Source organism: Nelumbo lutea, chromosome 1 (assembly GCF_056320005.1).
Source record: "Nelumbo lutea isolate HS-2025 chromosome 1, American lotus-T2T, whole genome shotgun sequence".
NCBI lineage: Eukaryota > Viridiplantae > Streptophyta > Magnoliopsida > Proteales > Nelumbonaceae > Nelumbo > Nelumbo lutea.
Genome location: NC_142684.1, coordinates 162,024,160 through 162,095,998, shown reverse-complemented (window position 1 = coordinate 162,095,998; position 71,839 = coordinate 162,024,160). Strand labels below are relative to the sequence as shown.

Here is a 71,839-nt window from a genome sequence, read left to right as displayed (position 1 = left end):
GAAATCTTGCTCGTTGCTTGTTCACTTCGACAGTTCAACTCCTGCTCTCGCTAACGAGATCAAGGAGGCTCTAGAAGGGAACGATGTTCCCGCCAAGATCGAAGCAATGAAGAGCGCTATCATGCTTTTGTTGAACGGAGAAACCATCCCTCAGCTGTTCATCACTATTATTCGATATGTCTTGCCTACCGACGACCACACGATCCGGAAGCTTTTGCTTCTTTACTTGGAGATCATCGATAAGACGGATTCGAAAGGAAAAGTACTCCCGGAAATGATTCTCATATGCCAGAAATTGAGGGATAATCTCCAGCACCCGAACGAATACATCCGTGGCGTCACTCTTAGATTCCTTTGTCGTATGAACGAGACCGAGATCATTGAGCCATTGATCCCTTCGGTTTTGTCCAATTTGGAACATCGCCATCCTTTTGTGCGGAGGAATGCGATCCTCGCTATCATGGCCATCTACAAACTTCCCCAAGGTGAGCAGCTTCTTGTCGATGCACCTGAAATGATCGAGAAGGCGCTTTTGTCTGAGCAGGACCCGTCAGCAAAGCGGAACGCCTTCCTTATGCTCTTCAATTGTGCTCAGGATCGTGCGGTCAACTACCTCTTCACCCACGTTGACAGTGTCCCTGAGTGGGGGGAACTCCTTCAGATGGTCGTGCTGGAGCTGATCCGCAAGGTTTGCAGAACGAATCCGGGAGAGAAGGGGAAGTACATTAAGATCATTATTTCGCTACTGAATGCCCCCTCCGAAGCTGTTATTTATGAGTGTGCTGGCACACTTGTTTCACTCTCCTCTGCTCCCACGGCTATCAGAGCTGCTGCCAATACTTATTGCCAGCTTCTGCTCTCTCAGAGTGACAACAATGTTAAGCTTATTGTGCTTGATAGGCTGAATGAGCTTAAATCTTCTCATAGAGATGTTATGATTGATATGATCATGGATGTGCTTAGGGCTCTTTCTAGCCCCAACCTTGACATTCGCAGGAAAACACTTGATATTGTTCTTGAACTAATTACTCCTAGGAATATTGATGAAGTCGTTCTTACTTTGAAGAAGGAAGTCGTGAAGACTCAGAGCACGGAGCTTGAGAAGAATGGGGAGTACCGACAAATGCTGGTTCAGGCAATACATACTTGTGCTATTAAATTCCCTGAGGTGGCAAGCACGGTGGTTCATCTATTGATGGATTTCTTGGGGGATAGTAATGTTTCTTCAGCCATGGATGTAGTCGTTTTTGTGCGAGAGATAATTGCTACTAACCCAAAATTAAGAGTTTCTATAATAATGAGGCTCTTGGACACTTTCTACCAGATTCGTGCTACAAGAGTTTGTGCTTGTGCTCTTTGGATCATTGGAGAATACTGTCTCTCTCTTTCAGAAGTTGAGAGTGGGATTGCTACCATCAAGCAGTGTCTTGGAGACCTCCCGTTCTACACAGCTACAGAAGAACAAAATGCTGTAGATGCTCCAAAACAGCCTCCACAAGCAAATTCTATCACTGTCTCCTCCAGAAGACCTGCCATTCTTGCAGATGGTACCTATGCAACCCAGAGTGCTGCATCAGAAATTGCTGTTGCTCCTCCTTCCCTTGTTGCAGGGTCCTTATCATCTACTGGGAATTTGAGGTCACTCCTTCTTATTGGTGACTTCTTCCTTGGGACAGTCATTGCCTGTACGCTAACAAAACTTGTTTTGAGATATGGAGAGGTTCAGCCATCTAAAGTTGAAGTGAACAAAGCATCTAGTCAGGCCTTATTAACCATGGTCTCTATGTTGCAGTTGGGACATTCTTCAGTTCTTCCACATCCAATTGACAATGATTCTTATGATAGGGTTGTCCTTTGCATAAGATTGCTATGCAATACTGGCGATGAAATTAGAAAAATATGGTTGCAGTCATGCCGTCAAAGTTTTGTTAAAATGCTTGCAGATAAGCAGCTGCGGGAAACAGAGGAAAATAAAGCTAAGGCTCAGACTTCTCATGCACAACCAGATGACCTCATTGACTTCTACCATTTGAAGAACAGGAAGGTAAGACCATACTATTGCTGACATCTTTTACATGTTGAGAGTTTAGAATACCTAATAAACATGAAATTACTTTTCACCTATTATTTTTTTCCACTAGTTGAAGCAGCACTATTGTCTTTTCAGGCCTAGTTATTTAATTATTTATAAAATTCCCCACACTCTATCAAGATTATTGGAACTTTAATAATGAAAAGACACCATACCCATTTATTCAGTCTTCCCTTGTTTGCTAAAAAAAAAATGTATTTACAGTAAGTGTTGAGCACCTAAATATATAAAGGCTAGCCTCTGCTACCTAGCCCCATTCCTCCCCAATTACAAATTGTCCTTTTACATCTGTCCACACTCCCCAGAATAATGGCTCCCTATTTACCCCTTGTTTAGCCATTGTGTCATTCAAGTTTTCTGCTGATCTTTTAATACAGGAAAAAGAGAAAACCATTTTACTAACCAAGTTTTTTATCTTACTCATGATCAAGGTTCAAAGTATCGATGCGTATCAGCCCGTATCGGACGATATGTATCGTTCCGGTGGCTTCCTGATACGCCCCTACAGGGGTTGTATTGGGTCAGACCATGGTTCAGAGGGTAGCCAGGACTTAAACCAACCCCTCTGAACCGGTTTTGAAAAAATAAATAAATAAAACATAAAAAAAGCACCGATAGGCCTGTGTCGATACTTTGAACCTTGCTCATGATATATCAATATGAAACTGCCATCACCCCTGTTGCAATTCCTTAGCCATCTCACTACCACCTTAAAGTCCCTTCAACCATTATATCTCTAGATTTGGGGATCTACTCAACCTCAGTCCCTGTAAAAACACCAAAGTTACAGCTCTTGTGGTGTCCCTTACCCCTATAGGATTTGAGTAGATTGCTAATAATTTGGTACCATGGCTGTCTCTAAAACCCCTCCAATGCTTGATTACCAAGGATTGCTCCATAGTGCATCCTTTAAATCGTGATAATTCCCTTAAGGGAAAATTCCTGATTAGTACCCTATACTTTGTGCCTAGTGCCACTTTGGTCCCCGAACTTTAAAATGCGACAATTCAGTACCCGAACTTTCAAAACATGGCAATCCAGTACCTGTCATTAATCAGCAGTTAATCTGCCATTAAGTGACATTTGAAAAGGACACAAATGCCCTTTGAGTGTCATTTAATTTTCTTTATCAACCATCTAAACGTTGACAAAAAATTAACAGTCCCAAATCCTTGCTTCTTCCATTCAAGAAAGTTGGGGTTACGTTTGAGTGGACATTTTGGTGACCCCAACTTTGTTGAATAGAAGAGGCAAGGATTTGGGACTATTAATTTTTTTGTCAATGTTTGGATAGTTGATAAAGAAAATTATATGACACTCGAAGGGCATTTGTGTCTTTTTAAAGTGTCACTTAACAGCTAATTAACGGCAGGTACCGGATTGTCACGTTTTGAAAGTTTGGGTACTGAATTGTCACATTTTAAAGTTCAGGGACCAAAGTGACACTAGACCCAAAGTACAGGGTACTAATTGGGAATTTTGCCTTCCCTTAAAGTGGCATACTTGATGAATTCTTTATGTTTATTGGACAGAACCTTTCACCTTGATCGCTGTAGTCATTAATTTATTTGTACTTTAATTGTTTCTTTCTATGTAAGATGTAATTATATTTATGTGGGCCTATGTGTGTGGTGTAGGGGAAAGCAGAGACTACAGGATTAATTATATTAAGGTTTTATTTTTATTTTTGATTTCTGATAGATTTCTTTAGATCAAGGGTTTTAACAAATAATGGTGTAAAGTGCACACACAAACTTTGTCAAATAAGAATTTTCTTGTTTTGGAGCTTGAATACTTATTCTTCTTTACTTGATGCCTATTTCATCCTCCAAGTATTGCTACTGCTATATCTATCTAGTGTATGTGTGCCAATTTCACATGGACTTTATTTTCTCTTCTTCTGTTCTTCTCTTAAGCTTCTTGCTAAGTTGTCTTAACTACAAAATTTTCAGGGCATGAGCCAGCTTGAGTTGGAAGACCAGGTCCAAGATGATCTAAAACGTGCCACTGGAGACTTCACCAAGGATGGTGATGATGAAAATAAGCTCAACCGCATACTTCAACTTACAGGATTTAGTGATCCTGTGTATGCCGAAGCATATGTTACAGTTCATCATTATGACATTGTCCTTGATGTTACGATCGTTAACCGAACTAAGGAAACCTTACAGAATTTGTGCTTGGAGTTAGCAACCATGGGTGATCTCAAGCTTGTGGAACGTCCGCAGAACTATACACTAGCTCCAGAATCAAGCAAGCAGATAAAGGCCAACATTAAGGTCTCTTCAACTGAAACAGGAGTAATATTTGGGAACATTGTTTATGAGACATCCAATGTGCTTGAGCGAACGGTTATTGTCCTCAATGACATCCATATAGATATCATGGACTACATCACTCCAGCAAGCTGTGCTGATTGGACATTTAGAACCATGTGGGCTGAGTTTGAGTGGGAAAACAAGGTATGGCTATCATGAATTGCTTGATTTATTTACGTATCCATGCAAGTGTATGTTTCTATTTTTGACTCATTGCTTTGTGGGGTTATGTGGATGCAATTGAGTCATGTCTATCAAACATCATTAAAACCAATTGAAGTATTTGTTCACCTTATTATGGTTAAGATTGAGGTAGAATCGAATTTCCTTGTTTTTATTTTGTTAAGTTGTGGAAGAGACTCTACAGAAAAGAATGACACTAATCCTAACTTGAAAACATATTGTTGGGGCTTTGATCATTACCTCTAATCTCCAACTAACTTTCAGTTTTAACTTGCATCCCCCAACCAGGTTGCTTTTTTGCCTTAATGACTTTCTGAAGCAATATTTAGTGTACTGAAGATGTTTTGCTGAGACTAGCCTCCAACTACATCTCCCTTGTAACTCCCATGTGGCACACCATCATCAGACCCTCTAGAGAAAGTTATTTTACTGTACTGCCTACCTATCAACTTGCAAGATGGGTTTAATCCCACTAGATTTTAACAAAACACACTGAGGCATATGCTAGAAGCATTTATGATTTGAGCACCTTTTGCATGAGGCATACCGGGGATTCATGCCTTACGCATGCCTCATACAGAAAGAAAGAAGGAAATAAATAAAGAAAAGAAAGGAAAGAAAATACAGGACCCCCCCCCTTGGTTAGTATCGCGCATCCTCATAGCGGCTTACGCCTCTTACGTTCTGAACTACACCTCATGCCTCCAATTAGTGGAACATCTCATGTCACACCTCTGCACCTTAAAACATTGTTATAAACCATAATTTGTCCCTCAATAACTTTATATTAGCCTTTCTATAGCTGTTAAATGCTGTAGAAAACATCGCGTATAGATCAAACCACAGCTATTGTAAACTTGCAGTCCCAATGATTGTAACCATAAATCATAATTGGCAGGCTAGTTTACCTTTCTCATCTCTTTGTTTTTATTTTCTTTTAAATATTGGATGACTTAGATTGGCTCCACTTATATATCAACTATGTTAAGATAAGAATTATGCCTGGTGAAGCATTAGAAAAAACACTCAACTGATCAAAAGAAAGAGCTAATCAGTAAAATGTTATACAGGAGCAGCAAAAATGAGCAATGAACATAATGTTCATGATGTTAATTCAGTGACGGTGTTGGTGAAGTTGTGATTATAATGATGTTAATGACGTGGTGATGTAGATGATAATCATAATGATAAAGAGGGAGGTGAAGTAGTGGCATCAAGTAGCAGTCTAATTTGTACTTAATCATTTCAATAATAAAATTATTTTGGTCTGTGGTAGAGTTTGTTTTGTATAATGAAAAAATATATCTTGTGCTTTTGTTTCTCTAATGCTATACTGCGGCCAAGTGACACAAGTTGGATTCTGGTGGAACCATTTGGTTTAAAGAGTTGTGCTAATTGATATGCAATGATACCCCTCGGTTGTCATTAATTCCATGATTTTCTCTGACAAATGAATCATCTCCCTTTAATAACTTATGTTTGGCTGATACATCATGCATCTGATCCATAACTTCATATTTCAGGTGGCTGTGAACACTGTTATTCAAGATGAGAAGGAATTTCTGAATCACATTGTCAAGTCCACAAACATGAAATGCCTTACTCCACCGTAAGTTCTTGCTTTTCTCTTTTGCATGCTCTATTTATTGGATATATATATATATATATATATATATATATATATATATATATAATAAAGCTAGTTGGAAAGTTCTTTTGTCTGAACTTCATTCAAACCTACTTGTTATGTAGTGGACATGATAGATGCATATAGGGCAAGGTGCTGCTATTTAGATAGTGTAGAAGAAGAACAACCCATCAATTAGAAAAAAAAAAAAGTTGAAAACCTTTAGTTTATCCAATAATTTAGAAAGGCCTATAAGGGCCATTGCTTGGTGCAGTGGTAAAATCTTGGATGATTGTGAACAAAAAAAAAAAAAAAAGAAAAAGAAAAGATCTTGGGATGATGACTGTGAGAAAGCAGGTTTAAGTGTGAGAGTGCCACTTTGTGCTGAAAATGCTGAAGGTTAGGTCTGTTCACAGCACATCTTCCCCAAGACGCAGGATAGCTAGCACCAGCATTGGTAGTGATTTTTTTTACAGTTACCAAATGACCAACTTGAACTTTTAATCCATCTTGCATTTCTCTCTCTGCTAGGGATCATCACACCATGACTGACCAATCATTTTTTGTTCTTCCTATATGTGGCTGTCCTGATTCAGGTCGGTTCTGGATGGAGAATGTGGATTCCTCTCTGCTAACTTGTATGCAAAGAGTGTGTTTGGAGAGGATGCTTTGGTAAACCTGAGCATTGAGAAACAAGCAGATGGGAAGCTCAGTGGATACATAAGGATAAGGAGCAAGACACAGGGGATTGCCCTAAGTCTGGGGGACAAAATCACGCTCAAACAGAAAGGAGGAAGCTGATGAATAAGGAGCATTATCAGTCTTTCTTGTTTGTGTCGCTTTCCTGCAGAATTCAATATTTGTTTACTTCTGGTCTCTGATTATTTTTTTGAGCTGCAACTTTTCTGCATTGGAAGTTTACGAGTTACCTATGTCAGGATTGGTATGCAACTTGGATGGGTTGGGGCCAACTCAAACACACCCTAAGATTTGAATAGTCAAAACACAATGCATATATACCTGATCAAAATTCTTGGTCCAAGTCCAAACCCAAGTTTAGTTTATCCCAATTGGCTTTGCTTCTATTCTTACGTTACACTATTATGTAAACTAAATTGAGCCTTGTAAAACTCAATATCGGGAATCCTTTTAGATACAAAATAATGTTATCATTCTTATATTGTTTTAGAAATATGGACTGTTGGCGTCCAAAAAAAAAGGGCTGGCTGAGACATCAAAGCCCAATATGGACTGGGTCAGGTATTTATGACCCAGCCCGTGACCAAACGGAAGCCTCAAATTCCAGGCCACCCTCACATTTGGGTAAGTTGGATTGAGCAGGTACATTCTACCTCCACCCACTTGTTTTCTGCATATTTAACATTATTAGTTCAACAAAATGATATTTTGAGTCTAGATCTCTTGTTTTTTGAATTTGCTTTTCTATTGGAAGTTTGCAAAGAAAGATAGCTTGCTGCTTCAGATTATAAGTTCACAAGTGGATTCACCCAAGATTTTCATTTGTAAGATTGTATCCTGCCATTGTCTGTTTAGTAGGTTTTGGTTATTGATTAAAATTCAAATCTTCGTTATTACTTGCAGGGTTCAAAAAACTGGTATTACAAAGAGTATCAGAAAAGTAACTTTAAGACATGTTATGCTTAAGAAACGCAAGGATACGGTGGAATGATTAGGATATGTGTGATAATTATTGGGATTAATTAATTCTTTTCCTTTTTTAAAAACTTTTTAGATGATACGGAACGGTATCAGTTCATACCTATACTTCTCGATGCAAGATGGTATTTACTGATACTGCACAGAATAGACGGAACAAAGTACTCCAATATTCCACCTGATCATTTGTTAATCCCTTGAAAGTCTGATCTTGGTGCACCATTTCGGTTATATTGTGTTGCTGGATGCATACTGGGGGGCTGTGTTTGGTAAAAGTGCAAAAAAGTGAATGCAAATTTGTTCGAAAGGAAGGATACAAGCATGATTCGGTTATTTATCCAAAAATAAATAAAAAGAAAAAAGAAAACTGATTCGGTTGTGCATTAATAAATTCACAATATGTTGTTTGGTTGTGAAAGTGTAAATCCAAGATATTTTACCATGGCCAGCTTTGAGTGCAAAGTTTGCTTCCATTTTTGTTTTTATTTTGAATGCAAAAGCAATTGAAAAACAGACTTATTTTTGTATTCAGTACAAAAATATATTCTTACAAAACGCCTGCAAGTTGAACTTGGATGTTAACTAACTTTAAGTTCTACAACAGACTTATTTTTCTGTTGCATTTTTTACTGGTGCTGCTCAGCTCATTGGTTGTGTTTGGAGATGATATAACATCTGTATCATTGCAATTTAACAGCATCAATTAGGAGGTTAGGGTTGCGTAATTGTGCTTGATACCATTGGTGTTTCAACTTGTAATGCATCGAGTGTTTATATTTGAAACACAAACACCACTATTTGTACTTGAATGAGTTGAATCCTGTTTGATGAAAAAAAAAAATTGTCTTTCCATCCATGTTAGCGCCACACCAGTCAAAGTGTTGAAACAAAATACTTTGTTTTCCAAATCAGGAATCATCAAGCTGATGTATAATGTTTCTTCAATTACAAAGACATCCCGTGTGCTATGGGGCACCTGACAATTACCCCCTTGAACTTTCATTTGCGATAGAGATCTCCTTTATTATGGGGCCAATGACAATTACCCCCTTGAACTTTCATTTGCGATAGAGATCTCCTTTACTATGGGGCCAAGGACAATTACCCTCTAAGCTTTCATTTGCAACAAAGACCCCTTGAACTTTTACTCTAGAACAAATACCCCTCTCCTCCACCCTTGATAGAGTCCCAACAATTAACTTCGAAAAAGATTTTTTTTATCAATAATTAACTTCGAAAAAGATTACCATTCAGTTGTTTAAAAATTTTGAAATCTCAAACCACCCTTTTCTTATTTATTTGAATGATTTATGATTCAATTAGATTTCTAAATATAGTATTGAAGTCTTCTTAATTGCTCTAATAGAATCCTTGCAGATTTCTGGTTGGATTCAATATTCAAAAGAAATGATAGAGGTTTCTTTCTAATGGATACAAATTTAAGGTTTTGTTTGATTTTTAATAATTTATTAGAGAAAGGAGTGGATAATTTTTAAATTTTAAGACAATGAGAGACATCCAAGTCAATGAAATAGAATTTAAAGGAACTTGTTTTTCTATGTCAATGAAATGATTCTTGTTATTTTAGCTGGTCTTGGTTGGAGAAAATGAAGGTATTTTTTGGTCAATTAGGGTTTAAGAGAAAAGGGTGAGGAAAAGAAAATAAGAAAAGGTTTGTGTAGATATTTTAGTAATTTAACACATTTCATCATCAGATTTTAATGGCCAGAGGGTATTTGTCACAAATGAAAGTTCAAGGGATAATTGTCACAACTCAAATGAAAATTCAGGGGTTTTTGTAATTTACCCTTTTTTTCTTTTTTTATAGAAAAACATCAAATTGATATTTCTTGAAACATCCCCTAACATGGATTTTCATTTAAAGTGTTCTATAATTGTTTATGTTTTAATTCAAAATGTCTCCAACTAGAAAATTGATAATTGAACTCAAAGCGTACATGTGGTGGTGCCCGCTATATGAATCCTTTTTCGCTACTCCATTTTATTTCTTACTACTTCTACCCGTATCCTTTGTGGTCTACCCCTTATCCTTCTAGCCCCCTCAACTAGTATCAAAACACTTCTTAAGAATGTTGCCAGTGATCTTCTATGTACATGTTCAAACCATAGCCTGTTTTCTCTCATTTCATAACCTATTAAAGATATTCCTAAGTTTCACAAATAACTCCATTTTTAGTCCTATCCTTTCTAGTTATTCTACTCAACATGTTAGCAAATGCATTTCTACCACACTTATTTGCTGGAGATTTTATTCTTTAACTGTCCAACACTCTCCAAGCAAGTGGTTTCTTGCTGCTGTTATTCTTTCATCCACTAATTAATTTAGCTATAAACTAGAGTAGGGGAATCCATTAAACTTAGAAGCAACTATCTTTTATCCTTTTTAAGTTGTGGTCTTCATTGGAACTTGGATGCGTCTACACTTTTATCCCGTCTTCTAAATATATCTATGTGTGTTTTTAATAAGCAAAACATACACCTTTTTTAGCAAAATATATAACCTATCAAATAGCAAGTCCTTTGATTGATTGCTTGGAGCGAGTACCTCCAAGGTTTAAAATTTTGATATGACATGTCCGATATAGGGCATATCGTGTAATATCTTTTAAAAACCGATATAGGATATGCATGAAAATCGGACGTTTCTTCTTTTTTCATGTGTATCAAGGGCGTATCACGGGTGTATTAGTAACGTATTGACGAAAAAGATACAGCCAAAAACTAAGAAAAATTAAAGGGGGAAAGTAAACTTCTTTTCCCTGAAATAAGCCTTCTTTCACCCCCGCCCCCCAAATGACTTTAAAACTCCAAACTTTATTCCTAGAGTGCTAGATTTGCAAAATTTTGCAAGATTTTATAATTTTTGAAAAATATGGCAAAAATAGGTAATTTTTTTCAATCTTTTATAATATCTTGTGATTTCATTTTTTTTCTTGAATGTTTAAATTTATGTTGATATACATTTCTTACATTCAAAATCACAATTTTTTTGTGCTATCAATAGATTTATGGAAATTTCATGAAGATATTTGGGGAAAATATAAATTAACAAAAAAAATTGAAAATGTAAATTTTTTCTTTGCCTATAAAGACTAAATATGTTTTAGATCTATGCATTTATCTATAATATCTATAGAGCAATTGAATTTTCTTATTTAATATTTTTTATTTTTTATATTTTTAGAATTAAAAAATAAATAATAATTAATTATATTTTATCATTTGATCATAACAATTAAATATATTATAATTCTATGGATGATCTATCATATCCATAGACTAATTGAACTTTCATCTTTAATAATTATTTTTTTATTTTTTAGAATTAAAAATTAATTAATTATATTTTATCATTTGATCACAATGATTGAATATATTATAATTCTATGGATGATCTATCATATCCATAATTGAAATTCCTTCTTTAATAACTATTTTTTGAATATATTATACAATGTTTATTTATTTTTTATAATTTTTGGAAATGAATAATAAATAACAAATATTTAAACAATAAATAATTATTAATTATATTTTCACATAGAAGTTGTGCCAATGCATGTTTTATGGTTGGATAGGAGAGTTGGGTTTTTCTCATCCCATAAAACATTCAAACTTAAGAATTATAATTTATAAATTATAGTTAAGCATGGGATTTTTTATGAAATTATAAATGGCTATAATATATTTCTTCATAAAACCATTAAAATATATTAATTTAATGTATATGCACCTCATTGAGGTCTTATATTTAGTGTTGCTGGTGTATTTTTATGATTTATTAAAATATTTATAGTATTTCCAAGCGTATCTATGCATATCTTAGTTTTTCTCCAATGCCCATGCGTATCCAAGGCGTATCCCTATATGTATCTTAAAATTGCCTTTCCGATACACTTGACGTTTCCGATACTTTGAACCTTGAGTACCTCTTAAACGTGCGATCAAAAGCAATGTTGATTATTGCCCTTAGTTCTCATTTGGGAAGGCGAGGTTCAGCCAAGCCGGCTTAGTTGCTTTTAAGTGCTATGGATAAACTAAGCTATATTTGGTATGGCTTCCATTTATCATAAAAATGGTGCCACATAAGCGTTTACTTTTATTGAAAAAAAAAACGGAAGTTATTTGGGTGTGTTTATCACAAGAAACATGAAACTATGCCAAATAGCAAAAAAAAAAAACATATCAAAACGCTTTTCATTAATAAACATTGCCTCAACATTTATCATGTGGCAGCTTTTGACTTCCAAAGATGGTACTACATGGTCAGCTGTCCACTTCAACCACTTTAGGTAGGTTTAACTGAATGTTCAACTCAGCCTCCCAAAATGAGCACCAAGTGTATTTTGGAGGATTAATGTGTAGGGGGGCTTCTTGCTTTCAGCAATGTTCAAAGTATCCGATACGCTTAGTATATCAAGAAGACAATTTTAAAATACGTATCGAGATACGCCTTGGATATGCATGTATATCGGAGAAAAATTAAGATGCAAATAGAAACGCTATAAAAACTTTAATATAACATAAAGATATATCAATGACACTAAGTATAAGGTTTTAATAAGATATATACATTAAATTAACATATTTTAATAGAATTCATGAAGAATCGCATCATAGTCAAACATACGTGAAGAAAAAATATCAAATGATCTTTGGATATGATAGACCAGCCATATATTAACAATATATTCAACCCTTATGGGAAAATTATAATAAAAAATAATTAATTAGTATTTATTTTTAATTCAGAAAATTACAAAAAATAATATTCGAAGAAAAATATCAAATGATCCATGGATGTGATAGGTCAGTCATATATTAAGAATATATTCAACCTTTATAGGCAAATTACAATAAATAATAAATAATTAACATGTATATTTAATTCTGAAAATTACAAAAAAAATCATATTTGAAGAAAAAATATCAAATGATCTATGGATATGATAGATAAGCCATATATTAACACTATATGTAGTTCTTATGGACAAATCACAATAAAAAAAATAATTAATTAATATTTAATTTGTAATTCAAAAAATTACAAAGAATTAAAAAAACATACTTGAAAAATAAATGCCAAATGATCTATGAATATGATATATCAGCCATATATTAACACTATATGTAGTTCTTATGGACAAATCACAATAAAAAAATAAATTTTTTATTTTTAATTCCGAAATTTACAAAAATAAATAAATATTACACAAAATTTTTCAAATCTTACATGGATATGGTAGATCATGCATAGGTTTTCTAACATATTAATTTCTTACATTCAAATAAAAAAATAAACATTTTTTTCTATTTTATCTTTATTTTTTATTTTTTCTAATTTTCCTCACAAAAATCCATATATCTACACATATAATCAAAAAGTTTGTTATTTTTGACATGGGAAATGTAGATCAGCCAAGATTATAACACATTCAAGCATTCAAACAAAAAAAAAACAACGAATCAAAAGGATTAAATGCAAAAATAGTTGAATAACTCACCTATTTCCACAATATTTCCCAAAACATGACAAATCTTCTCAAATCTTCACTTTTGATGCTTTTTTTTTTTTTGTAGATCTAGCAATGTAAGCAAGTGTTTCAAAGATTTAGAGTGGTTGGGGGGAGAGAAGGCTTTTTTCGGGAGAAAGAAGCCTTCTTTCACCTGTTCGTTGTTTTAAGTTTCCACCCATATCGTTTTTGTAGCGTATTGGTTGATATGCCCTCGTTTCGGTAGTGCATCAACCAATATGGCATCGATACACCCGAAACACTCCCATATTGTATCTGATGTAGGCGCATTCGGCTGGACTGTACAAGGTTGGTGCGTATGAAATGGAGGACGCAAGCATAGGCTTACCATGAGGGTGCTTAGAGTTACTTAACACAGACCAGGCGGTGTGGCGCTAGCAAAACATCTCGCCAAGCCCTTGTACAACTCACATCTGGACCATTTGAGCCCAACTACCCCCTGGTAACTCCGGCTATAAATGCAAGGCACCCCCCCACACACACACAAGATAGGGGATTCAATTCCACTTGAAACCTTTGTGATCTCTAGTGCTCTCTCCACTAAGGGCTTATCGCTATCTGAGACCTCGTCGGGACCCCCTTGGCTCCAGACTCGTCACTTACCTCATGCATGTATTAACTTGATCGTCGGAGTCCTCGCCTCGGGTAACCATCCAAGGCCTCTGACACCTTCTCCCTTGTAGGTTTGTCATTGTGGGAACAACACCCCGTCCTCCCTCAGACACCCTTCTCGGTACTAGCCCTCAGCTTCTACAATACCCAAAGGATCGACACGCCTCGGCCTCGGCTCATCTCCCTGGGACCCTCAAAGCCTTCGGCCTTCCCTCGAATCTTGGGAGTGAAATTACTTTGTTGCCCTCGGCCAAACCAAGCACCAACAATTGGCACCGTCTATGGGAACCGTTGCTAAGACGATCCCTCAAAACACTACAAACTCAAGATCTCCTAAAGCTTCAAACACTATAGTACAAGGAGCCAGGAATCCCTAGAACATGGTCACGAGTGAACAGTTTCAGGCCATCATCAACCGCCTAGAATACCTCATGCAACGTGTGGAACAAGCCTACCCCCAAGCAGGAGGTCTCTCCCAAGGCGACCACCCCACCTGGTGTCGGATCACTAGGGTTGACGTGAGCACGTCGAGCCCCCAATACTCGGCCTAGCCAACCCCCAGCGGGTTGAGTCCGCCGAGTCTGGCAGCAGCCGACCCGCCAGCCCACCACGAAGAAACGAAGGACCTCCCAGCTGAAGGGAGGAAGGGCCGACGCGGTCCGAAGACAGTTGCCAACCTTCTGAGCAACATCATCACCATTGGAGGGAGAACCCCTAGGATGAGGGCGAACACCTCTCCCATGCCGGTCTTAGACCTCCACGACATCCTAAATGACCGCCAAGCTAGACAAGAGGTGTTTGGTCCTGTCTCAAAGCATTCCGGAGTTCATGCGGATCCCCACCATGCTCGCGAAGATAAAGACGGGTGGCAAGCCCCACCCGACCCTCGGATTGTTGAGTTGCGAGCCAAGTTCGGGGCCGTCAAGGATGAACTCTGCCAAATCCAAGAAAGCCGAGCTGACACCTTGGCCAACCAAAGCAATCCGATAGGGAGAATGGATGCCTTCACCTCAGATATCATCTCTGTGTCTCTCCCCTAGCACTTTAAGGCCCCTACATTGGAAATGTATGACGAGACCTTGGACCCTGACGACCACCTGGAGAGCTTCAGAGTGCCAAGGTCGTCAGGGTCTGAAGCAAATTTGTCCAGGTGACACCTAGGCCACCTTTAGAGGAGTCATCCATCATTGGTTCTCCGGCCTCCCACCTTAGTCGATCAATTTGTGGGAGCAATTTGCCAATTTATTCCTCGCTCGCTTCATTAGTAGTAGGCGATGCCAGAAGAGTGTCATCTCGTTGATGTCTATCAAGCAAAAGCAAGGAGAGAGTCTATGGACCTACATTGATCGCTTCAAAAAGGAAGAGATTGAGGTCACGGACCTCGACCCCATGGTCTCTATGTGTGCAACCATTAATGGACTTCGCGCTGGCTCAGCCTTGAAGTGCTCGGTCGCTAAGACCCCGCCGAAGACAAGGCTAGAGTTCCTCAAGAAGGCCCAAAAGTATATTGCGGCCAAAGAGGCTTTGACCGGGGACCACTAGGAAAGAGAAGTCGAGTGCCACAATGGGCCCCTTGAGAATAAGAGGAAGGGCGGAGACAACCACCACCACAACAACAGTAGAAAGGACCACAAGAAGCCATCAGCCTTATCCCTAGTTTACCACCAATACACGCCACTCAATTCCACCCAGACACAGATACTGATGCAAATCAGGGAAGAGAATTTCATGAAGTGGCTCGAAAAGATGAAGAGGAACCCTAATAGGAAAAATCACAAAAAATATTGCAAGTATCATCGTGGCACCGACCATGACACCGAAGATTGCTATGACCTGAAGAATGAGATAGAGTACCTCATCCAACGAGGGCACCTTAAACAGTTCGTGAGTAACGAGCCCGGTGCTACATCCTCCCAGCAGCAACAACAACAACCACAGCAGCAACACTAGCAAATAGTCGGTGTCATCGACATCATCATCAGGGGCACAACCACAGGTGGAGCCTCAGCCTTAGCCTCGGCCTACAAGGCCTATGCCAGCCAATTAAACATCCACGGGCCTACCCCAAAAAATCCCAAGCAACAGGAAACCCTCTCCTTTAATGACGAGGACTTGAAGGGGGCCGTAGTCCCCCATGATGACGCCTTGGTGATCTCAGCCATCATTGCAAACTTTGTAGTTAAGAGGATCCTGGTCGAACGGGCTCCTCGGCCAACATCCTCTTCTACAAAGCCTTTCAGAAGATGAAAATCGCATCTAAGCGTCTCTAGCCAGCCGACGTCCCACTACCAATTATGGTACGAACTGAGCCGTAGTAGGTGGCGAGGATGAACAAGTTGTTGGTCGTGAGGATCGGCTCACCCTACAATGCAATCATGGGGAGACCGACCCTTCACGTGCTAAGGGCGGCCACCTCCTCGTATCACTTCACCCTCAAGTTCCCCACCAAGCACGGCCTCGGAGTTGTCCAAGGGGACCAGCAAGCAGCCCGCCAGTGCTATGTAGCAGTATTGAAGGGCTAGAACAAGGAAGGACTGCCACTAGAGGGCTTCGACCTCAAGGAGGAACTAGCGAGCCGAGGACCTCGTCTTGGTTCCACTAAACGAGATCGAGCCCGAGAAGACAGTCCGCGTCGAGACCAACCTTCCCCTGTAGAGCCTATCCAAACTGATAAGTTTCCTCAAAACTAATGCCAACGTCTTTGCTTGATTTGCTGCTGACATGCCCGGAATTGACCCTTTGATCATCACTCACAGACTGATCATGGACCCGAGCTCTAGGCCAATTCGGCAAAAGAATATGAATTTTGCACCTAAGCGGTGGAAGGCCATAGGAGGGGAAGTTGGTAAGCTACTCAACGCCGGCTTCATCCGAGAGGTATACTACCCTAATTGGCTGTCAAACATGGTTTTGGTAAAGAAAGCTAATGGGAAATAGTGGATCTATATTGATTTCACATACCTTAACCGAGCCTACCCTAAGGATAGTTTTCCTTTACCGAGGATAGGTCACCTTGTCGATGCCACTACAGGGTACGAGCTACTCAACTTCATGGATGCCTTCTTCAAATACAACCAAATAAAGATGCACCCAAAGGACGAAGAGAAGACCTCGTTCATCATCGAGCATGACACTTACTACTACAAAGTGATGCCCTTTTGCCTCAAGAATGTAGGGGCCACCTACCAACGCCTCGTCAACAAGGTGTTTAAAAATCAAATGGGGAGGAGCGTCGAAGCCTATGTAGATGATATGGTGGTAAAGAGCTTGAAATATGAGATTCACACATCGGAAATGGCCGAGACTTTCGACACCTTGCGGAAGTTCAACATGAAACTCAATCCCAGCAAGTGTGCCTTCGGCGTCACTTTAGGTAAATTATTGGGTTTCGTCGTTACTCAAAGAGGCATCAAGGCCAACCCTAACAAGAAAAAAGCCATACTGGACATGGCACCCCCTCGGTCGGAAAAGGAGACTCAGAGACTCACCGACCGAATAGCTACTCTCAACCACTTCATGTTGAAGTCGATTGACTGTTGCCTTCCTTTCTTCTGCGCCATCAAAAAGTTGAAGGAATTTTAGTGGACGGAGGAATGCCAATGGGCCTTTGACGAGCTAAAGGCCTACCTCGCCTCACCTCCCCTCCTCGCTCGGCTGGCCCCAAGAGAGACCCTCTATCTATAATTATCGGTCGGGGATGAGGCGGTCAACTCAATGCTGATAAAAGAAGACGAAACACAAAAGTCAATATACTATATCAACAAGGTCCTCTACGATGCCAAAACCAGATATCCTGAAGTGGAAAATTTGGCCTTCGCCCTTGTGGTCTCGGCTAAAAAGCTCAGGCGGTACTTTCATGCTCACACTATAACGGTCCTAACAAACCAGCCCCTTAGGGCTGTCCTCACCAAACCTGAGACCTCGGGGCGCCTAACCAAATGGGTCATCAAGTTGTCTAAATTTGACATATAGTACCAGTTGAGGCCCACTACCATAGCACAAGCCCTAGCAGACTTCATAGCAGAATGCACCTTTAGTCGGGCCATCGATCAAGCCCCCGAAGATGCTAAAGGGGATCGCCCGACCGAAGGAACTCACCCCAAGTGGACACTCTTTGTAGACGATTCATCTAATGCCAGAGGAAGCGGAGCAGGCTTCATCCTTCTCACCCCAGAAAATGCAGTCATAGAGTATGCACTACGGTTCAACTTCCCTATATTCGATAACGAGGCCGAGTACAAGGCCCTCATCGCCGGTTTGCAACTTGCCAGGGACCTTAGCTACTTACATGTCAAAGCCTTCAACGATTCGCAACTGGTGGTGAATCAAGTCAACGGCGAGTATGAGGCCAAAGAGAAAAGCATGTCCAAGAACTAGCCCACCACTTCCAGCACTTCTCCCTACAGCAAGTCCGGTGAATCGAAAACACAAGAGCCAACACCTCTCTAAATTGGAAAGCACCTTGACTGCACTATTTGCTTGAAGAAACTACCTCGGCCCTCCATAGAAGAAGTCCAGGTACTCCCAATAGAGGCCAAGCCATCATGGATGGACCCCATCATCTTCCTACTAACAGAACAACTGCCCGACAATAGTAATGAAGCTAGGTGGCTCCGACGATAGGTAGCCCACTACACCCTACTAGAGGAAAAATTGTATAGAAGATCCTTCACCTTGCCTTACCTCTGATGCCTCCATCGGGAGGAGGGTGAGTATGTGCTCTGAGAAATTCATGAAGGCATCTGCAGTAACCACCTCGGCGGCCGAGCCCTAGCCCAAAAAACACTAAGGCAGGGGTACTTTTGGTCAACCCTTTACAAAGACGTAGCCGAGATGGTTCAAAGGTGTGACAAATGCCAGAGGCATGCCAACTTATACCATCAGCTGGCCATGACCCTCTTAGCTTTCAGCAGCCCCTAGCCCTTCGCCAAATGGGGAATGGACCTCCTCGGCCCTTTCCCTCAGGCAACAGGGGGCAAAAAATACCTTGTCGTCGTCGTGGACTACTTCACCAAGTGGGTAGAAGTCGAACCCCTGGCTACCATTACAGCTCGAGCAGTTCAGAGCTTCTTCAAGAAGAACATTATTTTTCGCTTCCGCCTCCCCCACATGCTAGTCACCAACAACAAGAAACAATTTGATGACGCCAAGTTCCTGGAGTGGTGTGCTTCCCTCAGCATCAAGCAACAGTACACCTTGGTGGGCTACCCTCAGACTAACGGCCTAGTCGAGGTCACCGAGCTCTCCAACAGAACAATCTTAGATGGACTGAAGACCATACTAGACCGAGCCAAAGACTTATGGATAGACGAGCTAAGTAGTGTCCTCTAGGCATACTGAATCACACCTCAAACGGCCACGGGAGAGACCCCGTTCAGCCCGACCAATGACATAGAAGCAGTTATCCCAACAAAAATCGGCTAGCCGACGCTCCGAACTGAAGCGTACGGCGAAGCCAAGAACACTGAAGCACTTAGAGCAAACTTGGATCTACTGGAAGAAGCCTGGGAACAGGCACAGATTAGGGTGGTTGCCTACTAGCAATGAGTGGCCTATTACTACAACTCGAAGGTGAAAGAAAGACACTACCGAGAGAGAGACCTCGTCCTCAAGAAAGTGATGGTCCCCGAACCTAGAGTAGAAAAGTTGGGCCCCAACTGGGAAGGCTTCTACAAAGTAAGAGTCAAACAAGCCATCAACCCCAACACCTTTCGCCTGGAACACTTAGATGGAAGACCCATCCCTCGGACGTGGAACTCGGAGAACCTTTGGATGTACTATAGATGAGTGTAATTTTTTGATGAAGTGATGAATGAATGAAGCAAAGTTCCTATTTGGCTCAAAGCTTAGCCCGTGTTCTCACTAAGTCTCTAAGACCCCTCGGCTTCCCGACTGGCCGAGGTGCATAGCCTCTCTCGAGGACCATGTGCTCATGTCGGACCGTCGCCCAGGCATATTACTAGTAGATAGCACCCTAACACCTCGCCAAATTACCCCAAGATGACCGAGGCCTCGAACACCTCACTGCCCGCCTCGGTGGTTGATGGCCTCTTGGTCTTTTACACTTAGCACGATTAACTAAAGGCAGAAACCCCGACTAACTCTACGGTTCATCTCGGCCTGAGACCCCGACCTCCTTAAAGCGTCATCTCAGCTTTGTTGAAATAACCACTTGCAGAGACGGGAGCTAGGCAAGCTTCAGCTCTGCCTCGGCCCCTCCCCCATAGTTCGACAAGCCATCTTGGCTTTGACTAAGCAACCACAGGAGGAAGGGGGCCAGGCAAGCTTCAGATTTTCCTTGGCCTCTCCTCCACATTTCAATAGGCCACCTCAGCCTTGCCTAAGTGAACACTTACAGGGAATTAGGTTAGGTGAGCCAACGCCTAAGGCATGTGTGTAATGAGCCAACGTGAACTATTTTTTGTGCCTTGTAATCTTTTTCGCTTGGGGGGCAAGGACCCCTCAGGAAAAAAAGGAGTGAGAGAGAGAGAGAAAGGAAAAAGAGCACAATGAACAAAAAAAACGCAATATACAAAAAGAATGCTTAATTTCTCATTGCACTTCATCAAATTTTGAGCCTTTACAAAAAATTTTACAGCTTCTGAGCCCGAGCCCATTTACAATCACAAAGAAGAAAAAATCAACCAGAAAGCAGGAGCCCCATCTAAGCCTCACCGCCAGCCAAGGGAGGGGCAAAGTCGTCAGCGCCATCGGCAGCCTGAGTCTCATCAAGGGAGTCGGGAATGACCTGTAACCCCTTGGCATTGAAGTCAATGATCACTTGTAGGAGGGCCTTCTTGGTGTCCTTGATTCCATCCAAGTAGGATGCCAACGCATATTCCATAAGAGCATGCTAGTACTCAGCGGATTTCTTGAAAGCCTCCACCGCATCAGTTGTCGCTTTAGCTGCCCGCTCCATCGCTACCGCTGCCTCCACAACCTTCTTCTCAGCCTCAGCCTCGGTATCCCGCCTCTTTGCCTCAGCCACCCGTCGCTCTGCCTTTATGACGATGCTCTCGAGATAGAACCCTCTTCTCTTGCTCCTTGTTGAAGTGGGCATGTGTTTCTTTCAGCTTAGCCCGCACCCGCTCTCAGAGAATATGTTCATCCTTATGGCCCTTCCTATAAGCGTCTTGCCTGCCCTCGATAGTGGTGAGGGTACCCTAGAGCTTTCCTTTCTCTTTCTCGAGCTTGTCCAGGTGAGACAGAGTCAGTTTCATTTAGTCTCCCAGACTGACGAAGTGAAGGTAGTCTTATAACAAAAGCAATCAGTAAACGCTGCAACAAAGAAATAACCACAAGACAGTGCATGAGATCAAAGATTACCTCGGCCAAGTACAACCCCTTGTCATAGATGATGGCCTTCGGCTTACTCTACATCATGCAGTAGCAATGCCTTGAGAGGATCGCCCCACTCACCAAGGCCTGGCTAACCCTTCCTCTTTTATTAAGTACCCCTCGCGAACAGACCACTAGGGGCGAAAGATCCGGTCAGACCCCTTGGCCCCTTCGGCAAGCCCCTACATGGACGGAGGAGCAGATAAGGGCCCTATGGGATGCCCCTTAAGGGGAGGCTTCATCGCGGCATCCTTGGTTGGACGCTCAGCATGGGCTACCTTTTTTGGCGGCTGCTCCTTCAAAACTCCTTCGACAAGCCTCTTCTTGCCTGCCTCAACCCCCTTTGTGGGCTTCTTTGATGTCTTGGCCGGCTTCAGGGCCCCCTTGGCCGGCCTCTTCCCCTTAGGACGGATTTGTTGAGCTGCCCCCTTGAAGGGAACTATTGCTGGGTAACCCCCTTGGAAGGGACTGATGCCTGCTCGCCCCTTATAGGCTCGTTCTCAGCATTTGCCCACCCATCTTCTCCGCCTGGGCCCTCTACTTGGTGCAGGCCTTCTCGAGCAGCAGCTTCTTGGTGTCCATGGGTACTTTTGCAAACAAATGGAGAATGTCAATACGTTAGCTGGAGACGAAGGGGACATGTTAAAGAAACTGCAAGACCTCTCCTACCGAGGGGAGCAGGACTGATCCCCGCGATCACCAACGGGAGCTCCTCCTCCACCAAGTGTTGGGCTCGGACTCTCCCCAGCACAAGCAGGTGAGCTAAGTTAGTAGCCTCCTCGTCCAAAACCCGGGGGGGGACACTCTTCTCCATCGTTAGACAAAACTCTCCCCACCTTGACTTGAAAAAACAACCCTCAAGGCAAGACAGGAAGAAGAACTTGCTCTTTTGATTGTGGGCAGACGAAGGGTTATCTATGGGCTTAGTCCTATGGGGCTGGAAATAATACATACTGGCCTCGGAAGAATGCTTCCTCGGCACGAACATGGCCTGGAAGAGCTTTGGTGTCAGTTCCACTCCCTAAAGTCGAGCCACCATCAACATTTCCACTATGGTCCTGAGGGCGTTCAGGATTAGTTGGATGAGGGTGATCCCATACCATCTCAATAGCTCAGAAATTAGAGGGTGAAGGGGGAACCTAAGGCCGAACTAGAGGAAGTGCTGGTAGATGTAGACCTCCTCCTCCTTGGCAGTCCATGGCCGGTCACCTACACCGGGCACCCTAATAGTGTAAGTCCGAGGGATGAAGTACTACTTAGCCAGGGACCTAATCTGATCCACGTACAGAGAACTATCAAACTTCGAACGCGAAAGACCAGCCCTTGAAAGCCTCCACCGCATCAGTTGTTGCTTTAGCTGCCCGCTCCATCACTACCGCTGCCTCCATAGCCTTCTTCTCAGCCTCAACCTCGGTATCCCGCCTCTTTGCCTCAGCCACCCGTCGCTCCGCCTTTATGACGATGCTCTCGAGACAGAATCCTCTTCTCTTGCTCCTTGTTGAAGCGGGCATGTGTTTCTTTCAACTTAGCCCGCACCCGCTCTCAGAGAATATGTTCGTCCTTATGGCCCTTCCTATAAGCGTCTCGCCTGCCCTCGATAGTGGTGAGGGTACCCTAGAGCTTTCCTTTCTCTTTCTCGAGCTTGTCCAGGTGAGACAGAGTCAGTTTCATTCAGTCTCCCAGACTGACGAAGTGAAGGTAGTCTTATAACAAAAGCAATCAGTAAACGCTGCAACAAAGAAATAACCACAAGACAGTGCATGAGATCAAAGATTACCTCGGCCAAGTACAACCCCTTGTCATAGATGGCCTTCGGCTTACTCTACATCATGCAGTAGCAATGCCTTGAGAGGATCGCCCCACTCACCAAGGCCTGGCTAACCCTTCCTCTTTTATTAAGTACCCCTCGCGAACAGACCACTAGGGGCGAAAGATCTGGTCAGACCCCTTGGCCCCTTCGGCAAGCCCCTACATGGACGGAGGAGCAGATAAGGGCCCTATGGGATGCCCCTTAGGGGGAGGCTTCATCGCAGCATCCTTGGTCGGATGCTCAGCGTGGGCCACCTTTTTTGGTGGCTGCTCCTTCGACAAGCCTCTTCTTGCCTGCCTCAACCCCCTTTGCGGGCTTCTTTGATGTCTTGGCCGGCTTCAGGGCCCCCTTGGCCGGCCTCTTCCCCTTAGGACGGATTTGTTGAGCTGCCCCCTTGAAGGGGAACTATTGTTGGGTAACCCCCTTGGGGGGGACTGATGCCTGCTCGCCCCTTACAGGCTCGTTCTCAGCATTTGCCCACCCATCTTCTCCGCCTGGGCCCTCTGCTTGGCGCGGGCCTTCTCGAGCTGCAGCTTCTTTGTGTTCATGGGTACTTTTGCAAACAGATGGAGAATGTAAATACGTTAGCTGGAGACGAAGGGGACATGTTAAAGAAACTGCAAGACCTCTCCTACCGAGGGGAGCAGGACTGATCCCCGCGATCACCAGTGGGAGCTCCTCCTCCACCAAGTGTTGGGCTCGGACTCTCCCCAGCACAAGCAGGTGAGCTAAGTTAGTAGCCTCCTCGTCCAAAACCCGGGGGGGGGGGGGGGACACTCTTCTCCATCGTTAGACAAAACTCTCCCCACCTTGACTTGAAAAACCAACCCTCAAGGCAAGACTGGAAGAAGAACTTGCTCTTTTGATTGTGGGCAGACGAAGGGTTATCTATGGGCTTAGTCCTATGGGGCTGGAAATAATACATACTGGCCTCGGAAGAATGCTTCCTCGGCACGAAAATGGCCTGGAAGAGCTTTGGTGTCAGTTCCACTCCCTAAAGTCGGGCCACCACCAACATTTCCACTATGGTCCTAAGGGCGTTCAGGATTAGTTGGATGAGGGTGATCCCATACCATCTCAATAGCTCAGAAATTAGAGGGTGAAGGGGGAACCTAAGGCTGAACTGGAGGAAGTGCTGGTAGACGTAGACCTCCCCCTCCTTGGCAGTCCACGGCCGGTCACCTACACTGGGCACCCTAATAGTGTAAGTCCGAGGGATGAAGTACTACTTAGCCAGGGACCTAATCTGATCCACGTACAGAGAACTATCAAACTATGAACGCGAAAGACCAGCCCTTGAAAGCCTCCACCGCATCAGTTGTCGCTTTAGCTGCCCGCTCCATCGCTACCGCTGCCTCCATAGCCTTCTTCTCAGCCTCAGCCTCGGTATCCCGCCTCTTTGCCTCAGCCACCCGTCGCTCCGCCTTTATGACGATACTCTCGAGATAGAACCCTCTTCTCTTGCTCCTTGTTGAAGCGGGCATGTGTTTCTTTCAGCTTAGCCCGCACCCGCTCTCAGAGAATATGTTCGTCCTTATGGCCCTTCCTATAAGCGTCTCGCCTGCCCTCGATAGTGGTGAGGGTACCCTAGAGCTTTCCTTTCTCTTTCTCGAGCTTGTCCAGGTGAGACAGAGTTAGTTTCATTCAGTCTCCCAGACTGACGAAGTGAAGGTAGTCTTATAACAAAAGCAATCAGTAAACGCTGCAACAAAGAAATAACCACAAGACAGTGCATGAGATCAAAGATTACCTCGGCCAAGTACAACCCCTTGTCATAGATGGCCTTCGGCTTACTCTACATCATGCAGTAGCAATGCCTTGAGAGGATCGCCCCACTCACCAAGGCCTGGCTAACCCTTCCTCTTTTATTAAGTACCCCTCGCGAACAGACCACTAGGGGTGAAAGATCCGGTCAGACCCCTTGGCCCCTTCGGCAAGCCCCTACATGGACGGAGGAGCAGATAAGGGCCCTATGGGATGCCCCTTAGGGGGAGGCTTCATCGCGGCATCCTTGGTCGGACGCTCAGCGTGGGCCACCTTTTTTGGCGGCTGCTCCTTCAAAACTCCTTCGACAAGCCTCTTCTTGCCTGCCCTAACCCCCTTTGCGGGCTTCTTTGATGTCTTGGCCGGCTTCAGGGCCCCCTTGGCCGGCCTCTTCCCCTTAGGAGGGATTTGTTGAGATGCCCCCTTGAAGGGGAACTATTGCTGGGTAACCCCCTTTGGGGGGACTGATGCCTGCTCGCCCCTTACAGGCTCGTTCTCAGCATTTGTCCACCCATCTTCTCCGCCTGGGCCCTCTGCTTAGCGCAGGCCTTCTCGAGCAGCAGCTTCTTGGTGTCCATGGGTACTTTTGCAAACAAAGGGAGAATGTCAATACGTTAGCCGAAGACGAAGGGGACATGTTAAAGAAACTGCAAGACCTCTCCTACCGAGGGGAGCAGGACTGATCCTCGCGATCACCAGCGGGAGCTCCTCCTCCACCAAGTGTTGGGCTCGAACTCTCCCCAACACAAGCAGGTGAGCTAAGTTAGTAGCCTCCTCGTCCAAAACCAGGGGGGGGACACTCTTCTCCATCGTTAGGCAAGCCTCTCCCCACCTTGACTTGAAAAACCAACCCTCAGGGCAAGACAAGAAGAAGAACTTGCTCTTTTGATTGTGGGCAGACGAAGGGTTATCTATGGGCTTAGTCCTATGGGGCTGGAAATAATACATACTAGCCTCGGAAGAATGCTTCCTCGGCACAAACATGGCCTGGAAGAGCTTTGGTGTCAGTTCCACTCCCTGAAGTCGGGCCACCACCAACATTTCCACTATGGTCCTAAGGGCGTTCAGGATTAGTTGGATGAGGGTGATCCCATACCATCCCAATAGCTCAAAAATTAGAGGGTGAAGGGGGAACCTAAGGCCGAACTGGAGGAAGTGCTGGTAGACGTAGACCTCCTCCTCCTTGGCAGTCCACGGCCGGTCACCTACACCGGGCACCCTAATAGTGTAAGTCCGAGGGATGAAGTACTACTTAGCCAAGGACCTAATCTGATCCACGTACAGAGAACTATCAAACTTCAAACGCGAAAGACCAGCCCTTGCCACCCATTGCGTAGCACTTTTGGCCATAGTCTCAGGGGCAAGATTCGGGGTCTCCTCGACTTGAGGGGACCCCTCTGGCTCCCTTAGCATCACAGGTGTGGCGCTCTCATAGGGAGTGTCACTGCCTCGGTGACTGCCTTCGGCACCCCAAGAGGCTACCCTTTCCTTTAGCACCATCACCTCCAGCCGAGGGAAGATAGCTGCTGAAGGGCCCAAGGGAGAAAGGGGGGAAGGAGTCTAAATGGAGCTCCCTTCTAAAGCATTCGGAAGTTCATAGCACTCAGGGCCTGAATCTGAGAAAGACATGGTTTGAAAGTTACTTAGGAGACGAAGGTGAGGAAAGTGAATGTGAGGTGTGTCAAAGGATTGAGAGTCTGAGAGTAGAGTTCACTCGATAGCAAGGGAACCCAGAGACAAATGACAGAGAAAAATCGCCACTAAGACTCCTATTTATAGATGAATGAATGGCTCAGATCTTGCTAGAACCAACGGTTGTGAGGTCCTCACTTTTGCTGACCACCCACGGTGTGACACACGGCAACCAGCCTCAGGGAAACGAAACGACACCTATTAAACCGTGCATGCCCAGCCTTGGGAAACCAAAATGACGCCTAGTAAACCCGCACATACCTGGTCTCAGGAAAGCGAAACGACACCTAGTGAACCGGCACCCAGCCTCGGGAAGGCAAAACGACACCGAGCAAACCAACAGGCCCACTTGGCGCGACCCACCTGTTTGAATGCATGAACCTGATGAACGCATGGACCAGTTCACCTAGAACACCCGTCTGCCCTATGGAAGGCTCTCCTCATGCTAGACCCGTATCAGGCACGACCCCGGCACGCCAGCCAGTGAATCTCATACCGCGCACGGCCCTAGACCATCACCATGTGAGTACAAGGCATAGGCTTGACTCAGTCGGGCCCCTTCCACCTCGGGCTCCCAAGCCGAAGCCGAGGCATCCACAGACTCACTTCTCTTCTGCAAACTGTAATCAGGCCGAAGCATAAACGAGATGAAGGCGACATCACTAAGGGTACACTCCGCTAAACAAGCCTGATGGCACCTACCAATATCGGCACTCCCTTCAGTTAAAGCCGAGGCCCCTTCCGAACCCCCACCTCGGCCTCGAGAGTGGGGGGCAAGTTATGTAGGTGCATTCAGCTGGCCTGTACAAGGCTGATGCATGTCAAATGGAGGAACGGTGCTCAGAGTTACCTGATGCAGACCAAGCGGGCTGAGTCGCAGGGTGCCATGTGGCGCTAGCAGAACATCTCACCAGGCCCTCGTACAGCTCACATCTAGACCATCTGAGCCCAACTACCCCCTGGCAGCTCCGACTATAAATGCAAAGCACCCCCCACAAGGTAGGGGATTCAATTCCACTTGAAACCTTTGTGATCTCTAGTGCTATCTCCACTAAGGACTTAGCACTATTTGAGACCTCGTCTAGACCCCCTTGGCTCCAGACTCATCACTTACCTCGTGCACGTACTAACTTGATCATCAGAGTCCTCACCTCGGGTAATCATCTGAGGCCTCTAACACCCTCTCCCTTGCAGGTTCGTCATTGTGGAAACAACACCTCGTCCTCCCTCGGGACACCCTTCTCAGTACTAGCCCTTGGCTTCTACAGTATTCGAAGGATCGACACACCTCGGCCTCGGCTCATCTCCTCGGGACCCTCAAAGCCTTTAACCTTCCCTTGAAACTTAGGAGTGAAATTACTTTGTTGCCCTCAGCCAAACCTAGCACCAATAGTATCGATACGGAACCCGATATGTATGAAAAAAGACTATACGTCTAATTTTCATGCATATCCCGTATCCCCTTTTTAAAGATATGATACAATATGCGCCATATCATGTGTATCGTATCAATATTTAAACCTTGACTTTCAGAAGTGAGTTCCACATAAACAACATGTAAGCTATATTTGGTGGAAAAAAAAAATTGAAGAGCCCAAATCAGTTGTCAATTTTTACGTTGTCCATTTTAGTCTCTTTTTATAGTTTATCCGTAGCTCCTTGAAGTAACTGAACCAGCTTAGTTGAATGTTCAGCTCAGCCCTCCTAAATGGGCAATGTTTGTTTTGGAGAACTAACATGCAACGACTTCTAGCTAATTTTCTAAGGTGGGTTCCACATAAACAATCTATACACTATATTTGATGAAAACTCTAGAGAGTCCAAATCGGTTATCCGTCAATAAATTTTTGGGCTGTCTACTTCAACTTTTCTAGATAGTTTATTCGGTGTACCTCGAAGCAATTGAATTAACTTTGCTGAATATTCAACTTAGCCCTCCCAAACGGGCAACAAGTTGTCTATTTTGGAGAACTGATGTGCAGTGTGCCTCTGGTTTTCTGATGTGGGTCCCACATGAACAATAGGGAAAAGTCCAAAGAACCCAAATTTCAACCTCTTTTAATGGCTTATCTAGAGAACTTGAAAGCAGATGAACAAGCTTAGTTAAATCTTTAGCTCGGGTATCTTAGAGAGCCAAAAGCCATTGTGTTACCTTTCCAAATGGACCATAAAAGAGAAGACACGTCTTTTTCTTGTGGTAGGAAGGCATGTCCCATATAATTCAGATTTAGTCCTCACAAAACTGTCCTTACAGCTACTTGTAACCATGCATTGGGAACATTTTTGTACTTAGATGTTTTATTCAAAGGGAAATATTCTTAATGCACGATTGTGAAGACGACTTGGTGACCAAGTCCATTTCCGTCTCATGTGTAAATGTACATTTAGGTAAACATGATTTTCTTTAATTAATTACAAATAATAGGAAATTAAAAAATACAAAAAGAAAAGTGAATCACCATACTTCCCTATCATTCTCTTTGATAATATTCTAAGAACTGACATCTTATGTCCAATGCAACTAAGTTAATGCTTTCTTCTGCAAGTGGGTTTAATGGCCCGTTATCATTAAATGCTAAGTTTGGTAGGAATACAAATACAAATATGTACAAAAAGAATACACATAAAATAATATAAAATATAAGGTTTTGCGCTCTACATATTTGTATTTGTAATCCTTCCAAATGGAGCCTGAAGGGTGAAGGCTCAAAACCAAATTTATGCGTTAAAAAACCTTGTTTGGTATTGCAAGAGTGAATAAATAAAGTATAAGAAGACCAGGAGAAAGATTGAGAAAGATAAAGGCCATGCTCGATTGGCCAAACAATAAACAACTTTGTTTCCTTCTCTTTTGGCATGTGTACCTAAGGCAGAGGTAAACTCTCTCAACAATTCCATGTAGGAGTGTCAATTGGACTGGATTTGGTCCAATCTGAGTCCATTATAAATGGACCTGATCCAATTCAATCTAATAAATATTTTGGATCATTTTGGACGGTCCAATTCAATGTCTGGACCATCTAATCTATTCAAATTCGTTTTGATTTAAATTGGTTTTAACCCAAACCCGGTCCATTGACACCTATACTCTTATCTTATATCAATGACCATAAATTTATCATGGACAGACCAGGTCCAGTCTAATCTAATAAATACTTTGGACCAGATTGGTCCAATCTAATATGTCTTGTTGATCCGTCCCCAAATTGATTTTGAAATGGACGGGATCCAATCCAAAACCGGTCCATTCACACCCTTAATTCCATGTAATTGGCGATAATAGATTGCACACACCAATGTGATTTGACATTGTCCACCAACGGGTAATAGACAAGAGTTAAGAGATTCACTCTCCAAAGCAAAGAGAATCCCCTCCTTATATACAGCAATGGCTTCAATCTCTTGAGGGGAATACAAACTCTGAACCATGGCTCGACCAAAGATGAATCCGGTCCACCACCATCATCACGAAGAACTTCTCCTGTTGTAGTCTTAAAACCATGGAAATCTTTTTTCATCAGCATTATCCTCTACTTCAATATTGAGCTGCTATCAAACAAACCCCTTTTTTTAAGTAGCTATCAAAGAAGAGTGCAAATTTATACAAGGCTTTGTATTGAACATATTTGCATTCTTTCTAACATAGTTTTGAAAGGCACTAAGGCCAGGTGTCGAGGTGCACACCTCAAGGCGAGGCGGAGTCAAAACGCTTGGCCTCAGTTGCCTTTGCCCCTCTGCTAAGAGGCTAGCACCTCTATTTTTGAGAGGCTTATGCCTCACCGCCTTGCGCCTCAGATTGGCGAGGTGTAAGGTCTGTATAAAAAGCATTAAAATTGAAAAAAAAGAAGAAGAAATATTATAAATTACTTGTAATATTTCTTAAAATTTAAGAAAATTAATTATTTAGTTGTTTATAAATAAAATAAACCAATTATACTAAAAGAATTCCCATAATACTTATTTTAAACAAAAAAAACATATAATTTGTTTTTCTCTTACTGAATGTACATGTTAGAATAGGGTTTCTTTTTTTTTTTTCAATTCTAATTACAACGAACAATAATACCCTTGTACAAACAAATTTTGCCCCGCTTCACCTCGCTTGTGCTTGCCTCCGCTTAAAAAAAAACCCTTTTATTTAATTCTTCATAATTTATATATTAAATTATATTGAAGAAGATCTAAAATATATATAAATTAAATAGAGCTATTTTTATAATGTAAACTATATATATAAACTATGAAATATGCAAATTAAATATGATTAATTTTAAGACAAAAATATGAATATAAATATAAAAATTGCTTTAAAATAAATAAATTGTTCCCATAATGCATAAAATATTACAAATAATTTTAATATGTATATATGTATATATTAACTAATTTAGATAAATAGAGTTATAAACATAAAGCAAAATAAGAAATGAAATTTTAAAAAACACAAGTTTCGTATTAAAAAGAATATGCATGTAATAAAAATAAAATGTATAAGTTGGCTATAAAATGAAATAACTTGTGTCTATATACATACATTGTATTTATATACAAAAGAATTAAAAAATTATATTTATGCTTTGAGGCTTATGCCTCGTCCACCTTTAGCCATTTAAAAACTTGCTTCCCAAACCAATTCTTGTGCATAAATTCTGACTGACTTGTGCCTTCTTAATAGAAAATTGTGATCTTTATTTTGAATTTTCAAACCTTTAAAGCTAAGTTTGGTAATAGTACAAATATAAATATGTACAATGCAAAACAAGGTTTAGAAATACAATATAGAAGGTTTTGTCCTGTACAATTTTGCATTTGTGCTCTACCTAGATTGATCCTTGTAGAGTGCAAAAACCTTGAATTTTATATTACTTTTCATGTATTTATATTGTACATATTTGTATTTATACTCATTCCAAATCGAGCCTATGCAATCTTTATTTAATGGATGTATTTATTTGACTATTTGAATTCAATCATTCATAACCACTTGTAATTTGGGTAATTATAATTCATTTTTGAATTGCACTAATATTAATTAATAATCCAATTCAAATTAAATTGAATAGATATAGTAAGAATACAAGTAGACCTGTTCATGGGCTGGGTGGCCCGACGGGCCGGCCCGGCCCCCAGACGGGCTTGAACACCTATATAGGCCCGTGGGCGTAACCTCGGGCCAAAAAGCCCAGCCCGCAATAAATTCGAGCCGGGCTCGGGATTTGCCAAAATAGCCCGGCCCGACCTATAAATAAACCTAAAAACCCTAATTGAATACCCCTCTTTTTTTCACCCCTTTCCCTTCTTTTTCTAACCGAATTCTTCTTCTCCACATCCTCTTTCCCTTCTTTATATATATTTTTAATATAAATAAATTTTGAATTTATATATTTTTTAATGTAAATAAATTCTGATTTATATTTATTATTGAATAGGAAAATTTTCTAATTTTTTTTATTAGGTCGGGCCGGATTCGGGCTCGGGCCTAACATATTTCTGTTAATGAAGAGTAAAAGCCTGGCCCGAGCCCATGAACAGGTCTAAATACAAATAGTGGAAGGATGGAGAATATACAAAATCAATACAAAAAGAATGTGGGTAAAAAAACTTATTAGGTACCGCATTAAACCCAATATCTAATAGTTCTACCTACTATTGGATTTGAACCAATGACCCCCGCCATGTGAAAGCATAAGTAGGTCGTTTATCGTCATAAAGAGAAACAAATGGGAACCATCACATCGATGGATTATAGATGGAATATTAGTTCTACGCAATACCAATCCTTAGTAGGAAAGAGATTCGGGAGCTATTATGTTGGATCATGAAATATTCATATTGACAAGAAAGTTATCTACATGATGAAATATCTATCACAAGCACAATGGCTATAGCTCAGTTGGTATAGCACCTCGTTTACAATGGCTATAGTTCAGTGCATATTATCAGAAATTGTGAGCATTAGTAGCCTTTTTTTTGTTGCTAAAGCTTCAATAGATTCAAATCACATTAAATACAATGCATCAAATACATATTACCAAGGTTCAAAGTATGGTGGGAACACAATACAATTTTGAGCTTTAGTAGCTTTTTTGAAATTTTCACTCTTTTTATTTTTTACTAAGAATGCATTTGTTTGCGATATAAACATAGAACCGGGGGTAATTTATGCACTCCACTTCAGATTTGTGAGTGTGTTTGAAATGCAAAAAATGCAATGATTAAGATAGGAAAAGTGTCTTTTTGACATTTTCGTAGTGTGAGGAGAGTGCATTACTGTACCTATTTTTGGCTACAAATTTTTATTTTTTAAATCTCGAGTTGATCGAATAGGAGAGAGACCACCGTATAAACTTTTACATTGATTTAAAACAAACAAGAAGATAACAAAAAATGGTTTAGAACTGAAAACCCACATTGCATCCTTAATTGAAAAAGAGGTATTTATGTAGAGTACATGTTTGTGTTTGTATCGCAAACAAACACAACCCAAGGATCAAAATATTCGTATTAGGTGGCCACATGGAAACACATGGATACACTATGATGGTGTGTTATAAATAGAGTCAAGGGTTTTGAAAGCTAGGGAATAAAAGTCTCTCCATCATGCACTTAAAATAAAAGAATAAAAAAATAAGAGTTAACATTATGTAATCAATATTTTTATCCTTATTTTTCTTCACAATAAGGTTTTTGGGGCAGATATACTAAGGTAAGGGCACACACAAATAAAGAATAAAGATATAAAATAATATTATATAATCAAATTTAACTTTTATGAGCATAAACCAAGGCAAACATTCACTTTATAATAGTATAGATAGGGAGGGGTTCTAAGGGTTATACATAAATACCCTAATAATCCCTACATTTCAGCACATCACATTTTTATAATCAATGCACATCTCTATCCAAAATAATAGAGAAACATTCATCTATAATGATAAAAAAGAAAAAATAATAACATGTAGGAGTGATTTTTTTTCCCTTGGAAACATACACTTTTTGCCCTTCATTGAGCATTTTACTCCAAAATTTTAATATTTTTTAACATAAAATATATTTTTTTGGCAAATGAAAATCTGGATATTTGTTAAAATGTATACAAAGTTTTTAACATAAATTTTTAATATTTGCTAACATGCTCTTTATTAACAATTATACATTCATATGTAAAATATGCCAAATATTCTATTTTGTATTTATTTAAAAATAAGATATTGAACTATATATCTATACTACTTTAACAAGCACGAATAACCTTATTTATGGATTTTTTAGGACAAAATTGACCCCTCTATGTTTAAATTTATTGATAAAAATCGAGGGCAAAATGGTAATCAATTGTTAATATTAAATGAGTTGAAAATATATAATTATAAGATATTCAATGCATCCAATTTATTCTCATTAAATCCAACACTTAAGGTATTAATTTGCATTCACTTTCATTGAATCATATATTTAAGGCATTTTTATTTTTTGTCATCACTAAATTCTATTAATTAAATCCATACATAATAAATTAATAATTCCAATAACATAAAAACATACTTTTAAAACCTACCTGAAAAAAATAGTGTTTTCATCCAGGTAGTGGTAAGAAATTAAACCATTTTGGGTCAAATGGACCAATCTATGTTGCCACAATTAAATAATAAAATTAAAAAATAGATAAAATGAAAAAAATATAGAAATTCAAAACATTGAAAACATTTTTAACATCATATATTCGATATATTAAAAAATAATAAGCATGATAAATAAGAAATGATTTTATTAATGATGGAAATTGAATGTAAAATTTAAAACCAATTAGAAATAAAACTATCTTCCTATTCTCTTTCATGAAATCTCACATTAAGGAATATTCTCTTATTAAATCCACAAAATTAATTTTAATATTACAAAAATAAATACTTTGAAAACAAAACAATTTTCTTCCCTCCCAATGGTGGGTAAGCAATTCAACCATTTTGGGTCAAATGGATCAATAAATAATGTCATAATTAAATAATAAAAATTAAAATATATAATACAAAAAATAAAAAGAATTGGATATATCTAATATTGAATATTCATTATACTAAACAAAAATGCGTATAAAATATAAGAAGTAATTTTATTAATGATGAAAATGGAATGTCAAAGTTAAAATCAACCTATAAATGAAATGATGTCATAGTCAAACAATAAAATTTTAAAAAATAGAAAAAAATTGGGCACATATCTAATGTTATATATTCATAAAAATAAATATTGGGTACATCTTTAATATTATACAATCATTACCAATAATGGAAATGTAATATAAAATTTAGTGTCAACCTATAAATAACATTATTTTCCTTTTTGGGTTGTGTGGGTTAGTGGTTTGGGTCAAATGCATTAGCCAATGATATGATAGTTAAACAATAAATCTTTAAAAATAAAAAGTACAAGTAATCAAAAGAATATATATATATATATATATATATTAATTATGTCAAACAAAAATTAAGTCTGACAAGTAAAAATTATTTATATGATATAGATGATATATAATTAAAAAAAATCCGAAAGTAAAGCTATTTTCTTATCTAGATGATGGGTCAATAATCCAACTTTTCAAAGATAATCATGATATCATAATTGAATAATAAATATTTAAAAAAGATAGAACACGAACAATGAAAAAGTATAAAATTCTGTCATATTTATATATTCATCATAATAAATAAAAATATTTATTAAAATAAAATTTATTTTTATTTATAGAAAAATAGAATAAAAATTAATAGTAATAATAATTGTTATTATAATTTAAAATTTCCACATACAATACACATGCACATTTACTACAAGCATTTGAGTTTATTTTTAATCATATTCTTACTTTTGTTAGTTTTCATTTTTTATCTTAATTATGATATATCTAAAATTAAAGTAATTAATATAAAAAAATTGTCACATAGTATATATATATATTCGAATTCGGTCCAATTAATAAAATGGAATACATTTTCATTTTTCAAATGTGACAATGTTTTTATACTTCTTAGCATTGAATTCAAATTTGAATCGTATTAAATCCGATCCATTTCAGCCCTACCCTAAAGGGCAAGTTTAAGCCCTGATCCGACCCACTTCTTACCCGCGTCATACCATCAACGGATTCCCGTGGCACCGGCCTGAAACCCAAGACGCCCATCCATCGCTCCATGTAAATAGTAAAGTTCATTATAGTTTGTTTCTATTTTTACCCAAACGGTCCCTTGTTTCCCTTCCTAATAATTGTTTTTGTTATGCACAGACAGACAGACAGACAGTGAGGGAGAACGAGAGAGGTAGAAGAGTTTTTGCAGAAGGGCAAGTTTAAACCCTAGTGAGATAAAAGTTGCAGAAAGGAGGTTTGACCCTCCAGGGCGAGAGAAAAGAGAAGAGCGAGCTTCTTGTTTGCTATATATTTTATTTTATTTTTATTTTGAATATTTTCTACTTGCGAAATGAAGATTTCAAAACCCTAGTTTGGGAAGGTAATAAGAGAAATTGAATGGTTTTTTTCTTTTTCAGCTTTGATTTCACTGTAGTGAGTCGAGACAGGGAATTGAGTCCTCTAAGTAACCTTAAACCCTAGAGTATTTAGTGGAGCAAAACAACCAAAAGTCAAGATGAGGATTATGATAAAGGGTGGTGTTTGGAAGAACACCGAAGATGAGATCCTTAAAGCGGCTGTTATGAAATATGGGAAGAATCAATGGGCTCGAATATCTTCCCTTCTGGTCCGCAAGTCTGCGAAGCAGTGCAAGGCTCGATGGTACGAGTGGCTCGATCCATCCATAAAAAAGGTCGGTGGTTCTTCGTTTAATCTATTTAATTGTTTCATTTAGAACAGAGAACTTACAATAGCACCGTATTTGATTAACTTCTATTTATTGTAGTGACTATCTGTCGGAATTTCAAACCTGATAGTTTAGTTGGATTTGTGATTTTAATTTTCAAAGTTTTGCTCATTATTAGCTTGCATTGCGCTTTTCTTTTCATCCGAGTAAAGGTTGCTTAGCTGCCGTTGATCGAAGGAGTTGTGTACACAGCTTTTCATTCTATTTTATTTTCCTTTTGTTGGTCGAAGATCTTTGCTTGTTTAATTGAAGTTGTGGTATTTTATGATTTGGTTAAACGATTTTTAGCATGCTTTCGCTTTCTTTCCTGATGTTGGAGAACTTTGTGATTTTGCCCTAAATGATTGTTCTGTACTCTTCTTCTCTTTGAGCTTGTTGTCTTTTCCTGCTGAGAAACATTTGTCCTCCATTCAAATTTCTTTGGTTGGAGTGGTTTTCCCACCATCCTTTTGGTGTTCCTGAAGATGGGAAGTGTCTCGTTGTTTGGTTATCTTTTTCTTCTTCACCTCGCTGCCTTTTCTCCTTCAAGATGGGTATTTGTTTAACCGGGTTTCTGAATAAGTCTATCTAACTTTTTTGTAGCGTTACCTTTCAAAAAAAAAAAAAAAACTGTTTTGTAGCGTTACTCATGTTTATTTATGCTTTCCAATTGTATATTGTTTTACTGCATTTCTACAAGCCCTTCTTTACATATTTGTTCAATCCCATTTTTGACAACTGACTTTTTAATTTTATTGAATCACCTAGACCGAGTGGACCAGAGAAGAAGATGAGAAACTGCTTCATCTTGCTAAACTCATGCCCACACAATGGAGAACAATTGCTCCCATTGTGGGCCGTACTCCATCTCAGTGCCTTGAGCGTTATGAGAAACTACTTGATGCGGCATGTGTCAAGGATGAAAACTATGAACCCAGTGATGACCCACGGAAATTGCGCCCTGGAGAAATTGACCCGAACCCAGAATCCAAGCCTGCACGTCCAGATCCTGTAGATATGGATGAGGATGAAAAGGAAATGCTGTCTGAAGCACGGGCTCGATTAGCCAACACAAGGGGAAAGAAAGCAAAGAGGAAAGCCAGAGAGAAACAACTTGAAGAAGCCAGGAGGCTTGCATCTTTACAGAAACGGAGAGAATTAAAGGCTGCTGGGATTGAGACTAGACAAAGGAAGAGGAAAAGGAAGGGGATAGATTACAACGCAGAGATCCCCTTTGAGAAGAAGCCACCGCCTGGTTTTTTTGATGTTACTGATGAGGAGAGAGCAGTAGAGCAGCCCAAGTTCCCAACTACCATTGAAGAACTTGAAGGGAAAAGGAGGGTTGATATTGAGGCTCAATTGAGAAAGCAGGATATTGCAAAGAACAAAATTGCACAACGGCAGGATGCTCCATCATCTGTATTGCAAGTCAACAGACTGAATGATCCGGAAACAGTTAGAAAGAGATCAAAGCTGATGCTTCCTGCACCACAGATTTCAGACCACGAATTGGAAGAAATTGCAAAGATGGGTTATGCCAGTGATCTTCTTGCAGGGAATGAAGAGATTGCAGAAGGAAGTGGTGCAACACGTGCACTTCTTGCAAATTATTCTCAGACTCCACGTCAGGGGATGACACCAATGCGGACTCCACAAAGAACACCTAGTGGGAAAGGAGATGCTATTATGATGGAAGCTGAAAACCTTGCAAGACTCAGAGAGTCACAGACACCATTATTAGGTGGGGAGAATCCCGAATTGCATCCATCAGATTTTTCAGGGGTTACACCAAAAAAAAGGGATATCCAGACACCAAATCCTATGGCTACTCCTTTGTCAACTCCTGGACCCATGGGTCTTACTCCAAGAATTGGCATGACACCATCAAGAGATGGATATTCTTTTGGTATGACTCCAAAAGGAACACCTATCAGAGATGAGCTTCACATAAACGAAGATATGGATGTGAGTGATGATGCAAAGCTTGAACAACGTAGACAGGCTGAGTTAAGAAGGAACTTGCGGTCTGGTTTAAGCAATCTTCCACAGCCTAAGAACGAGTATCAGATAGTTGTTCAACCTGTTCCGGAGGAAAATGAAGAGCCAGAGGATAAGATTGAAGAGGATATGTCAGATAGAATAGCTAGAGAAAAGGCTGAGGAAGAAGCAAGACAGCAAGCATTGCTTCGAAAGAGATCAAAAGTCTTGCAGAGGGAACTTCCTAGGCCTCCTGCTGCTTCATTGGACCTTATCAGGAAGTCTTTAATGAGATCTGATGAAGACAAGAGTTCATTTGTTCCTCCTACTTTAATTGAGCAGGCTGATGAAATGATAAGAAAGGAACTCCTAGTTTTGTTAGAGCACGATAATGCCAAGTATCCACTTGATGTAGAGAAAGAGAAGAAGAAAGGAGCCAAGCGTGGAAAATCTTCCATTGCAGTCCCTGAAATAGAAGATTTAGAAGAAACTGAACTGAAAGAGGTAGGTTTTCTTAATTTATTTCTGTGTATTTGGTGTATGTTTCTAGTAGCTATTTCTGCATTTGGTCACTTAGGATGGCCTTTAATCAATGTCTATCCTTTTTAATAATACTTAGTTAATATTTAGTTCAACTAAAATTTTCACTCTTCATATTGTATTTGATAGTAAAGTATGTTATCTATGCCATTTTTATTTTTCTTCATATGATTACTTGTTATCAGGGTTGGTTGGAAACTATGCTTTTTGTACTTGGATTTTCGTGTATTTTGCTGATATCTTGAAGTCCATTTACTTTCAGATATATATATATATATATATATATATATATATATATATATATTATAACATAACTAGGTTTCTTTGTTACACATTGGCTGCATTGGTTTCTGTTGGTGATTAATTTTTTGATTGATATTGGTTGCAATTGTTTGTACATAAAATGCAAGAAAACTTCCTCAAAAATGATATTCAAAGGGAAAGCAAATTATCTTCCTAAATTTTCTGGTGTTTGGATTTAACTCGGGGAAATCAAACTTTGATTGTTGAGACATGTAGATGTTGTGAGATTTCAATTAAAATGGCGAACCATCTTTTTAGAGAATGACTTGTTTGATGATCAGAAGGAATGCTATTTTTGTACAACTACACTCATTTTTGAAAAAAAAAACAGTTGTTTTCCATTACCAGTTACGTGGAACTAAACATCATAAAATAACAATTTTAATGAAAATTATTCTTTATTTTCTGTTTTATTTTGTATATACACTATTTGTTTAAAAGGAAAGTTGGAATACACTGGTCAATGTGTCATCATCAATGTTTTTAAACCACAGTTGAACCTGCCACTTGAACCAATTGACCCATTATCTTACCATATTTCTAATCCTGTTTCAAACTTTCACCTTTGAAAGTCCATTTACTTTCAGATATTTAATACATAATGTTGTTGTGTCTTCATGGGACAACAAGTGTTAGGGGGTGTTTGATAATGACTGAAATGGATGATCTGAATGACCTATTAATTTGTCATTTAGTAGATAATGTAGTTATATGGTAAAATATAATTTTTTTTTGAAAATGGTGAGGATAATTTCATTGAAGAGGTAAAATAGTTAGTGTATAGCACCATGTACACAAGATTCCGTACTCTGAACCTTCACAAACCTTTCAATCTTTACAAAAAGAGGGGTGGTGGCTAAGATGATTGAAAAAAAATGCGAGATTTTCCGTGGGAAGGATGGAAGAATGAATTTAAACTGCATTTGGTCAAGTGGAACAAAGTATGTAGTCCAAAGAAAGCAGGGGGTTTGGGGGTGAGGAAGTTAAGGAAGTTCAATATAGCTCGTCTTGCCAAGTGGCTTTGGAGGTGGAATGAACAACCTAATGCCTTATGGAGAAGGATTGTTCTAGCTAAATATGGTGTAGGTGATTCAAACTGGGAGCCAGTGGAGTCAAGAATGTCTTATGGGTGTGCTGTGTGGAAAGGAATTCAAAAAGCTCTTGTGGAGTTCAGAAAAGGAATCAGGTACAAAGTGGGAGATGGCTCAAGAATCAAATTCCGGACTGATACTTGGGGCCTATTCGTTTCTTCTTAACTCTTATCTCTTAAGAGGAATCTTTTAAGTTTAAGAGAAAAATGGTTGTTCATTTTCTCTTATCTCTTATCTCTTAAAATGCAATCATACAACTTTTTGTTTTTCAATGATGCCCCCAAAAAGGTAAACAAAAACTCTCATATATGGGGTCAAAATGGATATTTGATAATTTTCAGAATTCAGAAGTCAGAATTCAGAGCAACATTCTCTGCATTCAGAGTTTAGAGGAAAGAAAAGTTCACCAATACCAATATACCTCTTAATGTAATTATTGCACTTTCAGATGTCAGACTCCAGAGCAAACGAACAGGCCCTTGGTGTGGAGATCATCCTCTTAATCAGAGCTACCCTAACCTCTATGAGATTGCTCAAAGTAAAGACTGCTTGGTTGCTTAGGATTTCTCTTGGGTAGGAGATACAGCAGTTTGGTGTCCGGTGTATAGAAGGAATCTAAATGACTGGGAGATTGAGCAGTGGATGGAGATGATGCAGCAGCTATCTGCCATGACTCCTGGATTCATGAGTAGGGATAAGAGAATATGGAAGTGGGATAAAAGGAATTTTGAATTTTCTCAGTGAGATCCTTCTATAATAAGCTCACGGAAGCAGAAATGGTGGATTTCCCCAAAGCTGTAGTGTGGAATACTACAACCCCTCCAAAAGCTGCTTTTCTCTTATGGGTGGCAGTGTTGGGCAAGTGTTAGACAGCGGAGGTTTTGGCTGGGAGAGGGCTGAGTGTGCTGCCTAGCATGTGCATAATGTGTGGGGAAAGTTTTTGGGTCTGTTTGATGTTCAGTAACTTCAGTTCTGTTTCCCAGAAAATCAATTAACAGTGCTGCAGAGTTGGCAGTTGAAGGTCTGTCCCAAGAAGGCAAGGTTATTTGGGGAGTAGGGCCAGCTTTAGTGGTTTGGACAATATGGATGGAAAGAAACCAGCTTTAGTGGTTTGGACAATATGGATGGAAAGAAACAAAAGGCTGTTTGAAAATAAGTTTGTTACAGAGGAAAATTTATGCAAAGGGCTTTGGGGTAGGATAATGCAGGAGCTGAAAATCAAATATGGATTTTTCTTAAAATTTTTGTATTTTTTGTATGGGCATTTTCGTCATTTTAACTGGTCCTGTGTGGGGCCTGGGATTTAACATCTTGTTCCTCTAGCTTAGTAGTGCTTGTCTTTCAATTTTCAGTTTATTTGCATTAGTAGATAGAAAGTTATTGTGTTTCTTGATGCACAAGACAGAGTGACACTTTTTGTAATTATGGTGAACAGTATTCCGAGCCACACAAGTCACTCTATAAATAGATGTATTCTCTTTTGAAGCTAATGAATGAATGAATGAAGATTTCTTAAGAGCTCTCTTTCTGTATGGAGTGATTCCTACAAACCCTAGAGTGATTCTAGGACCCCTTGGAGTGATTCCTCTCTCTTCCTCTCTCTTTTCTCTATCTCTACCCTTTCTACTCTCTCTTCCTCTCTCTTCCTCTCTCTTTCTGTCTTGTGTTAGTTTGTTCCAGCCCTACTGCATCATAGGATGTACTCGTGGGTAGGAACACAAATGATTCAGGAATAGACAATATAGCTCTTTTTGTAACTATGTACATAGGGTATACAATTTAGAAGATGTACAGTTCTTGATTGGGCACTGCACAGCTCCTTGTTGTGCAGATATGGTTTTGCTTTTTGTCTAACATATTAGTTTACCTTTCTCTCAAAAAAAGTCTTTACAAAAGGAGATTACAACTATCAAAAAACATTTCAAAATTTATTCCTTTAAATGCTGGAGGATACTTAGCCACGAGTAAAGGAATCCACAGATTATATAAACTATTTCCTCATCTGATGCCTGAATTTGGTTGAAAACTCTTATCATTTCTTTCCTTTCATACATGCCAAATAATTGCATCCAGGATAGAATTCCAAATAATTTTCTCCTTGTTTAGGCCAACCTCCTTGGTGCAACGGTTGGATTGCTCTATTGTGACCTTGGTGACCAGGGTTCAAATCTTGGAAAATTCTCTCCATGTGCGCAGGGGTAAGGCTGTGTACATCTGTCCCTCCCCAGACCTTGCATTGGAGGGAGCCTTTTGCACCGGACTGCACTTTTTTTGTTTAGGCCAACCTGGTCTCAGCACCATAAATGTCTACAACTGAAGCTGGCATACAGCCAAATACCCCAAAACATCTGTGAGAAATCTTGCCCATAGGGCAGAAGCTAGCTGACAGTCAAGAGTCTACTTTCTGACAGATACCACACATTATCATCCCTCTCACCATATTATATTTTGTCAAACATTTATCTACGCAGCAGGCCAAACCACACAAGCCATCTCAGAAGGAATATAAGGAAACCAAATTTCACCGAGTATCGACCCGACCTGTCAAATTTTCATATCTTTCTGTCTTCTGGGTTTACATTAACTTCATATCTTTGAATCATGGAGAGTAACTCCATTAATGAAAGTACAGCCTCTAGTTGTACATGGTTTTTTTTTTCTTTTTGCATTAATGAAAGCAACTCTGTTAAATGGTCAACCTCCCAATCATTTGCATTTCTTCTAAATGAAGGGTTCCAAGCCACTTGGTATTTATTATTTGGAAGCAATCAGCCACCAAAACATTTCTGTGATTCTGTCCCTGGGAATCAGATAAAGGGATGGGAATAAGTCCATATGAGGTTGATCCGAGCACCATATATTTGTTCCGAAACCTGATTCAATTACCATTCTCCATCTTGTATTTTATACCTGAACTGAAACCGTTTTAGCTTTTTTCCACCCTTTTCCGTAGGGAGCAGAGCACCTATAAGGTTCTTTGGAGCTTCCCAGGTCCTATGCCATGTTTCTTGTACCATAGTTAGATGCAATTGTTTTTCTCCATAAGCTCTTTGGCTGTTCATCGAAACACCAACACCATTTGCCTAACAGGGCATCGTTAACTAATTTAAACTTCCTTACACCCAATCCATCCCTAACTTTTTTTGATCAATAACATAAGATTTCATTAAATGATTAAGAAAAGGAGTACATAGAAGGGGAGCTAAAATATCTTAACTCCCCACAACTGTCATCCAAAATACAACATCAGTTACAATTGAGCCCAAAAATAGAATTCCTATTTGCCCCTTGTCAAGCTAATCCATCTGCAAAAGAATTAGCATCAGTGTTTTAAAAGTGCAAGGCACAAAAAAGGCATAGGGGTCAATTTGCGCCTAAGGCGCAAAGGCGAGGCGCACACCTTTTTAAGCAAGGTGCAAAAATAAAAAAGGCTAAAAAATAAAAATGCCAAAAATGCAAAAAAATTATTAAACATAACATTAATAAAAATATAAATTTTAATTTTAAAATAAATGTTTTAAAAAACCTATTATCTAATATTAAAATACATAAATATAACATGTAAAGCATATTCAAATGAGAATTAAAAAATCAAATCAAATATATAAAACATTTTCAAGCATATAAAACCCACAATCTCTTTTTTCTCTCAATTGCATTACTTCAAGTAGCTAATGTGATGTAAAACATATTACATTCCTAATTCTATGAGCTGCCTTTGTGCCACGCCCCTCGAGGTAAGCCCAAACAAGTTCATGTTAGGTCTTAAATTCTTAGTTCTCACACAAAAAATAATGATTTTATAGTTGTAGTTGCTTTTTAAGAAGACATTTTATTAGGATGAATGAATGAACAACATTAAGAATACATTTTATTAGGATGAATGAATGAACAACATTAAGAATACATTTTATTAGGATGAATGAAGACATTTTATTTGAGAACCCCCTATTTGGTAATGTTGTTCATTCATTTCTAATAAAATGTCTTCTTAAAAAGCAATTACATCTATAAAATCATTATTTTTTGTGTGAGAACTAAGAATTTAAGAGCTAATGTGGACTTGGTTGGGCTTGCCTTGAGGGGCGTGGCACGGGGGGTCGGGGGCGGAGCCCCCAACCCAGCCACTAGACACACAAAAGCAAAAAAAGTGTCAAAGTTTCAAAAGGCACACACCTTTTGAAAGGGCTGTGCCTAGGACCTGGGTGAGGCGCCTACCCTGAAATGCGTCTAGGCGCGCCTTTTAAATCATTGATTAGCACTTCTTTTTATCCATGTGCATTGAACTTCCATGTCCTTGACCAACCATTTATATTTCCTCTTATAATTGCTGTAGCTCTATAGTCTTGAGTTGTCTTCTATTAGCCAGTTCACTACAGTCTCAGAGTCTGCTTCAATAATCAGCTTGTTTAAGTGCAATGCTTTAGCCCTTTGAATCCCTTCCAGAGCTGCTAAAATCTCAGCCCTTAATGAGTTTCGTTTTTCAATTGGGCCAGAAAACATGGATACCACATTCCCTTTGTCATCCCTTAATACTCCCCCTATTCCAAAGGGCCCTGGGTTGCCCATGCTGCTGCCATCAAAATTTCAGTTTGGTAAAGCCAAGAGGTGGGGGGACCAATATGAGCTTGAAACCTTCTTGACTAAGAATGAATATGTAATTTCCTTCCAGTTTCCAATCAGATCATTAACTCAAAATGCTACAAACAAATCTAAGGTTTTCATCCAATGAATTACTCTTATGTGAATCACTAAAATTATTGCTTCCACAGTTCTCTCCTTTTCTGAGAAGATCCTTAAGTTTCTTTCTTCCCAAATAGCCATCACACTGCAACCCTAACACATCTCCACAAAATCCTTGCCCTTTTTGTTGGCCAGTTAGAAAGAAAGGAAGCAAACAAGCTTTGCACATTTATTGGAGAGTTCCACCTGCTTCCAAATAGAGAAGTAAACCTTTTCCATATAAAGTTTGCAAATTGACAGGAAATTATTAAGTGAAACTCAGACTCACTAGTAGCTTTGTAGAGGACACACTAATGTGGAGAGAAACATCTATTGGGTCTTTTTCTTTGAATCACATCTCCTGTATTAACTCGTTCCAGAAAAGCCTCCCAACAGAAACTACCCACCTTTGGAGGAATAGGTTGATACCAGACCTCTTCAATAGGGAAAGATGATCCAATTGGAACATCCAGTTGTGTTAGGGCTTTAAAGGAGGCGCAAGTAAAGGTACTAGAGGGAGAAAGGGTCCAAATTCTAATGTCTACCTTTGTTGGCTCTAGGAAAACCCCATCAAGGATGGATAACAAGGATAAGGTATTGTCCAATTATGTGTCCTTGATATCTCTTCTTAGCCCCAAGTTCCAATGAAACTAGAGGTCAAGTTAGAAGGTACAAGGAAGGTAGAAACCGGTTCATTCTTGAAGGTAGACATGGAAAAGAGAGCCGGGATTTGGTCTTTTAGGGGATAGTCCCCAACCCAGCTTTGTTCCCAAAATTTGATAAGGTGGCCATAATTCAAGTCATACCTGATCTAGGGAGAAAACAGAGGCAAAATAGGTTGGGTTGCTTTCCATGGAGATGCCCTTGTAGTTCTTGCCAGAATGCCAATGTCCCATCCGTTCTCTGCAAGCCCATGAATACTACCCACTATCTTAACCCACAACTTTTCTTTTTCTAGTGAGAATCTCCACAACCATTTCCCCAATAATGCCAAATTCCTCTTCCTTATGTTCCCAATACCGAGGCCACCCTCCTTACTCCTACACACCACTCCTATCCGACCCTTTGGTCATTTTTTTCTTCCCCTAGTTCCCATAAGAAATCTCTCAATAATTTTTCTAGCTTACTAGCCACCCCTGGCGGGATCTTAAAGACTGACAAAAAGTAAATAGGCAAGTTAGCTAAGGCATACCTAATTAGGGTGATTCTTCCTCCAAGGGAAAAATATTTCTTCCACGAGGCAAGTCTCTTCTTAAATCTCTCTATTAACGGATTCCATAATTTTCTCCTACCTTGTCCCACTTTACCAAGTAAATTTCTCCTCCCTCTACCCTATCCAAAGAATGTTTCTCATTTTCCTTTCCAGATTGTTAGCCACTTGAGCTGAATTGGAAAGAGGGAGAGGAAATAGTTGGAAAGAGCTGTCAACACACTATTTATAATACAGATTTTCCTCCTTTTGAAAGACACCTCAGCTTCCATGAGGCTAATTTCTTTTTTTGGTAGTAAAGAAAAAGAAAATTTATTGAGAAAAGAGGAAGAATACAAAAAGGTCATAAGATGTCGCCCAACAACAGAAAAAAACTCATCCCCAATAGCAGCCACCCTGACGAGGCAAAAAAAAGAAGAAAATTGAAAAAGAAGTGAATGTATTCTGTTTTGCATGTTTTCTTGTAGTAGGATCCCAAATTGTTGTTTTTGGGTAGCTTTGTTGACAGTTTGGAACCAGGGGTATTTTCGTCATTATATAAGTCAGATTCTGGCCAGGGGCAGTTGGGTGCATATCTGTTGGGTTTTGATCTCTTGGGTCTTTTGTAACAAAAGTTATCATTTGGGGGTTCATTTGAAGTTAGTTTTGTTCTTGAGGAGTTGCTTGTGAGAAGGAAACATTCTAGGGGTTTATGTGTAAATATTTTAATTGGCTTCTTCAGTAAGCCATTGGGTCTTATAAAAGAGAAGGTGGCCTGTTTCTCGGGGGTCTTTTTGGTTCTTTCTCTCTTGTTTGAGCTGTAGCTCAGCCCCAGCTACTAGGGTTTTCAAGTATTGGGAGCTTGGGTTTTGAGGAGTCAACCCATTTTGGGACATTCCAATCCCTCTATCACTTCGTGTTCGCACTGGAGGCCAGCTTGCTGCCATTGTTACTGTAGCGAAACTGTTTCAGAAGGAGTTTTACTTCAGGTTCAGGTCTGAAATCCCTAAAAATCCAACTTGTTTTGTTGTTTGCAGCTTGGTATTTCTTGTGCTTATTGCTGTATACTTGAAGTGTTGCTTGTAATTTGTTTTTCTATCCACATCACACCTTCCTCTAAGACCATTAGCCACAGGCTTCCAAAAGATGCAAAAGAGCAAAAACATCCCAAACCCTAGGCCCAAACCACAACAGACGTGATGACATATTCCTCCAACTCTTACAACAAATTGCCAACTTAACTGACTACAAAACCATCAACACCCATCAACTGACAAGACCTTCATAACAAATGACAACTATACTTTAACACTGCACAAACAGAAAACCCAATTACTCGGCGTCTCTTGAACCTAGACCAGGACCTATCCTAAATAAGCCCTCTTTACTTCTCTTGATAGTTTTCTTTGTGTTCTTCACCTTCTTAATGGGCCCCATCCTAAATAAGCCCCCCTCTATCTGGAAAGAACTTTTGACACCTGAACAGTTTGCTGACTCTTCTGATTCCCAAACCACATTTTATCTTCCATGATGCTAACCTCTTATCAACTCTAGATTAGAATGGAATTTCACACTTTCTTGGATATACATCTTTGCCCTAAGGGAAAGCCTAAATACTTCATTGGAAGCTTACCTACCTTGTAGCCCAAGCTTTCAGCATCTAAGTCTACACCTTGTACATCACCCACTGCCATCAACATCCTTACTCTTGTTCATGTTTATGTGCAATCCTGAGACTACCTCAAATAGAGATAAAATGCATTTTAAATGTATTACTTGCCTTGAGATGCTCCATAGAAGAAAAGAGTGTCATATGCAAGTTGAAGGATACTTTCTCAGCTTGTTCACTAACTTTAAATCCTTCCACCAAAGCACAATCACTTTATCTGTCAATCATTTTAGAGCCGGCTCTAGTAACACAAATGAATAGGTATGGAGATAGTGGCTCCCTTTGCCTCAATCCTCTAGACCTGAAAAATTACTCATAAACAGCTCCATTGAACAGGATGGAGTAAGATAGGGATGATATACACACCCTGATCCAATTTCTCGATTTGGCCCCAATGTTCATTCTTTTTAATACATAATCTAGGAAAACCTATTTGACATGATCACAAGCGTTTTCAACATCTGTTTGCAGATCAAACCCCCATACTCCTTGGATTCTTGAATCAGTTAGTTCATTAGTCACCAAATCCAAGAATTTGCCTGCCCTCCACAAAAGCTCCTTGTACATTGTATATTACCAATCCCATTACTTTTTCATCCTTGATGTCAATACCTTTGCCGTTATTTTGTATACATTACCGACAAGGCTTATGGGCTGAAAGTTCTTGATTTCAACTTTACCCCTCTTCTTTGGAATTATAGCAAGAAAAGTTGCACTAAGGCTCCTTTCCAAAGCAGCTGAAGAATAAGATTCCTCAAATGCTTGCATAAGGTTCTTTATTTTATGAAGTTCAAACATCTGTAAAAGACCATAATAGTGAAGCTTTTCGGTCCTGGGACTTTGTCACCCCACACACATACCCTCAAGGTTCAATTTATTGATACACTTCTGTGTATTGGCAGAAGTATATCGGTACTTTAACTGATACACCTTTTATTTTTTTTAGTTTTTTCTTTTTCAAATTTTAAGTTATTTAATATAACTTATAATTATATAAGTATAATTATATATGTTATTTAATATAAAAAGGAGTTTGTAAAAACACTTGTAAACAGGCGTATCGGGGCACAAAGATACTTTATGATATGCTCCGTTTCAGGCGTATCTTGCCACTACTTTGAACCTTGCATACTATCAGTGGCTTCTTTAACTTTTATCTCTTTTCCGACCGACTTGATTGATCATCAGACAAATCATTAAAGTTCAAAGAATCTAATTTGGGTTTCACCTTCTAGGTTTTCTTGTACAACCATTTGTAATAGTCCACATTTTCTTCAAGTCTTCTTTCCTTTTCTACCATTTATTCTCCAATTTGTAATTTTCTAATATCGTTTTCCCTCCTTGCATTGGCTAATTTGTGGAAAAGCAGTATTCTTGATCCCCTTTTCAGCCATTGACTCTAGAGCATTGTCTCCATTTAATTTCTTCTTGGATGGCCAACATGTTAAATTTCTTCTTTGTTTGCCTACTTTCTCTATCCTCCTCGGTTTTGTTCCCTCTTATTCTTTTTTGTGCTCCTCCATTGTTGTTCTTAGGCTAAGTTTGAGAATGCACTCTTCTATTAATGTAATTTCTCCTTCAAATTCTTTAGTTATTTATAGTGTTTAGAGAACCGGATTGGATGACGAACTGTTTTCCCCTTCAGGTTGTGGGTTATCGGTTCAACTGCCTTAGTCAAATTGGTTGACTCGTGATGTCATTATATTTGTATATTATTAATATGTAATAACTATATACATTGTATATAATATAATACATAATATATGTGTAATATGTAGTAGAATATGTACATAATAATATTAATTATATACACATATTCAAAATATATAACTATATTTTGCATATAACATATATACATATCATTAAAGTTTTAAATTTTTATACTAAAAATTAAGATTTAAGGCAAAAAATACATTTTTTGGCAAAAATAGTGGGGCAAGGTGCCTTTGGTGCCTTGGAATGCATAGATCGTGAAAAGTTATCCAAACTGAGTGCAAGGTAAAGTTATGACCTTTAGAAGTTTGCATATAAGTAAAGAAAAATGAAAAAAACTGGCTGATTTCGTGAATTTGGGACCAGTTCTCCAGTTGGATTGGCTGGTTGGCCAGTTTTTAACTCCCCTGGTTTTCAGGGCTTTTTGGAATTGGCTGGTGGACCGTTCACAGTTTTTCTTCTCTTTTACTGAATACATGGCTTGCTGTATCCTTGAAGTTGAAAGGATTTCCACCACATTGCTAGAAGCTGCGTGAAGCCTTCTTCCTTAAGCCAGACCCACATGTGTTCAATTGGAAGGACTGAATTAAGTTTCTCCATAGTCCAAGAAAATTGGAATGTGTTCTATGTAGAGCCTCCTAATATAGTTTGGGCATCTCTCCGCTCAATCAACTATTGACAAGAATTTGTTTAGTTTCTCTAACACTGGTGTTTCTTGATTGTTCGTCCATGTGTACTTCACCCCAGATAAATGCAGATCAACTGGCTCCCATCTGTCCACAAAACAAGCAAAATCTCTCATTCCCCTATTTTCTCTCTTGACTTCCTTTTTCATAGGAAAATTTGACTACATTGAAGTTGCCTGCTATCCAAGTCAGATCCCGGCTGTTTTTTTTTCCATATCTAGTTCTTCCCATAGCCCTCTTCCTGAGCTTTCTTTATTTGGCCTAAATGGCAGTTCAGTGAGTCGTATCTCCTAGGTAGTGGGTACTTCCAAATATATAACCAAATTCAGTATCCTTTCACTCTATGCTGAATTACAAAATGAGGGCTAACCTATGAGTTTAAATCCATCCATTGGTAAGGAGTTCTTTTGAGGTTCCCCTCCTCTAATTAGTGATATATTTGTAAGGATTGGAGTTGCCAAAAGCATAGGGCATTCTGATTTGTCTAGGTTACCCTTTCTTTGAAAAAAAAGGATGTGATTTAGTGATTCTTTATACTACGACATCCAACCTAACTTTTCTTTGTTTGCAAACTAAATATTCAATGTCGTTCTTTTTTTTGCATAATTGTAGTCTATATTAACCTATTTATGATATTGCTAATTGCTTTAAAGAACTCAATGGTCTCACAATTAGTGTCTCCTTCCAGGGTGGGCCTGGATTGGGATCTTGGTATTAGAAGGGGTTTAATGGACTCTGCCACTCTCCTTGTAACTGTCAGAAAGAAAAAAAAATCACTAGGTCATTGGAGATCTTCTCATTTTTCACAACAAATAATATTATTAGGAATTGGAAACAGGTACTTCGTGCTTTGTACTTCCAATAGAAGTAAAGTACAAAGTACGTGGTATACTTTTGGATGGAAATTTTGCAAAAACATGTTTTTCAAAGTAAAAGTAAATGGTGGTGTTTGGATATACAACAAAATATTTTATACGTATGTATGCCATGTGACGTCTGAATGCAAGTCAATAATATGTGGATGCTACATGTCATCATATATGGGTACCACGTGGCATTTAAATGTAAGTCAATAATATGTGGATGCCACCTAACATCATATATGAATGGCACATGGCATTTGAAAGTAAGTCAATGACATTACATGCTATGTGGTAGCATAGATGGATGCCAATTGCCACATGACATATAATTGTCACAAATTAGGTTCAGATGACATGTGGTGTCCATATGTGCCATGTCACAACATATATGGATGCCGTGTGGCATTTGAAGGTTGGATCAATGATATATGGATGCCACATGGCAACATAGATGGATGTCATGTGGTACCAGAAGGTAAGTCAACGATACTATATGTCATGTGGCATGCCAATGTCATTGAATACATTAACGTGTCTATGCTTCCACGTGGCATTCATATATGCTATGTGTACAAGTATCACACATATGGTTGATGCACACATTTTAGAAAGTATAAAATATGTGAAAGGGCCAAAAAGCACAAAGTATCAAAAGTTGGTTTTGTGCTTTCGTGTTTTTTGTACTTCTACTTTGTGTTTTTCAAAAGTAAAAAACACCCCAAACAAATGCATTCCGGTACTTTTCATACTTTTGGAAACTTTTAAAAGTACCACCAAATAGGGTGGGAAAATCATTGGGAAGGTTTGGTTTCCAGAGTGTTGCCTAGAGTCACTTTAGATCACCACCCCATTAGATTAGGAACACAAATCTTTTTACATGGCCCTACTCTTAAATCTTAAAACATGTGGTTGACGCATCCAGATTTTATTCGGAAAGTGGAGGAATCAAGGGGATTAAGGTGGGAAGGAATCAAATTCCATAAGAAATTGCAAAGATTAAGCACTAAAATAAAGGAGTGGAATAGGGATCATTTTGGAAGGTTAGAAGAAAGGAAACTGATTCTAATTCCCAGATTGAAGAGTTGGACAATGTGGAAACTGAGAGAAATCTCAGTGCGGAAGAGAGGAATTTAAGATGGAAATCAAAGAAAGAATTGGAAGAAGTCCTTAAGAGAGGAAATATCTTGGAGACAAAAGTCAAGACAAAAATGGATAAAGGGGATGGGAATATACAAAATTCTTTCATGCAATTGCCAATGGAAGAAGGTACAAAAACTGTGGCTAGGTTGGAAATCAATGGAGAGATAATCTCAAATCAGGATGAAATTTCCAGAATCCTTGTGGACCACTTTAAATCCCTTTATAGGAGACCTTTGGAGGATATGTTGAGTTTAGAAGGATTGGAGTGGCCTTTACTAGATGAGGAGGTAGCAAATTGGCTGGAAAGAGATTTTGAGGAAGAAGAAATAAGAAAGGCAATGTTCACCATGAATAGGTCTAAAGCACCGGGCCCAGATGGATTCACAAAGGCTTTCTATCAGGATTGTTGGGGAGTGCTGAAAGATGATTTACTTAAAGTCTTTAAGGAATTCTCAAATACACATATTGTTAGCCTTGGAGGTAATGCAACTTTCTTGGCCTTTGATTCGAAAAAAAGGTGATGCTAGCCATCCAAAGGATTTCTGACCCATTAGTCTAGTGACTACTGTTTACAAGATAATTGTTAAAGTCCTATCATTGAGGATCAAAGTAATTCTCCCTTCCCTCATTAGTCAGTACAAGGAGCTTTTGTTCAAGGGAGACAAATAGTTGATCAAATTCTAATGGCCAATGAATGTGTAGAGGAGATGGAGAGATCTAGGAAGGAAGGTTTTGTGTGCAATTGGACTTAGAAAAGGCCTATGACATGGTGGATTGGGGTTATTTGAAAGAAGTTTTGCATCAACTGGGGTTCAGGGAAAGATGGTGCAATTGGATGCTTGGGTGTGTACGATCTTGTCATTTTTCTATCCTAGTTAATGGTGTGGTAAGACTTCTTCCCAGCTTGTAGAGGGTTAAGGCAAGGCGATCCCTTCTCACCCTTCCTTTTTACTTTAGTGGCATATGTCTTCAGTAGACTCCTCTCTAAGGCAGGCAAAGAAGATGATTTTAGGGGTTGGAGAGTGGGTAGTGACAATGTTCCAATTACTCATCTCCAATTTGCAGATGATATCATTATTTTTTGTGAAGGGGGAGACATCAGGAAAGTCGAGAGATTGAAAAATCTAATCAAGAAGTTTGAAAAAGTGTCAAATATGAAAATCAATTTGGACAAGAGTTGCATAGCAGGGATTAATATGGAGGGGATGGTCCTACATAGGATAGCAAATTGCTTAGAATGTCATATCACCCCGTGGCCTTTGACCTACCTAGGGCTTCCCCTAAGTGCAAACCCGAAGGGAAGTAGTTTTTGGAACCCAGTTATAGAAAGATGTAAAAAGGATTTGGCTAACCTACCCATCTACTTCCTTTCGGTCTTTAGGATTCCACCAAGAGAAGAAAAGAAATTAGAAAAAGTTATGAGGGATTTCCTTTGGGAGCTGGGAGAGACTAGAAAGGATCACTTAATAAAATGGGAGATTGTGTAAAAGATAGGAAAAAGGTGGTTTAGGTCTAGCGAATGTAAGGAAGAAGAATACAACTCTGTTAGGGAAATGGTTATGGAGATGGCCTCTTGAGAGAGAAAAATTGTGGGTTGAGGTTGTGGCAAGCATAAATGGTAGATTGGAGAATGGCTGGGACACTGGTGTATCACGTAGATCTACTTTGGCAGCACCTTGAAAAGCAATTCATAGCCTCCTCCCTCAGTTTCTCAGGTGCATCAGGTATGATGTTGGTTCAGGGAATTTAATTCGGTTCTGGGAAGACACTTGGCTTGGTGATCGGCCTTTAAAGGAGGTGTTTCCTTCTTTGTATAAAAATATGGTCATTTCTAATTTTTTTGGTTCTTCCTTCTTTGTCTTTGATTAGTCTTGATTGGGATCTCGGATTTCGAAGGGGTTTGAGGGATGAGGAAGCAACTTGTCTGTTAGAACTTCTCCTTCTTCTTGATATTTGCTTAGAGCTTTCTTGTCCAAATAGAAGAATTTGGTCCCCAAGCTCTAAAGGTTCCTTTTCTTGTGCCTCCTTTTTTAAAGCTCTTTGTCAGTCCCCTTCCTCTTTGCCCTTTCCTTGGAAAGAAGTGTGGTTTAAGCTGATTCCCTCTAAAATTCAGGCCTTTTGTTCGGAAGTGGCTTTGGAAAATTAACACCTGCTTGTGAATCTGATGGTGCACTCTATGCAAATCTGATGGTGCACTCTATGCACTCTATGCAAATCTGATGGTGAATCTTCTTACCATTTACTAATTTCCTATTCATTTCCTACAGATATATGGGATTGGTTTTCTTCTTTGTTTGGGTGTAGGTGGAATATGGCAACGAAGATAAAAATGCTGTTTGACCCATCTACCTTTGCTTTACCAAAGAAGAGGGGAAGAGTAATGTGGAGGTACACTAGAGCAGCAGTGGTGTGGACATTGTGGGAAGAGAGAAATGCCAGAATCTTCCAAGAGAAAAAAATGAGCAAATGACAAATTATGGAGTGCCTAATGACTAGGGTTATACACTGGCTACAAACGCTGCAACTATTCAAAATTTTCACATTTGATGATATTTGGAGGAATTGGTCTTTAGTGGCTTCTAGCTCAGTGCAGAAGGTTAAAGCAAGGTTGGCTTGGATACCTCCAATTGAAGGATTTCTGAAACTAAACTTTGATGGGAGTTGTCAAGGCAACCCAGGCCCAACTGGAATATGAGGGGTCATTAGAGACAAGGAAGGAAATTTAAGAGCACTCTTCTCAGGACCAGTGGGGAATGGAGACTTCTTAAAGGCAGAATTGTATGCAGCCCTACAAGGTGTACATATTGCAAGAGAGTTAGGATTGGAAAATTTGGTGATAGAAGGGGACTCCAAGGTGGTGGTGGGTTGGCTAAAAAACCCAGATACAGTGATTTGGGCTTGTAGAAATGAAATGAAGAAATTCAAATGGATAACTCAGCAGATGGATGTAACTATACAATGGGTGGGGAGGGAGGCAAATGCTTTTGCTGATTCTCTAGCTAAACAAGGAGTAACTAGGGGTCAGTTGTACTGGGTCCACTTGTAACTTTATGATATTTCTGTATTAATGAGTGAGGCTGCACCTCGCACCTCATATTGGGATGCTTGTGACGGACTATTTATCATTTGCTTCTAATGAAATCAATTGATTTTTTATCTATAAAAAAAAGTACCACCAAAGAGGGTCTAAAATTTGATGGATGGAGACTAAGAAATCCAGGTCTGGTGGGCATTGGAGCGGTAATAAAAAATGAAGAAGGAAACATCATTGCTATATTCTCAGGACCTATAGGAGGTGGATACTCAAGCAAGGTGGAGACATGGGCATTCTTCATGGATAAGAAGGGCAAATTTTTGAATCTCAGTACTCTGATTGTTGGAGGGGGGATTCAAGAGTTGTAACTGAATGGTTGTGGAGCTATGGAGATTTCATGGAAGTAGAGATGTGCTGTTCAAGAGAAAAAAAACATATTAGAGGATCTGAGAGCAATTGTAATCTTGATACTATGATCTGCAAATGTACTGTTAGATGAGTTGGGAAAACAAAGGATTTATGCATTAGGGCCAAGTGATGTAAAGGATTCTATTTCCTGTATCCTGGAGGGATTTGGCCAAGGCTAACTAGTAATTACCTCTCTGGGGTATAAGACTGCTATTTTTACTCCTTTTTAGCAGCATTGATAAAATTCTGATCTCTAATCCTAAAAAGAATGAAGGCTAACTAGTAATTACCTCTCTGGGGTATAAGACTGCTATTTTTACTCCATTTTAGCAGCATTGATAAAATTCTGATCTCTAATCCTAAAAAGAATGAACTGCAACTAAAATCATGAAACCAACCCATCTCTCTCTCTCTCTCTCTCTCTCTCTATATATATATATATATATGTATGTTGGGGGTGCTTCCCTAAACCTCCGAATGGACTTCTTTTGGCTTGCTTCAAGGCGCCTTAGGGAGGCAAATGGTTAAACTTTTAGGGTTAGGAACGCAAGATGTTTAACATCATGCTAGTTAAGCAATGCAACTAGGAGGCAAATAACATGTTGAAGGTTTTACATGAATTGTTGAATGTTTGAAGCACTTTGGTACAATCTACATATGTTTGCTTTTGCCTTCGATTTTCACTTGAATACATTTTATATATACTTCAGGCCAATGAGTTTTTAAAACATTTAATTCCTTTAAAAACTATGTTTGCATTTTTTTTTGTATTACAATTTTTCTTTATTTTTTTCCAAGAATTTTCACTGCCACTAGAAGGTCGTTGCACTTTTCTTGTGCTTTGTGCTTTTTAAAAAAACTGATTTTGGTAAGGAACTTCCCAACTCCCAAGGTGACTTTCATACTTGTTTGCAAATGAATAATATCAACACCACGTGGGACTCTATTGATTTTCTTATTTTTCTTTTGAATAGCAAGCTATTGGTTTTCTTATACATTATGAACAATCCCTGGAAATATAAAAGAGATTGAGGTTTTGGTATTTGTGGGCTTTATTAGTTTTATGGTTTACATGACCAACCTTAGTAAGGACTTTTAACATGAAATTCTCAAGTTCCGCAGCTGATGTTTCTCCAAATTAATGTAATCTGGGAATTCCTTCATATCATATGTGAGATGCAACGGCACCATGGAAATCAATGTTTTTTTTTTGCTTATTATGCTTGGTGATTGCTCTCAGAAACCAGCTTATCTTAAAATGCCATTCTTCTCTTTGCAGGCTGATTCTATGATACAGGAAGAGGTTCAGTTTCTTCGAGTGGCAATGGGGCATGAGGATGAATCATTTGAGGAGTTTGTTGAAGCACATAGAACATGTCTAAAGGATCTCATGTATTTCCCTACTCGCAATGCTTATGGTCTCTCTAGCGTTGCTGGGAATATGGAGAAGCTTGCAGCCATGCAGAATGAATTTGAGAATGTGAAAAAGAGGATGGATGATGAAGCTAAGAAGGCACAACGCCTTGAGCAGAAGATAAAGCTTCTCACGCATGGATATCAGGTATGTTAAGGCTTGAGATATAACAGCGTCGGAATTGATTTTGTGTTTATTACTGTTAATCTGTTATTGACCTTCTGATTTTATAGCTATTAGTTGTATTTGACTTTGACATTCCAATACTAGTATGTTCATTTTTTCTGATAGTGTTTTTCTGGTTATTTTAAAGCTCAAGTCTTAGATCATTTGCATTTCATTCCTGGATCTTACAAACATGAGATCTGGGGGTTAACTGTTGGAGTATTATTTTAAATGAGCAGATGCGTGCTGGGAAGCTTTGGTCACAAATTGAGGAAACCTACAACAAGATGGATACTGCTGGAACAGAACTTGAGTGCTTCCAAGCTTTGCAAAAACAGGAGCAGATGGCAGCATCACACAGGATCAACTGTCTTTTGCAGGAAGTGAATAAGCAGCAGGAGCTTGAACAAAATCTTCAAAGGCGCTATGGGAATTTAATAGCCGAGCAGGATAGAATTCAGAGGCTTGTGGATGAGTACAGACTGCAAGCACAGGTAGAGGAAGAACTTGCTGCAAAGAAACGAGCAGAGGAAGAAATTGCAGCGAGGAAACGTGCCGAGGAAGAAATTGCAGCAAAGCTTCGTGAAGAGGAAGAAATTGCAGCAAAGAAACGTGAGGAAGAAATTGCAGCGAAGAAACGTGAGGAGGAAGAAATGGCAGCGAAGCTTTGTGAAGAGGAAGAAGTTGCTGAAAAGAAACAAGCAGAGGAAGAAACTGGAGTAATCACTTATGAAGAAGCAGTGAAGAAATGTGCTCTCGAGTTAGAATCTGCCACCAATCAAACTGACATGCAAAGCACAGAATCTGTTGAACCTGTAGCCTCAGAACTTGGGGTTTCTGTACCAAATAATTTGCATGGTGAAGCTGCAACAGAGCAAATAGATGCTTCCCAACACGAAGAAACTCATACAAGCCCTGAGCACATGGATGTTGATGGGCAGCCAGGGTCAGCTACAACCGGGATTTCTGCTTCTGAGGGAGAACAGACAGCATCCGCAGGTCATGTGCCAAGTGATCCTCGCCAGTTCAGTGGGGATGGGAACAACCCAAGTGATGTTTTGGTCCAAGGTGATGGAGGTAAAGCTGCCACTGATAATGATGATTCCCATTCCATTTCAGTTGCAGATGGGATGGAGATGATGGTCGACTCTGGGAGCCATACTGTTGATGATGCGGGGAAGGGTCTTGATATTGTGAAGGATATTAATGATGTACCTTGTAATGGTCTGGAGAAAGTTCCCGTTGATGGGCCAACTTCCCTGGAAACTGGGAACAACCCAGATGATAATTTGAGCGAACCAGCCAACAGCTTCCAGCATGATGATGGGGATAACGAGCGGGTTTCGTGCATTGAAATTAATATGGATGGGAATGATGTGGAACCGGTTACAATTAGTGGTGCGGACAGTAAGGAGTCCGTGCCCACTCCGGATGGAGATGCTGAACCAGTGGCTAATATTAACGAGTCTGAAGGTGCAATTGCAAAGCCAGATGGGGAGTGATGAAGGAATGGCGAAACCTGGCTAACATTCTAATGACGTTCCTGCCTTTCCTGGGAATGGTGAAATCATCAAGCTGGATTGATTTGCATTATCTTTCGGAGGTCATAATGGTTTGTTGTCTGTCTGGTGGTTCCAGTAATTTTTCCATTTGGGTTTTGCAAAGGATATGTTACTTTTTTATGTGGGGAACTGGTATCTACTAATCTACATAGCATGGTCTCTTGCTTTTAAAAGGCAACATCAGAGGAACAGAGGAATCTTAATATTTTTGTTTACCATGTATTTGTAACGTCATGACTCAAATGAGTTTGTGATAACTGCGACTCATCAGGAAAAGAATGTTTGGTGGGGAATTGGTTAATTTTCCATTTTATATGAACGAGATTTCATGTCAGTGGTCACCCAAACGGATGTTTTAAGTTGGGAATGTTTCACCTTGAATCCTGGTATCACGTTTAGAGGGTAAAAACTAAAAAAGATGTTTATAATTTATTTAGGCATCACAGAGACATGGGATGGTTGAAGTGGGAATTTTCCATCCCCATGAAAGATGTTTACAAACCTGCCTGTGTTTGTGCAAATAGAAGAGTTGTTGCGTAAATAAAGTTAATCTTTCTTTGCATTCAAAAATCAAAACAAAACGTGTCCTTTTTTTTTTTAATTTAAGGAGAACATTTCATTTTAGGTTATGCTTTCATTTTAGGTTAGAAACATGGTTGAGCTGAGAATTGAGTTGCAGTTGCGTGACGCAAATAGATTTGATTTGAATCTAATTTATTTAAGTCGGATTTGATTTGAATATTTATTTATTTTTGGTAAAAGAATAATTGGCCATAATCGGATCTTATTGGATTTTGAAAATGTGATTGGTTTATTAATTTAATCAAATTTCGATATTGCATCTCCAGAATTCGATTAAGTATACGTATCGACTATTCACTATTGGACCCTAATAGAGGGGTAAGCGGATTAGCTGGAGACAAATACAAATACACCCGGCTGAACTACCTATCTTGGTTGAACACGTCAGTGTTCAGTATAGTTGGGTCTCAGATGGACCCACAGTAAGCACTGGCATTTTCAACTGCGATAGGTAGTTCAGCCGGGTGTGTATGATTTGCTGTTAGGATCTGAATTGAAATATCCTTGAATCAAAACCAAAGTTGCCTATTCTCAATGCCTGCTTGGTTCAGACGAGAATCGAAATCCAATTTCAATTGTTGATAGAATGGTTCAATTGGATTCAACTGAATTTTTTATTTTTATTTTAATTTGTTAATACTTTATTATTTATTATTACTTTAGTAATATTATATTAAGATTTTATTAATACATTATTATTATTGTTGTTAGTAACTTAGTATTATTTTATTTGTACTTAATAATTATATTTTTATTACTTTAATATTACTATATTATTATTATCTTATTATTTATATTTTATAAATATTAGGATTTGGGAGTTTTATTGTTGAAAAATCTTTACTTATAAACTCTAGAATGGGAATCCCATTGGGGGGTAGGTGGGGTTCCGGCTTGGAAATCCCATTCTGCTAAGATTGGGAATTGGAGAATCTCATGAAACGGCTGAGAATAAAAGACATGTGTTCAACTCCTATTGACCACAGGCTTTTCAAGTTTAACTGTATTTAACAAGGAGAGATGTTTGACAAGATTTGAAAATTAATAATTAATGGTATTAACGGTGATAATTAATGGGTTCAATTTGAAATTTGAAATCTAAATATCATAATTAATGGGAATTATGATGATAATAAATAGGGTAGAAAGTTGGTAAAATACAATTAATGACAGGATTTGAAATTCAAAAAAGAAAAGTGGTTTGTATCAACTCGTATCGTATCGACTGATCCAAACCAATACAAAGGCCGATACAATCGATATTTCGTGGCACGAGGGGAACATTTGGCACCAAGATTCCTCCCGTATCGCGTATTGGGTGCTCAAGATACTGATACGGTCGTTCCGGTATTTAAAACCATAATATTGAATGGGGATTTGCTTTGGAGTTTGAACCCGAATATTCGCCAACGAACCAAATTCGGATCCCTTGATGTATGCGTTTCGATCGGATCGATATGTTTTCAGCCCTAAAATGGCAAATCAATCAAGCACTAGTAAGGCTGCAACTTGGACCGGGTTGACCCGAATTCAACCTAAAAAAGCCGGGTTGGGTTGGATTGATGATCGGGTTAGTGTTAGGGTTGAAATTCTTGAACCTGATCTTAGTTCGGATTAGATTAGGGTTGACCAAGGGTCAACCCAACCCAACCCGAACCCAACCCCTTATAGTACTAGACTACTATTCTACTAGTCTACAACTCTACTATATGTCATATATATAATTATATATAACATACATTGATGTATTTAGATGTATCATAGTTGTATAGCCCCGTCTCTTTAAGTTATTCATAGGTACTTGATTACTTGTTTTTTACTTTTGTCTTATTATTTTTACGTGTGACCTATTTAATAGATTCAAATTATTTGCTTGATCCTATGAGTTGTTATTAGTGATTTTTATTTCCATAATTTTGTGTTTCATTATTGTTGATTTTGTGAATTTATATTTGAGAAAAAATCTATTATAAGTCATAATTTATGATAAACAAATACTTATTTTTTCTACTAGATTTTAAGGGATGAAAAGGTTGGATTGGCCCAACTTGAAATTGACATCTGATTGAGTTAGGATTGAAAGAATTAATTAAGGTTAGGGTTAGGGTTGGGTAGGTCACGTTGGATTAGGGTTAGAATTGGGAGTTTAGAATATTGGAATGAACTAGAATTGGCCTCAACCTGACCTAATTAGTGAACAATAGCTATTGTACTTACCGGGACGGGCAGTAATGAGTGATGATGGTTAACCATAACGAGTGAGCAATGAGCAGAGATCAAATCAGCCCCCACTCCTATGGCACATCCTCGCCGTGTATTGAGAACGTCGATGATGACATATCTGTGGGGGGCAATCTTGTGGGCTGATTTGAACTCGAATGAGCATGTCTGTGGGGGTGAATGTGGATCACGTTTACACTGTTGGGTTGAGAGGCTTTGCCAGATCAAATCAACTCCCCACAAGATTGCCCCTCCCCCAACGTCCGACAGCACATCCCCTTCGTATATTGGGAACATCTCCCGATGATATGAAATGGTGATGTCATCATCGGGAGATGTGGGGGCAATCTTGGGGGGAGGGGGGTGGGGGCGCTGATTTGAACTCGTTCCTACTTCCTAGTTAGGCGGAGAATCAAAATAGAACTTGTCTTCCTCCATTTTAATATACCGGAGAATGAACTATAAATAGTCCGCCATTGAAGTTTCAGAGGAGCTGGATTCGATCCAACGGTTCGTATTAAAGCAGCCGAAAAGTCCGTCGCTGTTTTATCTTTCTTCCTCTTTTGAGGAACGGGGAAGGCGGGAATCCACCACTAGAGGTCTAGAGCTGGGAATTGTGTTTATTATTAGGAAAAGATCTGGATATGCATCGTGGAATCTGGGGGGTTAGACGGGTTACTTCAATCTAGTGGACGCATTGCCACTTGTTTGTAGTTATCGGAATGCACTCACTACAGCTACATGTGGTTGGGTTTTTCTTCTTGCGTTCTTGACTCGTTCTACTGGTGCGTGTCAGATAAGTGCAAGTCGAGCCGTCGAGGTTTGAAATGTTAAGTTTCTGTATCATGGATTAAGTCGGACTTCGTGTATAAATAAGACCCAGTTCATGCTTTTTGTCGAGTATTAACCATCTCTGCTTCTTTTGCTGGAATAACAAAGAGAGAAGATTGAGTGGAAACATTTCTTTTACCTTTTTTTTTTTATTGCGATTTCTGGTTTAAATTGGATTTTACTTGAAGATTCGATACTTCGTCTTCAGTCCGCTTCAAGGCGTCATTTTCAGAATCCAAAGATTCTCATGCATCTTTAGTAGCTATCTTGGTTTCGGCGTTCTGTTAAAGGTTTTATGGTTTCTGAATCTCTGTTCCATACTTTTCCATATAAGGAACAGGACAACTGTGGTAGTGAAGGGCTGAAGGCTTTTTGCAGTTACTAATTGAGGTCGAGGTCGAGCAGCGTGGGTCTTGGTGTGCGGCAGAGAATCGTTGATTTCAGCGCACAGAACACAAAGGTAAGAAGATTGGTTGCAAGCCATAAGCGGAATCATTTATTATTAATACAACATTTTTTATCTGATTTTTAATCATTAAACATAAGACAAGATTTCTTGTAGAACTACCGACTTATTTCACTTATCCTGGAAGCGATCTTAGCAGCCAGACTGAATAGCCCATTCTGATCGAACTGCCCTTCTACTTTGGCCACCTGATGAAATAGATGCATTCCAGAGTCAGTACTCAGTACCCACATAAATAGAGGGTAGAGGGGACATTTTGAAGTTATATTTGATTTCAACGAGACTAGTTTGGCACTTTTCCACGTTTGAATTTTGATGATTCCACAGTAGAGCATCAACAGAAGGGCTGTTACTTCATAAAATTATTAGGATGCTCCAATATTTCTTTTTTATTGAATTCTCTGTCAGTATGAACTATGAACTATAAAATTATTAGGATGCTCCAACAGGAACTTATGTTTAGAGAAAAAATATTATTATTAATTGTTATTTTTTGTCTCAGATTTTTTTTTTGGTCTTAACAGGGAGGAGGCAGAGCTCTTATTGTATATTTTCTGCAAAAATGGTGGTTAGAAAGGTGGACCTTCGATCTGACACAGTCACGAAACCAACTGAAGCAATGAGGGCCGCAATGGCAAATGCTGAAGTTGATGATGACGTATTGGGTGCAGATCCAACAGCTTGCCGCTTCGAAGCGGAAATAGCCAGGATCACGGGCAAGGAGGCAGCTCTATTTGTTCCTTCAGGCACTATGGGTAACCTTATAAGTGTCCTTGTCCACTGTGAGATTCGTGGAAGTGAAGTCATTCTTGGAGACATTTCCCATATTCATGTATACGAGAATGGAGGCATCTCGACCATTGGGCATGTACATTCCAGGACTGTAAAGAATAATTCAGATGGAACAATGGATATTTCGCTGATTGAAGCAGCCATAAGAGATCCTAAGGGGGAGCTTTTCTACCCAACTACTAGGCTTATCTGCTTGGAGAACACACATGCAAAGTAAGAGCCTTGTTATATTTTATTACATGAATTTAAGTTGTGGTGGATGTTTAGATAAGACCCACTTGGTCTTTTAATTATTATTATTTATTTTTTGTTAGGTAGTTTACAATTTTGTGGTGTATGTTGACTTGTTTGCTTTTTCACAGTAATGTTTGGTTTTAAAGGTGGGATATTCCTTGGACTTTCTTTATAGAATATTCTAGTTTTCATATGGCTGTGGGCAAAATTCTTTTAGTGGGGTTTTACCTGAGATCCATGTCAGCATAATGAACCTTTGGCCATCCATCATGATCTCCTTCAGTTACAAAAGGACAAAACATAAACCTGGCCACCTGGGTTCTTCTGTAAATACAGGGTTTGGTGGGGTACTATGTCTTGTTCTTTTGTGATTAAATTGTGATTCAGGATGCTACAATTTCTCTTCTACTATAAGGTTGCTTATATTGCAGTTTTTGCTTTATTGAACTAACTTATGTTTTATGAATGGCCTAGTTTTCCCGAAGAATGGGTTTAGATATACTGGAATTTTATTCCTTTAAAATTCATAACCTTAAGGATGCGTTTGGTTGCCAAGAAAATTAGAGAGTGAGGAAAAATTTGCAAGTAATAAAATAAGCGCTTATTTGGTTGCGGACTGTGTAGGAGATCAAACAGGACTTTTCTTGTTTCAAATGGCAGTTTTTTTTTTCGTTATTTTTTAAGCAAAACTGTTTGAGAATGTAAAAGGAATGAGTGCCTTGATTGAAATGGATGGATGGATCCATCCAAGCATCATACTGAAAATAAAGATTTCATCAATTTTCTTCTCGTTTCCTATTCTTTTTTTTTTTTTTCTGATTTTTTCACTTTATTTTGTTTTCTTATATCTTACTAACAACCAGATGGAGCCTAATACTTCTAGAAAAAAATTAATTCCAACTTTTAAGAATCGCCAGAGATTTGTTGTTGTACTCTCCAAATCTCTTTACCATGTTATTATTCAATTAAGCTGTGTTTGACCTCATCTGTCCCACATCTATAATTACGGTGGATAATAAGTTTGGCTCTTTTCAACCGTATGGGTTATTACTTCAGAAAGGAATGGAAATGGTTCACCTTAGACAAACTGATCAGGATATACAAGCCACACAAATGCATGGACCGCACTGATTTGAGGAATGGCAGAAAGCCTGAAACCAGTTTGCATTTCTGCCCCTGTATTTGAAAACAATCCAAGTTTCTCAGTGTTCTCTATTTGATGTTCCTGGTTTACTTGATGTATGTCTACATAGCTTTAGGATCATTCGGCTGTTCCTCTGATATATAGAATGAATAGTTAAAACGAAACTCCTTTTTGTATGGTCAATTCAATTCATAGTTGTTGTTCTAAACCTTAAAAAAATATCAAATGGTGTTATTCAAGTATTTCCTCCTCAAAGGATCCTGCCTCTTAACCACATACACTGCCTGGTTGGTGGTCAATTCAATTCATGGGATATCTTTTGAGTGTGACATATCTTTTGTCCACAGGCAGTGGAAGGGCGAAGGTTGTGGGTTCATACTGTTGATGGCCTTCAGGTTCATCAAACATTTCTTTTGACCACAAACTGCCATTCTTTCTATGTTTCCTAGTGGAGGTGGTTTCATTTATACATGCAGGTTTAAAGGTTCTTCAGCATTAATCATTGTTTTGTTCATGGTGGAGTAATAGTGGAGGACATGTAGAACTATCTAGCTTTACTGACTCTGTTATTTGGGCTTTGCTATTGATTTAACTTTCTTAAAGGTTAGTGCATGTCATCTCAATAAATTGATATCCAACTCGTTATGAATACAAACCATAATAGATTTTGTTTGTTACAATTTATAAATTTCAACTGCTAGTTTCAAATTTCTTATTCAAAAAAGTGCTTTGTTATCAATGCAGTTCTGGTGGTAGATGCATTTCTGTTGAGTATACAGACAGAGTAGGAGAGTTAGCTAAAAAACATGGGTTGAAGCTCCACATTGATGGGGCACGAATTTTTAATGCATCAACTGTAAGTGATAATTTGTTGTATCTGAGTTATATAGTAGTAGGTCATAACTTTATTTGGCTGCGATTTGTGTGGTTTTATTTTTGATTTGTTTTATGCGAAATTAAATGTTGGTGCTTTTGAACCAATATATATGGACAAAAATTTAAATAAAATCCCTCAGTCATTCCACCCATATTATATGAGATCTACTAGTGTTAAATCTCCACAAACGCTATTTCCTCAGGTACTAGATTTAATCTCACATTATCATGATATGATCCTGTTTGGTATTTAAGTTTTGGAAGTTCTGTGGTGGTTCCTCCCTCAACGATCCTTCAGTGGGCTTGCATTCTCTAAATTTATTATGTTTCCTCTTTTTCCTTTGTTGCCTGGATGTAATATCAAAGAATCATATGCACGTTGAACTCTTCTGGAATCTATATCTTGCTGACTTTAGAGCATTTTCTTCTCTATAAACTATCATAGCTATACAGTTTGCAATCTTGAACTGAATATCTCTTTTTTTTTTTTTTTTTGGTTTAAATCCTTCAGAACTCGTTCTACACCTTACTTGACTTGGCTCCTGGAAAAAAGGAAGAATACATTGAAATCACGATCTAGTTGCAAAATTATGGATTAGCAGGGGTTATTGCTTGGTGCAATGCTAAAATCTCGGGAATGAGAATATTGGTTCAAATTTGATTGGTCACTTTGTGCAAAAGATAGCTAAAGTTAGGTCCATATTCAGTCCACCTCTTTACCTAGCAAGTGACCTTAAGAGATAGTTATTTTTGATAGACTTAAACATCTGAACAAAATTAAAATCCTGCCTGTTATTTGAAAAAAAAAACAGAGAAATGATAAATCATATTTCCTTCTCAAACATCTATGTTCACCTCAGGCATCTTCTTGGAGTTATTCCTTTTAAAGTAAACTGATTATTGAATGTTTGGGGCCTTTTCTTGGAAAATGGGGAACTTTCTAAAATTAATCTTCTTCCTAGTTTCTGAAGTACTTGTTAAGAAAAGAGAAAAATGATTTTTGGAACAAAGCTTATTGTGCCTTTAAGAGATCAGATGATTGAGTTTAGAGTAGCTGATTGTTATATCATCTTGGGAGATTCTTTGAGGTTCTATTTCTAATATTCTTTGGACCTAGTGTGGTTTTTCAACACTCTTTCTATGTATAGTGTTTTTCCTTCTCAAACATAAATCCCAATGCTCTTACAATGACAACCTCAACCAATAATCTGTACTTCCTTAATTAGAATGACAAGTGAAAACCTAAGAAGAATCTCAGTTGTCCTTCATCTCATCCATTTTCTGATCAGGTCACTACAACTCAAAATAATACTATTGCCTCCACTTTCTATTCCTCTAACTCGTGTTATGCTCTTTATCCCTCCTCCCATTTCATCAATTCTTATCACTGCACTATCACTACCCTGAAAGCTCTATCACTATCCTTAAGCTTCTCAACCCTCAAATCATCCATTTCACTATTCTTCTCCACCCCTGAAGCTGCATCTTCTCTCTCTTCCATTTGAAAAGATCCATGATCTCTCATTTCCCACCTAGCTTCTTTATGTGCTTATTCCAAATTTCCAATTGCCATCTCTCTCTCTCTCTCTCTCAACTCCACATATACTTAAAATTTGCAAATTCATCTGCACCAAAAAAAGAGAAGTATTTAAATTTTCTACTTCTTTCATGCATTAATCAGAAAAAACTTGGATGTTATTTAAATAGTGGAGAAGAATAGTGGATGTTAGTTAATCAGAAAAAACTATGGAGTGTAATCAGTTGGGGGGATTCTCCATGAATCTTATTTAAATACTTAATTGCAAATTCCCTAATCCTACAGCTGCAAAAAAGTGGGAATTCAGATAAAGTAGATGCAGATAAATCTTTTATTTGTTTTTTGGATTGTAATTTTTTTATTGGAATTATTCTACAGGGTCTTATTTTAGCTCATTTTATTCATTTACTTGATTTTCTTTTCATAACTTTACTAATCCAAGAATGATGTGACTTAATGATCACTCTTGGTGGACGATGGGGATCTAACTCGGTTGAAGTTGGATCTCATCTCAGTCATAGTGCTGGGACTAGGGATATAACCCCATGCTGACAAATATATTATCATAAAGGACAGCTTGAAGGAAAGTTGATGCTGTTCTGCATGTTCCCTTTATTAGTTTCTATATTTAACAACTAATGGTTGTGAAGGAAAGATGAGAAAGATCCATGAATGCATTCATTTCATGATGGTTATATCCAAACTCCAAAGCTTCTGAGGAAATCACCCCAAAAAAGTTATATTTCTCTCAATTGATGGGCAAGGAATTCTAATTATTTTCCTTTAATGTTGCAGTACTGCTATGTGGTTTCACTTCAAATGCTTGTTGTTACTATTTCTACAGTTCTAACATTGATATTTGGTGCCAGGCCCTTGGAGTTCCTGTTAGTAGGCTTGTACAAGCTGCTGATTCAATTTCGGTATAGTTCTCTTTAATTATTTTGCAATTTTACCTTTATTTCCCTTGTTTTTATTCTTCCCTTTTTAGTGAAATCTCTTCTACATTTACCTGATTGACATGCAAGGTGAACAATCTTGTGTGAACTCATAGAAGTCGCACCTTAATTTTGTTTAATGGTTCATTTTCCCCCACTATATTATAAAATGACTTGATCTCTGCATCTTTATCTCCTGATTGAACATGTAGGTCTGTCTGTCTAAAGGTTTGGGTGCGCCAATTGGATCTGTGATTGTAGGTTCAAAGAGCTTTATTGCCAAGGTATTGGTGAACTACTTGCAATAATAGCAGTGTCTTTCCTTTGTAGAAATGGATACCCATGCTACAACTCTTTTTCAGGCTAAGAGGCTCAGGAAAACCCTTGGTGGTGGAATGAGGCAAATAGGCATCCTGTGTGCTGCTGCATATGTTGCATTGCATGAGAATGTTGGTAAGCTTGAGGGTGATCACAAGAAAGCAAAAATTTTAGCAGGTATTTTTTATATTTTAACATGAGAATGTTGGTAAACTTGGTTGCATTTTCTAGTGTTGTGGAAATAGGTTCTCAGTTGTGTATAATGTGATTTAAAACCCTGGCACCAAGGTTATTCAAATTTTTTATATGTCTGGGTCAGACTTCTACTCATTCAGAGACAAGCTAATATATTGATCTAGACAAATCCCAGTTGTTCATGTCTGTTTCCATCTGTTAATTAATATAAATTTGCTTAATTCCATGTATCATATTATCTGAGTTCTTTCTATACTATATAATGAAATAAAAGACATAAAAATAGATTTGGTGTATGAAATAAACAGTAAAGTTGTGACCTTTGGGTTCTTGAGGCTAGTGCTACTTATGTGTTTACGTGTCTGACATTCTCACATGGGTTAAGATTAATAGCAATGTTTGCCATACATTTGCATTGGGTATGAGTGCATCATACATCACAGATCAGGAACATTGTGTATGGACTGACACAATGTTCAAGATATATGGTGTATGGACTTGTATCTGGTACAAGATAACTTTTACCGCTAGCATTTCCCTAAGATTAAGGGACTCTGTGAAGTAATACCGATTAATTTTTGGATTGTCTTCAAGAAAGGGTGCCACTTGAACCCCATACTGTGAGCATAGGCTATTTGTTATCTAAATTGATCAATATTGTTCTCCAGTAAATGTAATTGACTTTATTTTCTGCAGCAGGACTGAATCAAATCAAGGAACTAAGAGTGGATGTATCTTCAGTAGAAACAAATATTGTGAGTATCACTAGTGCAACATTGGTCTTGCTTTTCAATTATACTTATGGTTGCTATGCTGGTAATTCTGCCTAGTCTAAGGCCCTTATCTAGTAGTTCTGGCTCATTTCCTCAGAAGAAAATATGGAAGATTCTACTTTTTTCTAGTTTCAGTCCTCTATTTTTAATGGTCAACAGAATGAATTTTCATTCAATATCAAAGAAGCCATGTTGTCCAAGAATGGTCAGCAAGGGCATTACAAGACAGCTACAACATAGCTGTTTCAGTCCTCAATTTTTACCCTGACCTAACAGTTAGAAACTGAAAATGGGGCTATGTCATTAAGTTTATTCAGAGGGCTTATATCTTTCAACCTGGATCTTTGAATTTTTCTAACTTTAGCATCTGTCATCAGCATATAGTGGGTCTATTGGTATAATGTGATATGAATCATTACTAGACATGTTTAAAAAAGGCCATTACCAAATGTTGGTCCCAGCTATCTGGAGTCTTGGGAGGGGTGAACTGGATAACCTAACCTCTGACATTTTTTGTGCACAGTGGCTACTCGGTTCTCACACTCACAGACATGTTGAAAACCTTGTATGAATTTTGAGAATGCTTTTATCCTTCACTGTGGACCGCATATTGCTTGTTTTGTTTGATCCCTTCTAGTGCTTTTAGTATAATAAATAATTGAAAATAATAAAGTTATTTTCATCAATTGCATGGCCAGATATTTTTTCATGTATTGGAGGGTTCTGAAGTCATTGTGGAAAAGCTCACACAATTTCTGGAAAAGCATGGTATACTTGTGATGCCAGTAAGCTCATCCGGGTGAGTTTTCGGTTCTGATTAGTGCATGTTGTCATGCTTTTGTTTCATACTTCTATGGCATAAACGTGATATGCTAATACATATAATTGAAACTTAATTGTTGTCACTTTGCCCCTCTCCTTTGAACATATGTACTGCTTACTACAAGACCCAAGCATTGTTTGAAAACTAGCACAAATCAGCTTCAGGCTGATGATAAACCTAACAACTAAATGAACAAAGCTGGCCTGTTTTATAAGTGATTAAGGCCCACAAACAGAGAAAGAACTACTTGCTACCAAGTTTGCAGATGCAGACCAGGTGGTAGGAATAGACAAAGCTCCCATTGTCAGACACTAAAATGTAGAATCCAGTAATCTACTGGCTTTGTTCTCAGATGCCAACTTTTTACCTAATGATGGGTTTTTTGCTTTTGACTGTATCAGAATCAGGCTTGTTCTCCACCACCAAATCTCTGAAAGTGATGTCCAATATACTTTGTCATGCATTCAGGTAATCAGTAGTTTTTGGTATTTGGTAGTCTATATTTTGTCTTTTAGTAGATTTGCAGAACTAAGATTTGGTTACATGAATATTGCAGCAAGCCGTTCGTCTCCAAGTTGGAAGTGCTGGAAATTGAGACATACAAAGAATCATTTCCTTTCTGTGGTCAGAAAGATGTTTGTAGGCACACAAGCAGTTGAAGCATATGTGCTAATTCAGTCTCAGCCATGTTAAACTACTGTACTTTCTAGCCTTTATTTCTACTTTCTTCTTGTAGTACTTGCCTACCAGAAACTCATCAAAAAGAAAAAAGAAAAGGAAGAATCCTATCAAAAGCATTTCTTCTTTCTATTTCCATTTACTCATTCAAATAATATTTATTTACTCTTCCATGTTCCATCTCACTAATGATTTTCATGGCTTTTATGTCATCTCTGCCCCCACCACCACCACCTCTACGGTGATTATCAAACCTCACTGTTTTTCACTTTCATTCTATCTTAGAATCATTTCTTCTCTAAAAGTACCAGATCCCAAATGCACTGAAGGCTTAATATTCAGTTTTCAATGAATTGGACAAGGCCATGTGAACATGTTTGCATGCATGCAGACATACATGGATACACGTAATGATGGAAGTATATCACTGCACAAAT

At 39.1% G+C, this 71,839-nt stretch overlaps 4 protein-coding genes across 22 annotated transcripts in view; all 4 read left to right on the top strand.

Annotated features, from left to right (window-relative positions):
- LOC148878796 (coatomer subunit beta-1-like) overlaps window positions 1–7,412 on the top strand; it is a 7,775-nt gene extending 363 nt beyond the window's left edge. For all 4 annotated transcript variants that reach the window (XM_088960178.1, XM_088960177.1, XM_088960179.1 and 1 more), the window contains 4 exons: window positions 1–2,044; window positions 4,045–4,554; window positions 6,117–6,202; window positions 6,817–7,412. The exon at window positions 1–2,044 is cut by the window's left edge. In XM_088960178.1, the coding sequence (XP_088816304.1) occupies window positions 1–2,044; window positions 4,045–4,554; window positions 6,117–6,202; window positions 6,817–7,021 (2,845 nt within the window). In that variant the 3' untranslated portion in view covers window positions 7,022–7,412. The remainder of the gene's footprint in view (window positions 2,045–4,044; window positions 4,555–6,116; window positions 6,203–6,816) is intronic.
- A 10,366-nt stretch (window positions 7,413–17,778) lies between these two features.
- On the top strand, window positions 17,779–18,441 carry LOC148878795 (uncharacterized). Its single transcript, XM_088973354.1, has 2 exons — window positions 17,779–17,937; window positions 18,037–18,441. Exons 1-2 carry the CDS (start codon window positions 17,779–17,781, stop codon window positions 18,439–18,441), a joined length of 564 nt encoding a protein of 187 aa, XP_088829480.1.
- A 17,455-nt stretch (window positions 18,442–35,896) lies between these two features.
- On the top strand, window positions 35,897–59,345 carry CDC5 (cell division cycle 5). The gene is made up of 4 exons (XM_088960176.1): window positions 35,897–36,489; window positions 37,291–39,003; window positions 57,137–57,418; window positions 57,676–59,345. The coding sequence occupies exons 1-4, from the start codon at window positions 36,313–36,315 to the stop codon at window positions 58,936–58,938; spliced, it is 3,435 nt and encodes a 1,144-aa protein (XP_088816302.1). The 5' UTR covers window positions 35,897–36,312; the 3' UTR covers window positions 58,939–59,345.
- Window positions 59,346–62,179: 2,834 nt separating this feature from the next.
- Window positions 62,180–71,587, top strand: LOC148878793 (low-specificity L-threonine aldolase 1-like). Of its 16 annotated transcripts, none has more exons than XM_088960162.1 (11): window positions 62,180–62,585; window positions 62,966–63,091; window positions 63,622–64,102; window positions 66,012–66,123; window positions 68,550–68,600; window positions 68,828–68,899; window positions 68,978–69,110; window positions 69,825–69,883; window positions 70,600–70,700; window positions 71,126–71,192; window positions 71,281–71,587. In XM_088960162.1, the coding sequence occupies exons 3-11, from the start codon at window positions 63,660–63,662 to the stop codon at window positions 71,317–71,319; spliced, it is 1,077 nt and encodes a 358-aa protein (XP_088816288.1). In that variant the 5' UTR covers window positions 62,180–62,585; window positions 62,966–63,091; window positions 63,622–63,659; the 3' UTR covers window positions 71,320–71,587. The 16 variants fall into 16 exon arrangements, with proteins under 16 accessions (XP_088816288.1, XP_088816298.1, XP_088816286.1 ...); XM_088960172.1 differs by having other exon boundaries at window positions 62,207–62,585; window positions 62,972–63,091; window positions 69,828–69,883; XM_088960160.1 differs by having other exon boundaries at window positions 62,207–62,585; window positions 62,972–63,091.
- The last annotated feature ends 252 nt before the right edge of the window (window positions 71,588–71,839 follow it).

What these genes read in the sequence shown, in the direction of transcription:
- LOC148878795 (XM_088973354.1), top strand. Translation starts at nt 17,779, where the DNA reads ATGCTGATAAAAGAAGACGAAACACAAAAGTCAATATACTATATCAAC. An exon ending in TTCATGCTCACACTATAACG is followed by an intron (nt 17,938 to 18,036) that starts GTCCTAACAAAC and finishes TTTGACATATAG; the next exon opens with TACCAGTTGAGGCCCACTAC.
- LOC148878793 (XM_088960162.1), top strand. Translation starts at nt 63,660, where the DNA reads ATGGTGGTTAGAAAGGTGGACCTTCGATCTGACACAGTCACGAAACCA. An exon ending in AAGCTGCTGATTCAATTTCG is followed by an intron (nt 68,601 to 68,827) that starts GTATAGTTCTCT and finishes TTGAACATGTAG; the next exon opens with GTCTGTCTGTCTAAAGGTTT. An exon ending in GAAAGCAAAAATTTTAGCAG is followed by an intron (nt 69,111 to 69,824) that starts GTATTTTTTATA and finishes TATTTTCTGCAG; the next exon opens with CAGGACTGAATCAAATCAAG.
- CDC5 (XM_088960176.1), top strand. Translation starts at nt 36,313, where the DNA reads ATGAGGATTATGATAAAGGGTGGTGTTTGGAAGAACACCGAAGATGAG. An exon ending in TCGATCCATCCATAAAAAAG is followed by an intron (nt 36,490 to 37,290) that starts GTCGGTGGTTCT and finishes TGAATCACCTAG; the next exon opens with ACCGAGTGGACCAGAGAAGA. An exon ending in TTCTCACGCATGGATATCAG is followed by an intron (nt 57,419 to 57,675) that starts GTATGTTAAGGC and finishes TTAAATGAGCAG; the next exon opens with ATGCGTGCTGGGAAGCTTTG.